Genomic DNA, 72089 nt, shown 5'->3' with positions numbered 1-72089 from the left:
CAACTAGCAAAGCAAAGATAGAAGTGATTTCGAGGTATGGTCATCTTGCCTGCAAGGTTCTCAGAGTTGTCGAAAGCTTGATCCTCGTAAGCATACTCAACAGGTTCCTCGCTCACGAACTCGTCTCCTGGCTCTACCCACAGCAAGAATACAAACAAAGGAACCACAATCAATCACGGGATATGCACAAGCAACATGATGCAAAACATGTATGATATGCGAGATGTAGTATGCGATGCATATGCGTGCTCCGGAAGAAAAATGATGAACAAGGCAGTAAATTGGCAAACCAAGCATGCCGCTGGAAAGATGAGATGATTTCGGTCGAAATCGATATAAAGATCACCGGAAACGGATGCACGGTTTGCAAATGGCAAGCAAAACAAGAATGACACGATTCTGCGATTAACAGCATGATAGCACTTAGAATGCAACAAGTAACTATGCTACAGCACCCCAACATAGCAACAAAGCATATGGCAGTAATCTACAGGAGATGCTTGACAAAAGATGAACACTGAGCTGTGGATAGATCACAACATAACAGGTTCAAACAAGCATGGCAAAAGTGCAAAAGATAACAGGTTCACAGACTTGGTGAAATTACTGGACATGGCTGAAACAGCATCAGGTAGCAATGTTCAGAGCAAGCAAAACACATGCTACAGGAACTTAACATAGCAAAACAAGGCATAGAATGAATCTACTAAAAGCATAGAACAAAAGTCCCTTACTGACCATGAGAAGAAGGACCAGAAGATATGATGGCAACCATGTAAACATAGCAAGTTCCGTTAACAGGTTCCAGACTTGGCAGAAAACAGATCATGGCAGAACAGTATTATGAAGGCAAATTTGTGAGCTTGATTCACTCACCACAAAGAAATTCATGACAAAACAAGCATACCTACAGCAAGATGGCATGTTTATGAAGCTAACCATGGCAAGATAAAATACATAGCATGTATGAAACAACTACAACAACCTTGGCAAAATTGAATATCATGTTAACAATCTGCCAGAAACATTTTATAGCAAAAGTAGAGCAAGATTCAGACATGCTAGGGCACTCCATAATTGTAAACAGAGGCATGGATGGATAGAGAACAACTATACCTACAAAACATCCTTACTGAACATGCCAAAAAAAACATGGATCTCTCTTTAGCGACATGGATACATGGCAACAAAATAACAGCAGAAACAGACAGTAAAATTACAGTCCCTGAAAACAGAAACATCACGAGGCCTAGTTTGCATGCTTGTGCTAGTCACCACAGGGATCACGAAAATACATGGCATACACCTCTGTAAAGATGGGATGGCATACATCAAAATACATGTAGAGCTCCTACTCATAAGATGCACACATCAACAGCAACAAAAATAACAAATCACCAAGTTCTGATAAGTAACAGCAGTTAACAGCATATAGCACTCTTGCACCAGAGATTTGGGCATCAAGATGGACTCAAATGAACATGGCACAATGGAACAAAATGAAGAGCATCTCGAGGCGAACATTCCGACATATTACACGCACGAAACAGAGCAGTATGCACGGAGTTATGATGCGATGAACAGAAACATATTATGCAAGAATTACGGGACTTGGAAGATTTCGGGAGGGGGGGAGGAAGAAGTCAACCCTCGGCCCGATCTAGGGTTCCTCGGCGTGCGGATCGAGGACGGCCGGAGCTGGCGTGGCTGCCGGCGACGGAGGGAGACGCCGGCGAGGGAGGAGACGGCGGGGTCGACGTCGTGGGCATGGGCGCCGGCGAGATCCGGGCGAGGACGGCGGGATCCGGCGACCGGAGCAGGGCGCGGACACGAGCGGCGCCGGCGCGGGCTCGCCCGGGCGGCGGCGCGGCCGGAAGGCGACGGTGGAGCGGCGGGCGGCTAGGCGCCGAGGCGGCGGGGCGGCGCGGACGAGGCGCGGGAGGAGGCGCGCGAGCTGGCGGCGGGGACTGGTGGGACTGGTGGGCTCGGCGGGCCCAACGCGGGCCCGCGGGCCGGCGGCGGCACGGCATATGGGCGCCACGTGGCACGCAGCGGTTGGGCGAGGGCGGCGGCGGCTTTCGTCCGGCCGGACCGGACGTGTCCGGCGGCGCGGGGTGGAAGAGACTTGGGTTTGATCTGCGAAAATTTCAGAGGGGGAGGTGTTTATATAGGCATAGGGAGCTAGGAGACTCCAAATGGAGTGCGGTTTTCGCCCACACGATCGTGATCGAACGACCTAGAGCATGGAAGTGACTTAGGTGGGTTTTGGGCTGTTTGGAGGGGGGTTTTTGCTGCAACACACAAAAGGACTTTGCGGTTACCCGGTTAACCGTAGGAGCATCAAACGACCGCCAAATGGAACGAAACTTGACAGGTGGTCTACCGGTGGTATACCAAGGCCACTTGACAAGACTCGGTCCATTCCGAGAATGTTCAACACCCGCTCACGAAAAGAAACAAGAGGGGCGCGCCGGTGCACGTGGGAGTGTCGGATTGCAAAACGGACAACGGGGAAAATGCTCGGATGCATGAGACGAACACGTATGCAAATGAGATGCACATGATGACATGATATGAGATGCATGACACGAAAAAAAATGCAAAACGAAAGACAAAACCCAACCACGGAGGGAATAGCATTTCACATAGCCGAAAATGGCAAGAGTTGGAGTTACAAATATGGAAAGTTACATCCGGGGTGTTACAGTTGTGATGCGGCCTAGAGGAAGCAGGTCGAATCCTCTGTACAAACGAGCAGTATCGATATAAAGGTAAATGATGATATAAGTCATTATTTCCAGACAAAAAAGGGGTGCGGCAAGGTGATCTGATGTCTCCTATCTAGTTCAAATGTCGTTGCAGATATGCTAGTGATCCTCATTGGTAGGACCAAAGAGGCTGGCCAGGTATGGGGGCTCATCCCTCATCTTGTGGACGAGGGGGTATCCACACTACAATATGTTGATGACACAATTATTTTCATGGAGCATGAAATGGCAAAAGCTAGAAATATCAAGTTGGTTTTATGTCACTTCAAACAATTATCCGGCTTGGAAATAAATTTCCATAAAAGTGAACTATTCTACTTTGGGCGCGTTGAGGAACGGGAAAACTACGGCCAGTTGTTCGGTTGTGCACTTGGATCCCTACCTTTTAGCTATCTAGGCATCCCAATTCATCACCAACAATTGACTAACAAAGCATGAAAGTGTATTGAATATCGTTTTGAGAAAAAAAACTAAGTTATTGGAAGGGCAAGCTTATTTCTTATGGTGGTCAGCTTATTCTTATTAATTTTGTGCTTACAAGTATGTCGATGTTCTTGTTATCCTTTTTTGAAGTACTCATAGGGATACAAAAACGTTGGAGGCAAAGTGATGGGAATAAAACTAAGTATAGACCGGCTAAGTGGGACATACATTGTAAACCAAAAGACCAAGGGGGTTTGCGTATTGAGAATCTCAAGTAAATAATTTTGTCTACTTAGTAAATCGTTATACCTACTGTCGGTAGAAGAGGATTGGCTGTGGAGACAGTCATTGTGTAACAAATACCTACATTCCAAAACTCAGCACAAGTTATGGTCCAGCTGAATGATTCTCCTTTTTGAAATGGGTTAATGAAGACAAAGGTCGATTTCTTTAGCATGAGTAAATTTGTCGATGGCGATGGGCACACTACTAGATTCTGGGAGGATACCTGGCTAGATGGGACACCTCTAGCCTTACACCCCTTAAACATTCAGTTTACGCCGGTACTAGTGGGAGAACGACGGGATAGATGGCTACATTTAGTGCATAGGTTGATGGATGCCAACATATCTAATATGCCAGATAGATTACGATGGAAACTTTCAGTTTCAGTCATATTCTCAGTCAAATCTATGTACGTCGATTTGATTAATATTGGACAAATCCCTAGGTCGATCCATATTTGAAAATTTAAGGTGACTTTAAAAATCAAGGTATTTATGCGGTTCGTGCACAAGTGAGTGATTTTGACTAAGAACAACTTGACAAAACGTAGGTGGAAGAAGAGTAGTAAATGATGTTATTTTTGTGATTAGAAGGAAACGATTCAACATCTTTTTCTCAAATGCCCACTAGCCAGGTTAATGTGACAAACAATACATGTGTTCTTTGATATTTTCCACCTAGTAGCATCTCCAATTTGTTTGGTAATTGGTTAAATGGGGTGGAGCCTAATTGAGCGGCACGGATTCATGTGGGAGTTTGTTCATTATTTTAGGCCATTTGAAATTGTCGGAATGACGTTGTCTTTAATCAAACCAATGTCATAAAATTTGTGTAGGTTATCTTCCGTGCGTCTGGTAGATCCATACGTGGTCATTACTCAGCCGTGCGAAAGTGAGGGAGCTTATGACTTTTGGGTGCAACCACTGAGAGATGGTAGCAGAGTTACATACAACTGATTTGGATGATGAACCAATAATAGAATAGATGTTTAGGCATTGTGTCCTATTTTTGCCGGTTGTGATATTTTGTCTTATCTTTTGTTGTTGCTTATGTACCTAAGATGAATTTTGTACTTTGTTGCTATATTACTTAATAAAATGACTATGTGCATCGCTTAGTGCAGAGACCGGACGTTAGAGCATCTACAGCTGCGATAGGCAAACCTGACCCCTCAAAAGCCTGACAACGCACCCGGGCGCGTCCGCGGGCATTGACCGGGCACCCCTCAAATAATGTAATCCACATCCGGACACCTTATCATACCTCAAATCCATACAAACTCATGCAGCTACGTCGATGCACACACATCGTTTGGCTACTCGATCGCTACTAACTAAACATGCCATCGGACTACCAAAATTTGGCATGTTTGGCTATGGTGTCATTCATCCACGACTGCCGTTGCCCTTCCCGGCGCTCTTGCCATCCTTCTCGCGGAAGTACCAGTCAAAGGCGCAGTACGGATCGAGCCGGATCTGCTCGTCGCTGGAGCTGTCCTCGCCGTTGTTGTCCTCCTTCTCTTTCGGTGGCAGTCCGGCCATGGCACGGGCCGCTGGATTTTGCTCTCGGGCGAGGGCGCGCGTGTTCCTCTGCTGCTGTTTCTTCACAATGCGAGCGCGGATGGCTTACTCCTCTGCGGCTGCCTGCGACGCAGCATCAGCCGCCTTCGTCGCCGCCATTTTCGCTGCGATACAGGCCTTGGCGGCCCTTATCCTCTCGTTCCGACGGCGGGCCGCCCGTTCCCAATGGGACTCATAGTCTGCCCGACCGGTGATGGGGAAGGAGAGGGGTTCTGGCTGCCGGGACCGCGGGGATCCAGCCCCAAAGGATCCGAGCGCCCATTGAGCCGACGCTATTGAGTCACGGCGGACAGATCCGGCCGTCGGTCGGGCGCTGTCCTTCCGGGAGCGTCGGAGTGCAATGCGGACCGCCATTGCCTCCTCCAACCCGCATGGAATGACACCCCAGGTGACGGATCCGGACTAATCGAAATCTGATCTGCTGCCTACCATGCTGGAGATGGCCGGAAATCGCCGGAGGTGAGCTCGGGTGGCGGAAGGGAGTGGAGCAAAGTGACTAGGGTTTGGTCCGGTGAGCGGATGGGGACGAATATATGTGGAGTCGGGTGGACCAGCATGGGTCGGGTCCGACATGGGGGGATGCCCGGGCGCCCCATATTTGGGCTGGATATGAGGGGTGCTGGTCAGCCCGGGCGTTTGAGGTCCGTTTGAGACATCCGTCTGGGTCAAAAAATCGTGACCGGTCAGTGATCGAGTGGGCCCCCCGGACGTTTGCGGAGGGTTTGAGGCGCCCAACTGTAGATGCTCTAATCCTCCTTTTTGGAAAAAATAACCTTTTTTCTTAGAATCGGATATATATATTGACACGTTTTAGTTTGTGTGTTCACTTATTTGAATCTGTATGTAATCTGTATTGAAATATTTCAAACATCTTATAATTCGAAGCCGAGACAGTAGTTATTATGAATGTACATAATGTTCATTCTATTTGTGCCTAAAGAAAGCAAGGGACACCGTATCAGTAAACACATTTTTTTGAGAGTACGCAATCGCGTACCTTAGCTTTATAGAAGGCAGAAATATTTACAAGAAGTTTTACAACAAGGAGGTATGTCCTAGCACACAACAAGACCGTTGTCCGGGACCCCCAACTCAACTCCTCAAACTAAACTCTACTACTCACAGAAGATGCTAACTCCACGGCCTCCTGCCAACACCCAAGTGCAAAGAATCTCGAATATCTGCAAGGTGAAGTGCTGCACCGTATCTATCGAAGTTCTCGGACCAAACACGATCCCATTTCTATGCTTCCAAAGCTGCTAGGAAATCAACATAATCAGCGAGTCAAAAGCTTTCCTGTGATCGGCTGGAGTTCAAGCGCGACTTGCCATCCACCAGGCCTCCAGAGTATCCATCGTCGTAGGGACCAGCGAGATATGCACTCTAGCCTGTTGAAAACACCGGTGCCAAACTTGACGAGCGAGCATGCATTGGATAAGGATGTGGTCCACCATGTCTTCATCCTGAGCACAAATGTAGCATGGTGATCGCTCATCCTGGAGCCCATGTCTGAACCTGTGATCCGCCGTCCAGAGTCGATATTGCGTGGCTAGCCACATGAACAGCTTACAAGAAAGAGGCGCCCAACACTTCCAGATCGCCTTTGCCGGGGCGAAGTCGATACTCCCTTCCCACAGCATCGCATAGGTAGATGCCGAGGAGTAAACCCCTAGATTGTTCCACTTCCAAGTTGGGATATCTGAATGTGCTGGATCGAGCTGAATGTTGATCATAATTTCCCATAGGCGAACAATCTGCACCATTCCATCAGCCGACAAATCTCCGCGCACATCATTGGCCCAGCGATGGAGCTGTAAAGCCTCCGAGACAGTCCTCCGATTTGCTACTTGCGTGCGCACCCGAGCACCATTGGCGCAAGCTCGGCAACGGTGGATCCATTGAGCCATCTATCGTTCTAGAAGAGTATGTGCCGCCCATCTCCAACGTTCCATTGCACAAGACTAGTGAAGACCGCATGTGTCTGTTTGTCCATCACAAGCGAGAGACCCTGCCATGGCCTTCCCTAGTCTGTGCGCTTCAACCATTCCTTGCACAGTTTAAGTGCCAGCCCCTGCCTATTGAGGTCGAGTACTCCAAGCCTCCGAGTTGTTTGGGACGGAAAACTCTCTGCCATGCCACTAAGCATTCCCTTCGTGGATTTGATCTGAACCAACCCAAAAGAAAGCTCGCAGGCCTTGTCCACCCGATTCAGAGCCCACTTGGGAGCATCTGCGATCATGAGATGATGTGTAGGCCTGGCACGAACAACGTTGTTCACCAGGATCAGTCTACCTGGCCGCGTGACCAGCCCCCTTTGCCATCCCGGAAGGAAGTTGAGCACTTGATCCACAATCAGCTGCCAATCTGCTCTCGTGAGTTGTTTGATCGAAAGTTGCAGCCCAAGATACTTACATGGGAAAGAATCCATGCGCCAAGGTAAAGCTTGTGAGACTCGCAGCATGTCTGCTTCCTCCGATCGGATCATAATCGCCGAGGACTTGGCAAAGTTAACATGTAATCCTGACGCTCTGCCGAAGATTTGCAAAGCTTCTCTGACAAAGCATAAGTCACTGATTGTAGGCCTGATGAATAGTATTACATCATCCGCGTTAATCGATTGCTTCTGAAGAGGGGTGCATCCTGGCATCGCACTGATCGCCTCCATCTGTTGAGCTTTGATCATCATAGAGGAGATTGTGTCCATGGCAATGACAAACAGGAAGGGGAGACCGGGTCCCCTTGGCCTAGCCCTTTTGCATGTCGAAACGTTCTGCCCTGGCAGCTGTTGACAATCACCCTTGAGCTAGCTGTGGAAAGCAGAGTAGCCAACCTCGAAACCCAAAGCTCTGAGAAACCTTTTGCTCGCAGCACCTCAAATAAGAAAGACCAGGAGATGGAGTCAAAAGCACGTGAAATATCAAGTTTGATCATGACACCTTGCCTTCCTTTTATGCAGATTCCGGGCAACCTGCCTCACGAGGAGGAAGTTGTCGTGTATGTTCCTCCCACGGATATACGCGGACTGATTCACGTTAACCAATTCTCCCATACGTGGGCATAGCCTAGATGCCATCAGCTTGGAGTTGATCTTGGGTATACTATGAAGAAGGCTGATCGGCTGAAAATCTCTGATTCCGCATGCATCAGGCTTTTTGGGAATGAGAGTGATGATAGCCTGGTTGAGTCTACCGAAACCTTTGCCGTTGCCCAACTGAAATTTGTGGATCGCCGCCATAACATCCCCCTTGATAATCTGCCAAGCTCTACAGAAGAAGAGACCAATGAATCCATCCGGACCGGGAGCGCGATCCGATGGCATCCCCTTCATAACAGTCCAGATCTCCTCCTCGGTATAGATGTTGTCTAGTTCGTGCAGATCTAAAGGCTCCACGTCCAAGAAATCCAAATTAAGGGTCTGATCCCTGGATTGATAAATGCCCAGCAACTCCTTGTACGCGTTATAGAACGCCTACTCCTTGCCCTCTTGCTCTGTGATGATCTGGTCGCCAAGACGCAGCGTCGGGATGAAGTTTCTAAGTTTCCTGCCATTGGCCATAAGATGGAACAGTTTGGTGTTAGCATCCCCTTCACTGAGCCAACGTATCCTGGAGCGCTGTCGGGCAATCGTGCGCTCGAGCTAAGCCAGCCCTAAGGAGGCAAGTTTCAGATTGTTGCGCAGCCACCGTTCACCTACTGAGAGCACTCGATGGTCCAGGGCTCTGTCAAACTACAGTATCACCCAATTGGCGATCGCAATCTGTAACTTACATTCCCTACTTTTTCTGGCCCCACGCCGTGAGATGTTGAGCCGTGTTGCGATGGAAAGGCTCCGTAATGCCCGGATCACAGATCCATGCTTCCTTGACCGCCTCCTCAATCTGCGTCTGCATGTACTCGATGGAATGACCAACACTAAGGAGCCTGGTCCTTGAGCATGTCGACCTCCGGTTCTCGAGAGCAATTCATGTTGCATTCGCTGGGCGCCAGGTTCCCCGCTAGTCGGAGTAGTTGAAACGAGAGACGAGGTTGTTCACTTTTATGGGGCTTTCGGGGCTGTTGCTGCTGACGACTAGGTTGATGATGGCGTCTGAACAAAGCCAGTGCAACGAATGCGCCACCGAATAGTAGTAATTGTGCTCCGCTCCGCCCCGAGTCGCCCTACCTGGCGACACAGGGGAAACTGCATCTACCGCCGCCGAGAACCCCCCCTCCGCCCGCCCCCGCTGCGCCGCCGTCGGAGGGTCGGCCGGCGAAGCCGTGCCGCGCCCCGGGATGGTGGCGGCGGGGTGATTCCGTTCCTCCCCTCGCGCCTCCCCACCACGCCCAGCCCCCCAGATCCGCCGTCGCCGCAGGACGCACCACCTCCCCGCCCGCTTCCACCGCGCCGCGGGGGGGGGGGGGGGGGGCCAGCATGGTCGTGCTGCGCCTCGGGAAGACAGCGGCGGGACGGATCCGTTCCCTGCGCGCTCCCCCCACCCTCCACCCCGCGTCACGGATCTCCTGCGTGGGCGCCCCCCTCCCAGCTGCTGCACGTCTCTGCCGGTCTGGTGGCGGGCGCGGCGTGCCGGCCTTGGCCACTGGGAGTCGTCCCCTGCAGTCCTCCCTCCCCTCCGTGCGTGGCCCAGCCCTGTTGGTGCTGCCGCCCATGGTTTGGGCGTGGGATCTACGGCCGATAACAAGGGCGTCCGCGGCCTGCCTTCCTGCAGGCGGCCCCCTCGTCACCAGCGACCCGTCCTCTCCCACAGGCCACGGCGACGAGTCTAATATGCTAGTGGCAGTCATGAAGCCCTCAAGGCGGGTGTTGCTGGCGCTGCTCCGGCCCCGGCGACCTTTGACCCGCGTCCCTCCGGTGTCCTAGGCTGCCCGGCGTCCTCTGCCGAGCGGCTCCAGCCTCGGCGACCCAGCAGTTGTGTTCCTTTCCAGTTCGCCTGGCTCCCCGATGACCCGACGACTATGGCCACGGTAGCCAGGATCTGTGTCCCTCCAGTCCTTGCTTGCCGGCGTTGCCGATCGCCATCGCCCAACACCCCCCCCCCCGTGGTTCGCTTCGCTGCCTGCCCTATGTTGTATGCCTCAAAGCCTCCGGTATTGCCAGATCCGTGTTCATGGGTTCGGAGGCGGTGCCACCCTTCGACGGCAGATGCAGCCCAGCCAACCCCCTTCCGACATGGTGGCTCCGACCGGCGTTGGCTTCCTCATCTTCGCTTCCAGATACGGCGGCTATGGGATTGCTCAGCCTCAGGCCAGAGAGAAATCCCTGCTCGGCTTGCCGATGTTGGCAGCGTGGTCTTCGGATGTCGTTTCCTTCTTGGAGGCGCTGTCAAGACCCTTGGTTGCGCCCCTCTTTGAGCTCGGAGGAAACCCTAAGTCTGGTCTCTCCAGACCGGATGGCGACGGCGTCTCGGCGTCGTGCTCCTTTTTGAAGGCGCCATCTTACCCGCTCGCGGTGTCCCCGGTTTTGGTTCGCAAGATGTTGGTGCTTTTGTTGGTTCGGCGTTGCCAAAGTTGGTTTGGGCTTGGTAGGTTTTAGCTGTGTTGTATCCCCTGTTCGGGCCGAGCATCCCTTACCTTTATGCTCCGGATACTCACGCTTACCTGCGTTAGTGTCATGTGTTGTATCCCATGTGTAAAGTAGGCAATCATATCGATTCGAGTCCGTCATCGTCTCCTCTTGTCGCTAGAATCGAGATGGAGGTCCTCCTCCCGGGTAACTTTCTTCCTGCCCGGACTCGTTAAGTTCTGGAAAGTAACCCTATTTGAGTCCGGTATAAGGTTCCGTTAGACGTATATACAGTACTAGCTACTACTGTATTACGTATGTCAGTTGTCAGCCCATATACAAGTCCGATTCAAACGAGTGTCCGAGTAGGAGAGGGCGTACAGTACATAGGCACGCATAATAAGTAGCCTCTCTGTTGTGATATACGGTGAATCGTGAGAGAAAAACACAGAGAAGAGAGGGAAGGCAGCCATTGTTGGCCAAAGAGTTTCTGAGGTGTGTGGAACCGCACGTACGCCACCTAAAAACTTGCGGGTCGTCCCGGCCGGCAAACAACAGCAAGCAATGAGCTTCATCTTCAGCGACCTCAATTTCGTAAGCCCCCCTCCGTTGATCCCACCACACGCCCCACGTGTGTCGCTTCTTCCACCAAGCCTCTTCTAGCCAGTAGATCAGACATTCTGACCTTGTTCTGTTGTTGCTCGGTCTACGTGCTGGTGTTGCAGTTGGCTGCGGCGTCGGGTTTAGGCGGGAGCGTCCTCCACGGCCGCGTCAAGCTCACCACCCTCAAGGTAAACTCATCGATCGACTCCCCGCTGCCGCCTTTGCTTGCGCCGGCCGGCGATGGTGGAGGACAATAATATGTGCTCACTCCCCGTTGCTTGTATTGTACAGCCGCGAGAAATTACGGAACAGCGCCTGATCAAACGGGGCGATTCGGTGGTCGCGCAAGCCAAGGCTCGTTGGACCGTGTTTCCCTCGCTGTCGACCTGGGAGGATACGGAGGACTTGAAGCTCAACTTTCCAGACCTGGTTGTACCTCACAGTGTGATGGAGCAGCCAATACTAGCGCTGGGCCGGCAGGCTGAATGTAGTTATCCGTGGTGGGCCATTTCAGCCTTGTAGCTGATTGAGCTTTAATCTTTCTTTTTTAGAAACAAGGCAAAAGACTCGTCATTTCTGCTAATTAAGAAAAAAGGTTTAGACAATGCCTCGCAAAACGGGGATACACAGACAATTACTCTCGCGGCATTGCAAGGAGGGAGCGATATTTAGCCTAAAAAAACCTTCTGTCAATGATCAAAGTCAGGCCTCCTCCTTGATCTTCGTCACAATCACCATCGTGGGGCACTGAGGTTGCGGAAAACTCTGGCATCCCGCTCTTTCCAGATTTCCCAAGTAACTAGCATCTTCAAGGAGGAGATGGACTTTCTATTTTGGTCTCTTGCCATAGCCATCTCAATTCACCACTCCTTCACCAAGGCTATAAGACGCCAATCCGTACTCATGATGTGATGAAGTCCAAGCCAAGAAATGACCTCCGCCTAGATTCGACGCGTGTAGCGGCAATGGCAGAGGTGCACGGCGGACTCCTGAACTTGCATACAAAGAGAGCACAACCCACAATTCGGCCATCGCCGTCGGAGCAACCTATCGTCCATCCAAACTCTATCTTGGATGACAAGTCAGGCAGATAATTTGCACTTGGGGGGAGCCCAAACCTTCCAAACCATGGAGACCATGGCCGTGGAGGTCAGGCCGGCAAATTGCGCCTTGTACACCGAGGACTTGAAGTACGCCCATTGGAAGTGAGTTTCCAAGAAATGGTGTCCCGAGTTCCTTGAGAGAGGTGAGTATGAGCAAGCTTTTCCTAGAGGTTGGCGAACTCCTGAATGTGCTCCAAGGAAATGCCACAACGGGTGTCAATTTGACGGACCCAAGAGTTATCCTGCAGAGCCATACTAACCGTGCAACTCTTTTTGCGATAGAGGTCGAAGATCTTGGTGGCGATGTCTCTTGGTCTAATGCCCTCAAGCCAAGTAGAATCCCAAAATTTAGCTTTATTTCCGTCTCCTACAGTAACCTTGGTGGCTGACGCAAAGATGTCACAGTCATTGTCATTACAAGGCGAGCCAGATAAAGGCAAGTCCGGGAAGGGGGGGGGGGGGATCGGATCATTCGTACCAAAGCCAGAGGATACGGAGTGTGGTCAGGGGTGGATCCAACCCAGCCCAGCGCCCCGGGCCCCTTCGTATACTGTAGCAATTGCTACAGTCTACAAAGGAAATGGGCCTCACCCCCCCCCCCCCCCCACCCACCCCCGGCCTGGGGCCTAGATCCGCCGCTGAGTGTGGTTGTGAAAATCTCCAAATTTATATTACCCAGCCAGCCACAAGATTTTGGCTTACAAACCAGCTCCCAATTAACATTCATTTACGCCTCTTGAGTGTTTGAGTAATCCAAACTAATGAATGGTTTGAGCCTTATAGTGAAATTGTACCTCTCATTTAATTCCACGCATAAAATGTATTTGAAGTCAAACTACGCAAAGTTTGACTAAAATTATATTTAAAAATATCAGCATCTACAATACTAAAGTTATATAGTAGTAGAGATTAATACTAATATTTGCTAAGGGATCCATATTCTCTTCTCAATGAGTTGACGCAAGACTGTAATGTCGGAGCTTAATGCAAGTACGGATATTTGCATAAAAAAAACCAAGAAAGTGTTTGGCTGAAACCTGAAAGCCACAGTTATCGGAGCAGTTGATGGAAATCCATGACACACTTAGGGAGAACTGAATGGGGCAAAAGTGTCTATGCATGTTTTTGAATCCTGGCTGATGCTTTCACGCTATCATGAAGAAGATGATTATGAGAAATTTCATTTTAATTCATAGTTATAGCAGTTATTTTGTAATTTTTGGATCCTTATCTGAAGCATTGTCATTCTAGTTTTCTCGAGTTTGAATAAAGTTATAGCTCATTCTAAAAGAAAAAAAACTAGTGTTGCAAGTCATTCATATGTGATCTAATGTAATGAATCGTTATGTTCTTTGCTCATCGATGCTCGAGGCTTTTTCGATTCAAAAATTTTCATAGTATAAAATGAGGATTTAAGTCCTTTGGAACTTTACCCACAAAAAAAAGGTCCTTTGAAACTTTATGTTTCCTTTTAAGGATTTTCTTACTGTGACGTAGCCAAACAACTCATGTAACGTACACATTTGCCATCTTAAAAGGAAAAGATCCATCAAAATGGCATTTGACAAAAGAGCACTCCGCTAGTATGTGATTGTTTACGATATCAGCATATAAATAGTGATCTAAAAGATCTTGTTAGTTTACAGAGGGAGTATATTAAAGAAAACGAATTTAGTGACAACGTTTCCATACCAAAAAAGAAATTTGCTGAAGGCCATGTCTCAGGGGAACAAAATATGCCAGAAATTTTGAGAGATGTGATTACCAAATAAATTGCTTCCTACAAAAAATAATACAGAAAATTATTTTATTTTATTTTATATTACCTTTTTCAAAATTACTTGTCTTAAATTTGCATAGATACGGATGTATTTAACACCGAAACGTTTCTATATACATTCCAATCTAAGACAAATAGAAGTAATTCGGATAGAGAGTATATATAAAATTAAAAAGAGAAAAGGTCCGTTTTCCTCCGACATAACCGGAAACCAGTGAGCCCGGTGTTCTTGCCATAAGTGTGACAGGGTCAAAAATAAAGGACACCGATAACTGCCACATGCGTGGTGTATCGGGTGGTTGTGCCGCACGCCTCGTGTGGCATGGAGAAGAAACGGCCCACACACCTACGTGTGGGCAAAACAAGTAATGCCCACACACCTCTTTTTTTCCCTCCCGGTCCCTCTCACACGCGTGCGTGTGGGCGAAATAGATAACGCCCACACGCCCCGTACGTCAGGCCTCGTACCTCGTGGTCCCGCACGCCCCGCATGACAGTCACCGCGCGTCCCGCAGTTGCCATGGTCCAGACCCTCGTCCATGTTCGTTTAACTGCAGTTGCCATGTCGCTGAACTTCGGTTGCCATGTCGGACAACTACAGTTGCCATGGTTTCTCAACTGCAGTTGCCATCTAATGTCAAAAGTTTCACATGCCATTTTTGGGCAACTGCGGCAGTTGCCATGTATGGTCTGGTTTACCACTAGGCAGTTGCCATGTATGGTCTGGTTTACTACAGTTGCCATGATTTGAAAACCTTAGGAGTTGCCACCTACTAACACTAGGCAGTTGCCGTGTAGTGCTACAAAAAGACATGGCAAAACAACATGTTCGGGTAAAAAAGAGAGAGTTTCCATCTGCTTACAAGCACACTAGGGCAGTTGTCGTGTACCCTGCAAAAATACATGGCAACTGACATGTTCGGGTAAAAAAAAAGAGAGAGTTGCCACCTGCTTATAAAGCACACTAGGGCAGTTGCCATGTACAGTGCAAAACACATGGCAAGTGGCAACTTGGGTGTGGGAGATGAGACGGGCGTGTGGGCGAGATGGGAAATGCCCACACACCAGCCCTTGTGCATGAGTGGAAAGTGGCGTGTGGGCGAACTGCTGAACACCCACACACCAGCCCCTCCCGTGTGGTGAAACGGCTGTGTGGGTGACCGGTGAATGCCCACACACCAGCCCAGTCCTACGTGGCACTAGAAACATGCCAAGATTCGTGCGCTAACAAACGGACGCGGATCCACGCGTGTGGGCGAGATGCAAACGCCCACACGTGTGGGCGTTAGACTTTTCGAAAATAAAAAGAGAAACAGAAGAAACAGAAACCAGCGAGCCCGAATCGAAAAATCCCATCCTCCGCCCCACTATAATGCCGCCGCCGGCGCGCCGCACCCACGATGGCAACTCCTCGGCCCCGCTGACCAGCCTCCCGGACGACCTCGTCGAGGAGATCTTCCTCCGCCTGCCCACGGCCACCGACCTCGCCCGCGCATCCACGGGCTGTGCCTCCTTCCACCACATCATCGCCGGCCACTTTTTGGCTAGATATTTGGCTACACCGACAGTCACTCGCTACTCTGTTTCCTTGCCTCTACTCACATACCACTACCCCCCTCGCTCTCTGCTGTTTTGAACCACGGTTTAGAATCAATCCTAAGGAACCGCCTAACATCTAATGCCACTTCCGAGTTGTACTCTTTGTTGTCTCTCCTGCAGGATTTCCAGGTGTTGCCGAGACCGGACGAGCGCTACCTAAACAGTGGCCTCCGTTTTTCTACACGGGCCGCCTATCAGCTGGTCATTGCCGACATTGATGACGACGCACATGCCGTTGCCATCTGGTCTTCATGCATTCCAAACCGTGTGAAAATCTTTGCATGGCTTCTGTTTCATGGAAGACTCAACTTCAAAAGCAACCTACTCCGCAAGCACATCGTGGCAGGCTCGCTATGTCCCCGATGTGGGTTTGACGGAGAGACCAGCTCGCACATCTTCATCGACTGCCCACTCGCCCAGAGAATATGGCAGCGGATCGGACTATCACCACCCAACTCCATCGACAACCTTTGGACTGCCGCCTCCCCAGCCAGGTTGATGTGCTAATATGGCACTCCATCCTCCTCATTATCCTGTGGAAGATGTGGGACTCTAGAAATGCCATGACTTTCAAGCAACAGAACCATCACCCTCAAGCGAATCATCGACGACCTTATGCTATGGATGCACCGGATGAAGAAGCCGGCGCATAAGCAGGCCACCTCCTCATGGCGTTCCTATTTCTTATCACGATTACACGTGCTTATGTAATTCACCTTTGTAATTAAACAAACGTTAGGTTACAAAACTGAGAAATATATTCAGGTGGGGAGCTCCCCCCCCACCTGGTGATTTTTCAAAAAAACAAATCGCTGGCCACTTCTTCCTCCGCCGCTTCCGTGCCCTCCACCCGCCGCCTCTCCTGGGCGTACTCGCGTACGACTGGGCCGAGCGGAAGAACCTCTCGGTCGCCTTCCTCCCGGCCAAGTTGCCCCACCCCTCCGCTGCCGCGGCAGCCCTCGCCCTCGCCCATGCTGACTTCTCCTGCTCATTCTTACCCTCTCCAGAGCTCTGGAGTACCTGTGACTTCCACGACGGCCGCGCCCTCGTCTCCAAGTAGGGGGGTTTGCTGGCCAACCTCGCCGTACGCGACCCGCTGCACCGGCGCTACCTCCTGCTACCTTTTTTTAGAAAAGGAGGATGACCCCCGGCCTCTGCATCTGGGCGATGCATACGGCCACTTTATTAATTATTCTCACAAGACCTTACAAAGCCATACAATAGCAAGACTAAAGCCACCGTCTAAGCAACAACTGTCGCTACACCTATCCAGTTGATGAAGGGGCGCAAATAGTCTGGGCCTAATAGCAAACAGACATCGCAGCCAAACCTAAACATCTAAGACCTAAGGTCCCAACCAGGACGCCTGCCGGGTATGGGGCACCTACTAGTCCGGCGCACTCCTCAACCAGGACGCATGTCGGGTATGAGGCCGCCGCAGCCACCTGCCACCAATCCATCTTCAGAGCTGTACTGTTGCATGTACCGTGCCAGGTCTCTCTGCCATCGATGCCACCACGACGCCTGACAGCGTCGTCCTCCTGCGCAAGTGCATCCTCCCACAGCGCGCTCCGAATCTGCACTGCGCCACGCCGTCAAGATCCGTCGCCATCAGTATGTAGGATGAATCACCGCTCCACCAAAGAATCCGTCCTCTAGTCCCTCGATCACGTATGTACCTCCAAGAATGACGCCTCCAGGGAAGGAACGACACCAGAGCGCCGCCGTCATCCAATCATCCGATCTAGGGTTTCCCCCGGAGGTAGCAAAGAGTGGCCTTGAATTTCTCCATGGCGATGCCTTCAAGAAGGGAATGACGCGGATAGCGCCGCCACTGCCAGCCTTAGCAGACGCCGAAGGCAAGTTTTCACCCAGATAAGTTCAAAGGGATCCAACTCTCGTGCACGGGCCGCCGTCACCACCAGCACCACCAGGCAGAACCCTGGAGCACCGGCAGATCAGCGAGCCGCCGGCACCACCGCATCCAGATCGCTGGCCCGCCGGGCCGTCGCCATCCCCCGCGCCGTCCGGGTCAGAGACGTAGCCGCCGACCGCACACAGGGACCACCACCGCCTGCACATGCCGGAGCGCCGCTGAAATCCCGCCACCGCTTGCCGAGGGCCGCCGCCTCGCGCCCCAAGCAGGCTCCCACGAACACCAGGGGAAACCGTGAGCGTGAGCCCAGCCGTCGCCCCCAAGCCCGCACCGGCGCGCCCCGCCTCCAGCGCGCAGCCAACAACCGCCGCAATCCGCCCGCGCGAGATCCAGCGAGCCATGGGAGAAGAGATCCCGGCGGCGCGTCCCGGCGGCAGCGAGGAGGAGAGGTCGGGGGAGGGACGAGGACGCGGCGGCGCTAGAGTTCCCCCGGTCGCCGCGCAGGGGCGACACGGGAGGAGTCGGGGACGACCTAGCTGTTCTAGCCAGGCAGCTGAATCTCATGTCACTTCTTCTTCGGTACAACCCTCTTAGACACATCGATGGACCAGATCTCCCTATACCCCTTCATAAGAATGTAAAATTGCTTCAAGCAAGAATCGAACATAAGACCTCCCACAATAACACAAACGAGCCCATCCACTAGAATGAGGCAGCCATCTTAACTAATTGGCAGCGCGGCCTTTTAAGAAACTATGACCGGTGACATATTTGACCATTTTTTGGATATTAGAACGTGACTTCTTTTTAAAGATGGACATTTTTCCAAAATGTAAACAAATGTTTTAAAATTCAAAAAAAAATCTGAAAAGTGGAACACATTTATAAACTCTGAACCAATTTAAAATAATGAGACTTTTTTAAAATTTTGACAATTTTTTAAACACAAACTATTTTGAAACTTGAAACTTGTTTGAAAATGCGACCATTTTTTGGTATTTTCGAACTTTATTGAGAAATATGAATAAATAAATATGTTGAACATTTTTTGAAGTTTGGAATTTTGAAAAATAAAAAGATTCATGAATCTTTTTAAACATTCCCAAAACAGGTAAAAAAACAGGCCTAAAACCATCTAAAAAGGTTCTAAAAACCGGCATCTGCAGAGGCAACGAACAAATTAAGATGGGCTGGATTATGTTCACTCGTATCGATTGGGTGTGTGAGAAACAACGACTGTTTGACGTAATAAACGTCAAATAGAGTTTCCCCCAACACGTGCCCGATGGGCCCGTCCGCTAGTTAAGCCAACGGCTAAGTATGGTTCTTTTTGTTACTACTTTTTGAAACTTGTTCAAAAACTTTGAAAATTATTTGGAATACCATGAAATGTTCTTGTTTTCAAATATTTTTTAGAATTTAAAAAAAATCTGGAATCTCAAAAAATGTTCGTGTTCTCGAATATCTTGTTCACAAATAGAAGAAATGCTTGTGTTTCAAAAAAATGATAATTTTATGGAAAAGTACGTTTTCCCTATTTTTGTTCAAAATTTTCATCAACTGTTGGGAATTTGTTATCAATTGTGGAGAAGGTGTTTAAACTTGTAAAAAATTCATAAAGAAATTGAAATTTCAAATTTGTTCGCAAATTTCAAGAGATGGTTAGTTCACAACAAAATGTTCATGTTTGTTGATAATGGCAGAAGTTACAAATAACAGAAACTTTCAAATTGGAAAAAATTACATGCTCACAGGACTCGTGTCTGGCCTAGTCTAGCACACTCCTCTCAACTAGTGTTTTTATGACTATGGATAAATGACCCCAACTTTTTTTAGCAGGCTGGTACGGACACATGAGGCATCCGTGCCAGGTTTGAACAACTCCCGACATCGATTGCATGTTGCGACACGTCCAACCATTTATTGGTCCTTTTTCACCAAGAAAACTCCAGAAAAGGAATTCTTTTCCAAAACTCAAATAACTTGGCATGGTGTCTAGAATTGGCCATATAAGCTCATGGAATAAATTTGGGTCATGTGATGGATGCCGAAAAAATGGTCTCGAACGGACCCTTCTCGCCTACCCGAACACTCTCCATGATAGGTCTGAACGAATTCCCAATAACATGGTCTAATTTTAGACATGCATGAAATGACCCCAACTTGGTTTTTTAGGGTTGGCGGAACCTTGGACCCTGTATCAGGGAAGTGCATTTGGACGAACGAGCAACTGAGACTACCCATCACGAGGCTTCAGGAGTATATCGATGCAGCGCAGCAAGGGACGTTCGTTCCAGACAGAGAGAACGACGAGCTCACAATGGCCCTCGGGAATCCTGAGCACCCTGGACGGACACGAGGCGCGCCAGGCTCCGTTCCGTGGAAGGCTGGGTTTCCGGACGTAGGCAGTTACAAATGCCAGTAGAGGAGGAAGAAAGTGGAGCATACCCAACTGCAGGCGCTGGACGCAAGGGTACAAGCGACAGAGGAACGAGAAGCAAATCGCAGCAAACGACCTGCCGAAGCTTCCCCCGAAGCTACCCCGCCATCTCAGCGGAGAAGCAGTGTGGCTTCCACCGAGCTACTTCAGCAGGAGCCTGTCTTCACGGCTCCTGCTAGCTACCCGGTGGATGCTATCACGAAGTCTCAACATTGCCACCTTATGACACAATAGATGAAATTGAAAGTCAAGGCGGCTGTTGGCTCTGTTGCACCTCCTGAACCTGGCGCAACCTATCACTGCCGGCCGATTCGAGAAGGATATGCTAGGGTGATGGTGGATGAAATAACAGACGGATTTGAGGACCTCGAGCTTGACCACCCTACGGGTGAAGGGGAGACTCGGCTGGGTTCTTCTCCGAAGACTCCATGCCTATGGCGGAAGGAGCTCATCAACCTTCCGAACTGGACGCCTCCGCCTCCTCCTCCTCCTCCAGCGATTCAGGGCACTCCGCCTCCTCCTCCGCCTCCTCCTCCGGCGAGTGATCAGGGCACTCAGCCTCCTTCTCCGGTGCGTGGCGGCACTCCGCCTCCTTCTCCGCCTGCGCCGGCGCGCCCGAGCAGCCAGCCTCCTCCTTCACCGCCTCGTCAGCAAGGGCGGAAGAGACCCGCCGCCGCTCCGGCTGCTCCGGCGCGTCGTAGTCCTTCTCCTCCGCCTCGTAAGCAAGGAAAGAAGACAGCCGCAGCCGCTCCATCTGCTCCGGCGTCTAGCAGTACAGCTAGAGGCGGGAGGCAATACAGATTCGGTCCTTCTCTGAAGACTCCAGAGAAGTTACCATACGAGAGAACCCTGGAGGAAAACGCGAAGATCGTGCGAGCCGAAGTGACGAACTTCTTTGAAGGGGTGAAAGCAAAGAAACATCCACCTTCGGAGGAGAAGATAGATCCGGTGAAAGCAAAGTGCACTGTGGATGCCCTGAAGAAACCACCAAAGTCATCGCCGAAAGGCAACTATGAGCGCATTATTCAAAAGTCATTTATCGAAGCGGAGCGGTCGGGAAGTACTATCAGTGATCAAAGGTTAGCAGAACGATGAGCTGGGAAAAAAATTGCCCAGCTCGGCGAACAAGCGAACCAATCATGCCCCCCGCTCAAGGTGTCCAGCGATATCGTCGCTAATGATCCGAGGATGGTGCCCGGTTATACCAATCTTGGAGATTACCTGCCCGACGATGTATATTATGATTTCTTGGAGGTGGACGAACACACATACGAGTACGGGAAGCCTCTCGCCAAAGATGAAAGATCTCTAACAACGATGATGCGAAGATTCCATGATTGGTACATGAAAACCTGCAGAGAGTCTGGGGGGAGGAATATTTTGACGCTGAGAGTTAAAGAGGAGCATGACCTCGTTGGAATTGAACTGTTGAATGTTCCATTTGAGGAGTTCTTCCATTTTTTCAATCAACAGGCCCTCGATAAATTAACGGTCACTTGCTACTGTCTGTAGGTATTAATTTTGTCATTAAGTCTCTATATATAGGCCAGCTCTTTCATTGCATGTATTTATAATTATCCTCACTATATTATGCATATTGAAGATCGCCGAATTGAAGAAAAGACAAATCGGTGATATTGGGTTCATTAACACAAATCTCATAGATGCATATACGGTTGAATTTAAGGCCAGAGAGACCGAGGCCAACTTGCTACGATCGTTGATAATAAATGAAAACAAAGATATAATACTCTTTCCTTACAACTTCAAGATAGTGTTTCTGTCTTGTGCATATTCGGTTTCCCTTATTAGTCCAGGTTATAGTAATGTAATTGATGAGTTATGCATGCGTGCGCAGGTTTCACTATATTTTCCTAGAGATTAAGCTTGAGCAGGGTCTAGTAACCATCTTAGACTCGAGATGAAAAGATCCCCAGGAGTACGCGGACATGACTCAAATGCTCGAGAAGTATGTTAAATCGATCATTATCGCACCATATCGGCAACTTTGTTCATTTCCTGGTATCAAGTAATTGTTTTCTTTGTCTGGCAGGGTTTGGACAAAATTCACCTCAAAAGCTCCGGGACTGCCGAAGAAGCTGCAATTTAGACACCCGAAAGTAAGTACTACTAGCATGTTCCGCGCATCTCCTAGTGATTCAAGTGCTAGTTTCATCAATACCATTTATAGCATGCTTGCTTATCAGTTTGATTGACCTCTATTTCTTGTAAAGTGGTTGTGGCAGGAAGCCGGGAATAATTACTGTGGATACTACGTTTGCGAGTCCATCCGCCACACGACCTGTGAGCGGGGCTACTCTGACAAACAATATGAAGTGTGTAAATAATAATATTCATAATTTTATTTTATTACCATCATTTGTGTTGAATTTCATTTATTCATATATATATATATATATATATATATATATATATATATATTGACCCCCTTCTTCAAATTAGATGTTTCGGATGGAGGATGAACTCCTACCACCAGATCGTATGCGAGCAATTCAAGAGGAATTGGCGGCATTCTTTCTTGACCACGTGATCGATAAAGACGGAGAATACCATGTGGACCATGAGTTCATATATAATTGGGAGATTATATTGTAAGAGATCTTATATTGTATATATGTAGCCAGTAGCGTCGGATAGATATACGAAAACTTGTTGTTCGACCAATCTCTCGGAGAAGGAGAGGTGGTCAATATCACTTCTCTCTGTATGCATATGTTCATGACGATCTTCTGTTTCCTTCATTTGCTTACTAGCTAGCATGTCGAGTCCTCTCTATACGTATAGTACGTAGCGTCGACCAAGCATGGAGATAAGAGAGGACACTTCTCTCTATTAATTACCTAGCTAACACAATATATGAAACACCTAAATTAACCCCCAAAACCCCTAAACCACCCCCTTTCAAAAAAAACCTCAGCTCCTGCCAGCTGCTGACGCGTGGACGCCTATTGGTCCTCCTGCCTGGGCTCGTCGCACCGGCCACGTGGAGGCCCATCTGTCCCGGTTCGTGCAAGAACCGGCACGGCTTTAGTAACGACCCTTTAGTCCCGGTTCAACAACCGGGACAAATGGCCCTTACAAACCGGGACAAATGGCCCTTTTTCTACTAGTGCATATGCAAGTTGCGTCATGTCTAGCCATTTATTGGTCATTTTTCATTGAGAAAACTCTAAAAAAATGCAAGAGTTGTCGAAAACTCAAACAGTTTGCCTGCTACCTTGAACTGGTCATGCAGGGTCATGAAAACAAAATTGGGGCCATTTAAGGGATGTCGACAAACCAGTTGCTCCCATACGGACCATTTTGGAACCAAACACTCTCCGTTGAACATGATATTTTATTGGAAATCTCAGGATCGACCTCAGCTTTTGCAAGCAGGTTGGCATGCCCATGTTAGGCATCCATGCCATGTACAAATGAATTTTGACACCGTATGCAGGTTGTGTCACGTCCGACCATTTATGGGGCTATTTTCACTGAGAAAACTCTAGAAAAAGCAAAACTTGTAGAAAACCGAAATAACTTGTCATGGCGGCTTCAAATGGTGATATGAGAATATGAAGCCTATTATTTTGGAGATGGGAATGAAGTAAATATTTAGGTCGTTGGAAACATGTTATACGGACCAATGAAGCATGTTAAATTTTGAGTTGATGTGGAGGCAAAATTTGAACGCAGTTTTGGTGCACTGTAAATGACTAGTAGATGACTAGTAGAGTGCCCGTGCGTTGCCACGGGCTCTTGAAATAGTTTACAAGAGTTACATATTAAATTCCACACGTACAAACAATATAACAGAAACACAATTATTTAATAACTGAAGTCCATTTTTGCAATGTAAATTGATAACATAAAGAAAAATTAACGACGTGTCCATGTAACAAACTGAGCGATGTTCCAACTAAACATCTATTACAAAACTATTAATATCTAGATGATGCGCTTAAGAAATTATTTCACAATATCCGGAAAGTTTCCTTTAGCTTCATTCCCACGATGTTTTAGCAGTATAATAAAAACTGCTTCCTCAATTCATACCCATCCTGCACAAACAAATACATGTAGTTAGTATGAAAATTTCATGTAGAAGGTCTTAAAACATGTAACGGACAATACTCACCGCGCAAATCGGCTTGACCAAATCTTCACCGTTCCACCAGAGCATAAAATGAAAAAAAAATAGCCAGAGAAATTCCTGCAAAACTTTAAGTTAATAATGTAAAGAATATAGTGATAACAAAAGTAAATGTTTTTGTTATGAATTCATTACCCGTCTATACTCGTTGGAACACCGAACGGAAATAAACGTTGCCATTTAGATATATCATAATTCCAACCAGGCAGCTTTATTTCGAGTGCTTCTTTGAAATCCCTTGCAAAACTTTTTAATTTCAGTGCATGCCTCAATTTTTATCCTCTAACGATAGTGATGTTTGAATAGGATCCATAATATATAGACGATGTGCCTCTTTGTCGATGACGTACAAGATGTATCGGCCGATGGATGCATAGGGAAGATAAATCTATAAGTGGAGCTATTAGAAACAACAATAAACCATGATAACAATGGACAAAATGCATTACTTACCTTGTTGCACGATGAGATGTCGTTGTCCATCCCAGGCCAGCTATCAAATAATGTTGCCAACGTCTGGATAGTTTCCTTTTCGCAAAACTTCTGACCTCGTGTTGACTCTAGCATCATGGACTAAGTAAAAAAAGAAACATTGTTTTAACATGTTGATACTAATGACACATAGAATGAAGAGTTAAGATAACTTACACAAAATCGTAGATCCATGTAGTGCACAGCAGGGTCTGTGAACAATACTCCCTCGTCACATGCCAGCATGCGCACGGCTGTGTTGAAGCAATGATTGTCCATGGGCTGCTCCATGTTAAGTATGCACTGAAGTTTCTTAAGACTTAAGCCCATTGGATCGGGTGTCGAGCTCCGGACCCATACCTTCCTATAAATTGGATGGTAAGAAGAACAATAATATAAATCCGCACATTAAATATTGATACATGATACTTACTCCAAACACCCGGCATCATCGATCGACATGATGTAGTTGCAGAGGCCGGCAAGTAATTCACGTTGGTCCGTGGGTATGATAGTGATTGGGGCAGGACGTTTGTCTTTGATTACGTCAGATGGATTCTCTAGCATCTCGAGATCAGAATTAGTTAAAGTTTCTTCATCGTCAGGATGATGGTATATGGGATCTCCTTTCAGCTTATTCAACTCTGAATCGAGCAAAATGACAGCTAATTTTTGTCGAAAATGTTTCATATCCTCCTACAAAATATATATAAAAACAATTTATATAATATTTTGAGATAAAATAACGACATAATGTATAAAAATGAAATACCTGGGTGAACGTGTCTGACAGTCCATGTGATGTCCAGTATTCCATATAATTTAGCATAAACAATCCACATGATACGCTATAATATTATAAAATAATCCTTTAGAATACCACACAGATGAATCAAATAAACAAACCATTGTAACAAGTCCTTACCCATCGGTTTGTATTGCCTCATGAAACTGCTCTACAACCGTCCATTTTGTAACATTCAGATCGGGCCACTTATGACCTCTGATAAACTCCGGACTATGCTCTACAAGTTTCAGATGCTTCTCGAGTCCTAGTACCTATTTTATATATGAGAAATATTAGGGATCAAGGCAAACAAAACATATGTTAAGATGAGTAAAAAAATAGATAGTTACCGTAGTAGCAAGGTCATTGCGTTTGACCCGAGAACCAAGTGAGTCCAATACTCGAATCTCACGTTTTTTGGCATTGGCGACTGCTAGATACCAATGGTAGCCCGACATGTTAATCGGAATGAATAACTGGTGTAAATATCATACAAGTCACGGTCGCAATTAGATATAAATATTAATAAATCATAATATATATGAATTAAATAAAAACAATCCATAATTATATGCATGGATAACGAGACAAAAACTAACCATATCTTGTTGTAGATAAGTATTAACATGATGCACGATGCGGTGATATTTTGATGGGTCTATGTCTCTTTCCCCGTCTTCTTTTATCTGGCCAGATACAAACGTGCTAACAATTTCTACCTTTTCACTCGCCCTGTCTTTTAGATGGTCGTGAGCAAGCATGCAATATATGTAAGCATTTATCACCTATAATCAACATTTACATTATATTTACAATTTATGATATTATATATTGTTCATATTATTAATTACAAAGTGTGTGCATTTGGTCTTACACCGTCATGTAAGAACATATCATCTTTCATAAGGCATTCCAAATGTCGGTTGATAACAAGACATCTCCAATGTCCACGAACTGGGTATTCTTGGGGGCAGACTTGATTGATTCGATGACTGTAATATCTTTAGGGGTACAAACATAGTCTGTCGAATTTATAAAAAAATAGAGCCAACTTAGAAATCAAAATGAGCAAAATTAGTTGAATACAAAAGGCAATATCACAAAAATAAGATTGATAATAATATTTAAAAAAATACCTTGTGGGATAACATGTAAATTAGCATCTTTTTTGGTTTGTTATGAGATATAACCTCTTCGACATTTTTATGTTGTGAATTTTCATCCCCTTTCAGCGACATCGCATCTGAACCCTCAATGGATTCTTTCCGTGCATCTCCAAAGTCCATATCCATGTCTCATGTATTCTGAAAAAACAAAAATATAAAAATAGCCCTTCTGTATAATCATCTATAAGATACATACAGAGGAAGGTTAGCTATATGCACCTCTTCTCGTGGTGTTTCAGTGTGGTCTGTCATCGTTGCATCAGTGCGTATGTCGGAACCCATCAATTTATATCTATGCTGAAATATAATTTTTTTACTGCATCATAAAATTATATAAAATATATAATAAAACTGAATGTGAAACTAACACAACTGTTTTCTCTGCTAATAAAAAAAGCATTTGGTTTTATTAGAAAAAATAGGCTGCTTAAATCATTTTACTAACACAACATTTCGGGGAAAACAACAAACTATAATGTTCATATATAAGTAAGTAGGGGTCTGAAATTGCTTAAATTATTTTAAATTAATTGTATAGGCTATGGAAAATTGTCAAACAAAAACTAAAACAAACAAACCAACATTAACCAAGTATATTTGTTTTTTCTATTATTTTTTTATGTGATACCCTTAGTATATGTAATAAGCATACAAATAATTATTTTTATGAACCATGTTTAATATATATATATATATATATATATATATATATATATATATACAAATTTGTTTATTTTCTGAGATATGTATACTGTAAATATATATGTTCTTTTGTGAGGTATAAAAATAATTACAAAAAAAATTCATCCCAGCACTAATAACAACTATACCATGATGAAATATAAATGATATTTCCTACTGCATCATATAATTATATATAATATATAATAGAAATAAAAGTGAAAATAACACAACTTTTTTATGCAAAAAAGAAAACCTAATTGATATTATTAGAAATATATGTTGTTTAAATAAATGTCCTACCCCATGAAAATTCAGGAAAAACAACTAACTATAATGTTCATATATAAGTAAGTAGTCATCTGAAAATTATTTAAATTCTTCATGTAGGCTATGGAAAACTGTCCAACAAAAGAAAAAAACATGCAAACAAACCTTCTTCAACCAAGTATATTTGTGTTTTCTCTTATTTGCCCCCCTCTTATTTTTTGTGTGATACCCTTGGTTTATTTAATAACTATAAAAAAATATTTACTTTTATGAACCATGTATATTATTATACACTTTTATTGATTCTGTGAGGTATGTATACTTTTTATATCTATATGCACAGTATTTTTTTTGATCCACAGTATTACACGGGCCAGCATTACACGGGCCAGAAACAGCTGGGCCAGGCGCAGCACAAGTGCATCACGGGCGACGGCCCACCTCCCCGCGCGACGGCACACCTCCCCCGCGCGACGGCACACCTCCCCCGCGCGAAGGCACTCCCTCCCCCGCGCGACGGCCTCCCACATAACTCGTGGCCACCTACCCCGCCGCAAACCTTATCCCTTTCGCTCCTCACTTCATCTCCACTCACTTCAACTCCCCCTTTCCCCTCCGCCGCCGCATCGCCGCACGCGTCCACGAGCTGGCGGCCGCTCTCCTCTACCCGCCGACCGCCGCATCAGTCCCTCTCCTCTCCTCTCCACTCACTCGCCACATCTAGCTCGCTCACCTCCCCCCACCGCATCACCGCGCACGTCGCCGAGCCCGCAACCACCACGAATCCGCCATCCGACCACCGCACCAGTCTCCGGTGACCCGTGTGCGACCGATGGTGACGCACGCATCGAGCAATGTTGACCAGGCGCGGGTGCTGGATCCGGTCGCCGCTCGGATCCGCGGCGATGCTGGTCTCCGGCGAGTTCCCGGCTCAGATCCGAAGCGGGGTGCCTCGATCTGCAACGCCAGAAGCTCCGGTACGCCGATCCGAACCCTTTCCTCCTCTACTTCTTCCATTTGTTGCTTCCCTGACCTGATCTCCTCCTCGCTGATCTATCGAGGCGCCGTGATCCAGCCTCACAGGCAGGGCCAGGGTGAAGACGGCTCCCCGATGGCCAAGACACGGCCACGGTGGTGCAGCCTGTGGTCTACATCGCCGGCAAGAAGCACCACCACGAGGTCGGGTCACGCTCGTGCAGCCTGTGGTCTACATCGTCTACCACTCCTCCGTCTTCCGCAACCCCCACCACTTCTGCGGCAAGGTGAGACAAATGGCCCCTCCCCCTCCCCTGTCCCCGCAAATGGCCAGAGGTACGCGGTTTGCTGTAATTTGGGGCTAGCTACGTGAGCGTGTACTGCTACTATTAGCTTTAGGAGAAGAGAGAGGGAGAGGGAGAGGGAGATAGACAAAGGTATGTGCTAGCTATGTGAGCGTGTACTGCTACTATTAGCTTTAGGAGAAGTGCTATGCACACGACAAACTTTGGACGATACACACACGATGGTTAAATATGGCCGGACATACATATTATTGAGCAAGTCGCCGTCCACTGGTATGAGCTACGTATAGGAGAACAAGGATAAGCAAAGTCTGTGTGATTTTCTGTGTCTGATATAAATTGCAAGCGAGCTAATTTATATATTGTTGTAAACTTGATATTATCAAATTTCTCGCTAATATAATATATATGGACATACAATATTGTCTCACAGAACAGTACAAGCTCATGTTTTCTAGAGAGCCGATCATACCTATCTTGTTTGATTTGATGGGGGGTTATGAAGGGAGCCAGTTCAAGAGATCGTGTGCAAGGACAAGTGAGTTTTTGATTTTCTTTTCTATATCGTTGATATAATTTAACTCTTTATGATTATTTTATACATGGACTTATAGCTATGTTGTTTACCTTAGGAGCAGTACCAATCTTAAAACATGTTTCTAATTCAAGCAAAACTTGGGGACATACATGGATTAACAAATTTTAGGATTTTATCCTTTTTATTGACAATTTTTGTAACTTATGATCCTACAGAGGTTAGAATTTTGTATCCTATTCTTTATGGCTTAGGTTCCATCAGTAGTTGTGTACTATTGTTTTGCCGAGATAGGATGCACTATAAAAATGAACTCAAGTTTTTGGGGTAGGGAAATCAAATAAATTTTGCGTCTTTGTTGTTGATTTGCTTCGTTTACTGTCTCAGCAATTATTAAGAGTTTTTGTAGCTTGTATGGGTCTCTGTGTGAATAGTGCAAAGACATCTTAAGTTCTTAATGTGCTCTGCCAAATGTCCTAATAGTTGTTTCATACAGGAACAAACTGCAAAAGTACATATATAAAGTCAACCAAACCAAGTGGCATCAGACTTACTACTTCATAGACCAGCTTCAAAAGAAGAGCAGGATCAAGCCCTACAAGCTATAATTACCCTAAAGGTGTTTTTACAGGCCTACCCAATGCAAAGATAATTGGTGACTAATACGTGTCCTAGTGGAATATACTGAACTGGTACTGATTAATTTACTGTAGAATCATTGAACAATGTTCTTACGTAAACATCCTATACACGACTACACGGTAGCAACCTGAAGAAAATTTGACTTGATTAGTATAGTAGCTTAGTAGTAGTAGGTTCCTGTACTCGCAAGTTTATGCCGAATAATCACTGAACCGGATATTTTTGTGACTAAACTAACAGTCATTTCTCACTGATTATAGTTTTTGAGAAAAACCCTATAGTTAATTCTCATTTTAAGTGTTTGCTGTTTTAATATTGAACATCTGCCTTTCAGAATGATTTGAGTCTTGTTGGTAGGCATTGTTCAATAGTCAACATAAATCCAACTTTGTATTTTGAATGATCAGTCTAACTTCTCCATTGAAACATGTGACAGATCTTCAGTGAGCAAAGAGGGCAGTGGAAGGCAGCAACCCAATCCCAGGAGTTCCTTTGAACCCTTCAGCGTTAATACAATTATGCTTACACAGATCCTGAGAAGCAGGATGCTATAAATGTGTAAGTTGATTTATGTGTGCAAAAATATCACTCTGACAAAACCTTAGGAGTAGAGAGACATTGGTCTAATATTATTACACACAAGATTTATATGTTGTGTTCTTGGGCCATTTTCAACCTCAACAAGGCAAGCCTCATCTTGTGGAAGTTGGACTGAGATAAGCATTACAATATTGGCCGCCAAGGAACTATAAGTGAAGAAACTGGAAGGTACTGATATATACTCTTGTACTAACAACAGCATTGCTTGATAAGCTGTGTTGTGCCCCTTACTGCCATTCTCATCAATTATAGATTCATGATGGTCTGCAAGCTATGATTTATGAGCCGATAGAAAGTTTAAATAGTTGTTTCACTTGGCAGGCCAAAAGGTGGTTTAGAATATCATTGTTATATTCATTGTATTACTTGCTCTATCTTGAGAATGTAGATTAATTCGGTTGGGATATAGTTGGTATTGGAGTATTACATATCCATTGTGAATAATTCTAGACTATTCCATCGAAGCATTTTGTCCTCATGCAATTTCTATTACATGTAATGACTTCATATTATGACTCTGATGATATATATCTTCAGAAGATGATTATATTTGTTTGTTTTCTGGCATGTTGAAACACTTAATAAGTTATTTGTTTGTTTTTCTGGCTCAAATATATATATGAGATTTCATTAAAAAGTTAGGCAGTCAACTATGGTCATAACTTAAAAAGTTAGGTGTATGCCACACTTGCGATGTCCAGAATAGACTGTTAGCCTATAATATCTGAAAGAACTGTTTGTATTCAGTTGCAGCCCACCTAATAGGACTGCTTCATTAGATCTACAATCAATTGTATTGGCTATGATCTTTTTATAAGATGGCACTATCTCCACTGGTGTTATTTTTTGGAATTTGATGGTATGTTTGACCAAACATGATCCTAATCTAATAACTGTTACCCTTTTACAGAAGAGAAAGATCCAGAAATTTTCATACCTAGAGGAACTCGCCTTCTTGATTCCCCTTGCTTACAGAAGGTACTCCTCGGAAATTTGTCCTCCAAGTCTGGGTATTTTGATCCTTTGCTATCTGTGATGGGCGAAGGGAGAGTAAGGAGGGGGATGAGGGATGGCACAGGAGGTTAACATATATAGGTAGGCCATGCAGGGGAAGGCTGGGACACTGGGTAGCAGATATCTTTCCTTTTTTCAGATATATACTCATGTATGGTGCAGATATCTTTCCTTCTTTCGTCAAACGCACACCTCTTAATAAATTAGAAAAGCTGTCAGAAATCAGAACTTGCTAAAGAATTAAATTGTTGTATTAATTAAATAAACAACTTATCATTGATTGCATGCCACTAAGTTACTGATTAGCTTTTATGAGGTATAAACTTTTCCCATATAAAACAAAATATCTTATTTGTCTATTTAAATATTTATTCTATTTTTAATATTGTTCAATTTGAAGAGGTAAACATGAACTTTCTATATAATTTATGTGTATTTAATCAGTTCAACGTGTACTATAAATCAAGTTAAATCAACAAACAAATAATCTTAACTGTTTTGTTTCTGAAAGATGGCAATTAACAGCCTTCTGATTTTGTTGTTTGCACAATCAAAACACAAATGCACCTAATGCATCATCGGTCTTTTGCAAGGTCGACATCGACTGAGTACGAGCGGCCGTAGGTCACTAGGGGGTGTGGAACTGCTGCAGCCCATCTGTGACAGAGCAGACTCCAGCGACTTTGCCCAGCTAGGTACATCCCCTACACGACTACATGGTAGCAGCTTGAAGAAAATTCTTCCTTTTTTGCTTCCATGACCTGATATCCTCCTCGCTGATGTATCGAGGCGCCGTGACCCGGCCTCACAGGCAGGGCCAGGGCGAAGACGTATCCCCGACGGCCAAGACATGGCCACGGTGGTGCAGCCTGTGGTGAGACAGAGCAGACTCGAGCGACTTTGTTCAGCCAGGTACATCCTCTACACGACTACACGGTAGCAACTTGAACAAAATTTGACTTGATTAGTATAGTAGGTTAGTAGTAGTAGGTTCCTGTACTCGCAAGTTTATGTCGAACAATCACTGCACCGGATATGCAATCCTGGGACTATATATGTGTGGGGGTTTGTGATATTGTGAGTGGTCTTATATATGTTAAGCTTGATGATATTTGCACAAACTGTGTAAGACAAACAGACTGTTTGATTTGTTAATTTTTCTTTGACGCGCGAAGCAAAATGCATCGTCGTCTTGGTTGGCTAGGATCCAATTAGCCAACACAAATTTCATATATAAAACAGTACGAGGCTAGTCTATTTAGTAATAAGAGCCATAGAGATTATGGTTTTCCAAATAATTTATAACAAACACTATGAATTTAATTAAATGGGAACTAAAACCTAAATTGCTTGATGATTTCCTCATTTGAAATATTAATATTGCTAAGCTCAATTATGGTATAATCGCATTGCTTAAAAAAACCAATGGCATTAAGCAAATTTATAAGTTCAAATGTATTTGGCTGTTGAATATCAGTCTCTTTTTTAATCAAAATTCTTATGAATATACTTTGGTGTCGTGGTGGCTCATTGATTTCCCTGTACAAATGTCTGTTTTCAGTGCAAATGTGTTCCTCGATCAACTAAACTTGGTGAATGTACAATCAGGGGCAGCCTTGAAGCCTTCTCATGTAAGAGTATGCTCAACTAAATTTTGTTAAGTGAGTCCATTAAATCATTCTAATAGGGTCAAGTTACACTTTAATTTGCAGGCAAAGCATGCAGGTAATGATCGTTGGATTTTAGTAAGACTTGAACATGAGGTATATACTTTCCATCACCCTATGATTTACGGCAACTGCTTTTCTTTTAGTGCTGATGTTGATAAGTAGGCATTGACGTGATAGTTATATATAGTTCGTACTGCCAATTATATAGTTCGTGACTTCATTGGACGCCTTGAGCTTGCAAGCCAGGCAGGGAAGTAGTTTTAGGCGGGAAACAGTCTTCTGGTGGGAAACAGAGATGCTGTTGGCGCCAACAAGTAAGAGGGGGGAAAGAGAGGGAGAGAAACAACCGCCAATCCACACACACATCCTCCTCCTTCTCTGGATCCTCTCCTCCAGCAGATCTGCTCCCTCCTCTGCAGCAGATCCTCATCCCCTCCTCTCCAGCAGCTCCTCATCCTCCTCCTCTCCAGTAGCTCATCCTCCTCCTCTTCAATACAGCAGCAACCAGCAACAGCAAGGAGCCAACACCTCTACCTCCCCCTTCTCCCCCACCATCCTCTGCTCTGTTTCTTCCATGTTAAGTTGTTCATTGCTTGCTGTTTTCAGTTGTTCATTGCTTCTTGCTTTGCTGGTTGCTTGATACTTTGTGCTAGCTGCTTTGTTGGTTGCTCACTGCCTCTCTTATAGTGGTTAGTGGATCTTGGATGGTTAGAATATTACTGTTGGGGAGAAGAGAAAGTGCAAAGAGGATGGATCCTATATGGGCTCTACAACCAGCAGCAAGTGCAAGATGTGTAGTGTGTATGCCTAGTTGCCTACCAAATTCATGGCAGACAAACGAATGATTCGTTCATGACGTTGCAACACAAACACAATTAATAATCCAACAATATGGTAGTAAAACCAAACTTCAATAATACCAAAACACCATAAAGTTTGGATAGTTTGGTAATACCAAAACATCATAAAAAATTTAAACATACTTGTATAGAAGACCCCATAAAGTAATTATCTAACTATTCATATAAAAAATAAATAATTATCAAATCGATCCCTAATAAAGCTGAAGTATAGGAATTTTTTTTGGCATATCTGCATGCATCAGTCCATCTTCAGTTGCTTAAAACCCTCAAGGCCGCTCTAATCTCTGGCGGGATGTTTGCAACTGCTTCATTGTCTTTGACCATTAGCATCTGGACCGTAACTTGGTGTCCGAGCTGTATTGGATCCTAGGAAAGGTGCAAAAACTCAATCATTTAATAAATTGGTTGGATAATAATTAGCACACATCAACTCATCATATATGTACTTACGCTAGTGTTCATCCAGCCCATGCTACGCAAGCGACCAATCTGGTGGGCCATCTCCTGTAGGACAAATAAGCCAGAGTGTTTGCTGCGACACAAAAAATAAATATTAAACATTATAACGGTCTGCATCTTATGTATGCGATCAATTTAGTAGATTACCTACGACCAGCAGAGGACATGGTATCTTGTTCCCAATCCATGATTTGGGTATTCCAACCAGGGATCCTAGTCTGCAACACATTGTTGAATTCTTCCTTCAGCAATGTGATCTCCTTCCTCATCAATATGTTATGAGTGCTATCTTCAGGATCAAACGTGTTGAAGGATGGATCCATCACGACAACCCTCCTCCTCAGCCGGTTGACTACAAGCAACCCGTACGAGGAATCTGAAAGTTTCAATGGTAGTAGATACTGTGGCAGGTCGACACATGTCAAATGCTATTATAATAAGTAAAACTAACATACCAAATGAGCGTCTCTTACAATTATAGAGTTGAACACATCATACTTGGGAAGAGGCTGGAGCACAACATAGTTAATCAGCATCGTGATGCGCTCTCCTTGCGTCATCCAGGAGTACCTCAGGGCCTGTGTCTGAGCATGAAACTGCAAGTCGAAATAATGTTTGCTTCCAACCCAGTTGGTGCCTGCGGTCCTCTCTACTTCAGCGCTCGCAAGCTTACGAACAACAAGGTTGAAGCATTCGGGATGAAGTTTTTTATGAAAAAAAGGGTGGTCTGGATCATTCGGAGGTTGATTTCGAGCTGGTATGGCCGAGCGCTTCTTATCCATATTGAGCTGCACACAAAAAATGCACAACAACATTTAGCAAAAGACATCAATGGTCATCTTCTAGTTTAACTTTGTCTATACTAACCTATAAACCGAATTCATGTTTAGATTGCATGTCATTGCACGAGGTCAGATTGTCCTCACCTAGATGTATCTACACGTATCAAATCTAGAACCTGAATTCATGGCCTTTGCATGACATTGTTCATGTAGCGTCGGATTCAACTAAAAAACTTATACATGTACCTATGAATGTTTTAGGATTGCCAGTCTAGCTATCTTATATTGCTGTGTACCAGAGTGTTCCAACATGATTTGTATATAGCAAAAGAATGTAATAAGAAAACTTTTGTTCGTAAGCTTGACACGGCACGAATCTGCGTCTGGGTCTTCCTGTACCACCTCAACCGACAACTTTCAATCTTGACGTACATGTCGACCGCCCATTGTCGCAGCAGGTGTGCTCCACAGAGTATGGGATTGAAGATCGCAGGCCGTGTCTGCAGCATGTAACAGTAGTAGTCTCTGACAGAGACGCACAACCTGCTATTGCCCTCTGCACATGATTGAGTACCATCAAAATGAGGATATATTCGAGAAATAAGATATTATTTGTAACAAAATGGGACGCAGACGACATACCTGCATCCTCATCATCATCATGGACCAGTTGAGGATGTAGTACAACCTCCCAAGGCACATTACGTTTAGGTAGCTTAGGATGCCAACCTAGTTCCCCCCTTGGATAGAATAGGGGATAAGACAACGGGTCATATGCTCCGGAGGTCACACGTATACTATGCCTTTCATTGTTGTTACCACAAAGTGTTATCCTCCGGTCAAACCTTTTTGCTAGGTCGTTGCCCTCAACCCAAATTGCAGCGACCTCAAATGACAACGGTCTATTATATTTTCTTTGGTCAAGCCTCTTATCGGTGTTTAGGTCTATCCTATAATCATCGAGGTTGTCCTTGTGTGCACCCAAACTCCTAAATTGCTGGGAGTACAGGTTTTCTTTGAGTATGTCTACTAACTTCTTCACGACATCCTGGTCTAATTGCTTGGTGGCCGCCTTACGATGAGTTATGGTTGGGTCGTCATCATAGAAGTACAACTGCAGATGTTCTGGATGGGAGCTAGGCCCGAACGAATGCAAATTGTGGTAGATGGTGCCGTGTGCCCGGAATGTGTACACCCCAGACTTCATGTTTGTGTAGTTCTCATCAAGGCTGACGCCAAGGGTTGTGAAGGCGAAATGCCCGTTGAAGAACCGTATGTTCTCCCGAAAATGTCTAGAATCTGCATCCATGCTGGACCATAGCGTCATCAGCTCTGGGATTGGGTCCGGTTGCTTAAAATCGATTTGGCCATTGCGACAACAGAACCCGTCAGTCTCAGACACAAACTTTTTGGCCTTGCAGTGTTTGCAGTTTGCGTCGAGCTTCAGGATGTGAGTGGTGTCTGGGATGTTTGTGTAGACAAAGTCTAATGGATCAACCTCACTAGGTTTAGCAGACGACATGCTCGCTTCCTCGTCATCATCCTTGCTGTCATCCTCGGACCCTACGGGCATTTGTTGAAACATAACGTTCAAAACAATAATTACAAATAATTCTAACTACAATATAGCTCCACGATGTCCTACTTCATAGTTGACCATACCTTGGTTGCGAAACATGTAGTATTCCTCATCCATCAAGTCGGCTGTTGTCGGCTCATTGCCCATGATGCCGCCCTGGAACAATTCGATGTCCTCTGCACATTCGTCGTCGCGAATGTGACAATAGACAACATCATGTTAGAAGAGGGTTGCTTAGAATGAGCATAAGAACGTGACAATAGCAATTTCATACCATCGATACCGACAGTGTAATTCGGCATGTTCGTCGGAGGGTTGCCATCAGATGAATCATCTTCGGCGGCCCGAGAGACGGGTGATGCGTGGCAGGTGAAAGTGGGACCTACAATATTATTGAATCATTATAAAAACCGATGAATGATTACAAAATGAAAGATGATAGTTGATGGGATATCTACCATTGGTTTTGGTGTTGCGAATGTATGTGCTTGCCGACTTGATGGTGGTAGCACGATCTATCTGTTCACTTTCGGATTGCTGTGTGATGGTTGAAAGTGTGAGAGTTAGACAATGTGCGTGAGAGTTGAAAGCGTGAGTGTTGGACAATGCGCTAGTTAGATCTGGAGTTGGCATTATGATTGATTCAGCACAAAGGGTGTTTTTCTTCTAGCATAGTCTGCCTTTCTCTTCGCACTTGACTCCCCCTACTCATGTGGGGTCCTGCTATTTCGTTGTTCCTTTCGTCGCTCACGCTGCACCTGATTTTTTTGGAGGTTGATCGTACCCTCTTCCTTATTCTTCCGATATGATTCCTGTCTTCGTGCGTTTCTCTGCTCCCTTTTTTCTTCATTCTCACGTTGCCACCCATCTAGTACATTGTCATCAATGAACCCAACAATGGGAGTACTCGAAGCAGGCAACGTTGCATCAACATGTGACAAGGATGTATAGCTGGAGCTAGTTGGGTTGGCTGGTTGAACAATAAAATTGAAACATAACCATATCATCCATGTTCAGCAAGCACAAAGCTGAAGAATGAAGTCATTCTATCCAACTATTACTTAATTTTTGAATTGAAAAATTGAACACATGTACCTGATATGCTATGGGAAGGTTGATCAACACTTATTATATCACCAAGAGAAACACACTGAATTTAATCTTGGAGGTTGGTCATACCCTGATCTATTTTCTTCGGATAAGCTGCTCGCCTTCGCGTGTTGTTCTGCTTCTTTTTATCGCCTGTTAAGTTATTGTTGCTTTCTTTATCATGTTGCCCCATAGCTACCATTATCTAATTTACGCTACAATTATAACAAGTATAAAATCTAGATCCGTACCTGGTATCTCATGGGAAGGCTGATGAACATTCGTGATATCGCCAAGAGGGGGTTGGGAAACATTCTGCTTTTTGCTTTGGATCTTGATCAAATTCTCTTCCTTTTTCTTTCGATAATTTTCTCGCCTTCGCGTGTTTCTCCGCTTCCTTTGTTCTTCTGTCAATTCTTTATCCTGCTTTATGGTAGATAGCTTGGCGTCATTCAGGAGTATATATGTTGTCTGGGAATCACTTGGGGTAGACGGTGTCGCAAAATCTAAACCATCATGACCATGGGCATTTAGGCAGACATTGTTATGTGGAGATATTGGACCTAGAGGAACAGAACAAAAGCCAGTGGTTAGGCTCACAGATGAATATGAACACCCATAGGCATAAGAAGGGAAGGTCCCATTGCGACATTGTCCATTGGATGTTTTTGTTTAAGATGGATCTTTATTTGGTTTCTTTTAGAGTCAATGAACATCACAATTTTTCTTGTCTCCTGGTTGAGCTCTTTGCAATTCCTCCTCCCTCTCCTTTTATATTACCATGTAAACCTAAAATTATCATATTGTCCCTGTTAGTCTAGCCCTAAGTCTGAACTCTTTAGATCATTTCACTCTCTCTCACACCCTCCATTATCCATTTCCCTCTCGTGTCAGAATACTTTTGTTTTGATTGCGACACCCCTCTCTACCTCCCTTGCTCTCTTTCATTTCCCTCTCCCTCTCTCTCACCCTCCACTATTCAGTGGTATAATCACTCTTGTGGGAGGTACATCTGATGCCTTGTCTAAAGTCATCATCATTTGTGATTCCTGTTCTAGTATCACCCCTTCAGAGGGACTAACATGCAATCCTGACATGGTAGGTTCTTTTGGTTTGTTGTTTGTGTCCAAATCTGTTAGGCATGACGGATGAAATGATCAAATAAAAACCATTTGATAATGCACGTTATTTACAAAAGCCCCATACCCGGAGTCATTGGGTAATACTCGTCAATTTTGTGAGTCGCTGCGGAAACTATTTCTGGGATGGATTCGTCAACATTTATACCCTCATTATGGCCTGTACACGGTAGTTATATGCAATGTTTTTGTTTGTACCAGAATGAAGGTCAACAAGACGGGGTAGAGGTATACCTAGACTTCCTTGGGGATGTAGATCAACAAGAGGGGCTGGAGGTACATCTGATGCCTTTCTCTGTTCCGGTGCATTGCTATTTGAATTTCCCATACTTACCTTTTGTTCTGATGAGTGACCTATCACAAATGTAGGACAACATGAGAAGATCAAATAAAAACCATTTGATAGTGCAAGTTATTTACAAAATCCCAATACCTGGAGTCATTGGGTAATACTTGTCAATGTTGTGAATATGTGCGGGAACAATTTCTGGGATGGATTCGTCGACATTTATACCCTCATTATGGCATGTAACACGGTAGTTATATGCAATGTTTTATTTATAGCAGAATGAAGGTCAACAAGATGTGGTAGAGGTATACCTAGACTTCCTTGGGGATGTAGATCAACAAGAGGGGCTAAAGGTACATCCGATGCAACAAGAGGGGGTAAAGGTACATCTGATGCCTTTATTTGTTCCAGTGCCTTGCTATTGAATTTCCCATACTTACCTTTTGTTTTGATGAGTGACCTATAACAAATGTAGGTCAACATGAGAAGCCAGAGTGGAGGTCCATTTCAAAGTGAACGTACAGGAGGAGAAAACTACCAAGTGCTTCCAGGAAAAACTTGAACCTGGTCGAGTTGGGAACATTGATAAAGAAAAGACGTAATTCAGCTTTGCGTAAAATTTAGATAAGTTGCATATGTATAAAATCTGTTGTTCCAATGTTGGCCACATCTGAAGTGGTTTTGACAGTGTTTGGCCGGTGACTTGGCAGCGCCATGTCAGCAAGTAGGGCGGCAGCTGGCCTGTCTCTCTCTCTCTCTATTGTATGATTCACAAGTCTAAAAACCTTCAAGTCTCTTATTGAATCTGATGCCGGCGGAAGCATCAAAACTTGGAGTTCTGTACTTATGTGCGTTTGGCCCTGTTGGATGGACGAAGGGTTTAGGGTTTAGGCGAACCTGATTTAGGCGGACCTGATCTGCGGCAGCCTCCCTGGGATCGTCGGAGGCAGATGCGTGTGTGGGGTTGTGCGGCGGCCTCCCACGGATCGGCGGCGGTGGAGGCGTCAGTGGGATTCTGCGGCGACGGCGAGACACGGCACTGTCACGTATGTGCATGATCTAAGCCGGCCTCCATGAGATCTGATGCGGCCTCGCTGGGATCGACGACAGATGGGATGTATGGCGGCGGCGAAGGGATCTATGGCGGCTGGGGTGTGGTTCCCGTCGTCGTAGGAAAATTTGTGCGAGGGGGCCTCGCTCCCTGGTTCGTGCGAGGGGCCCTCACTCCGGTTCATGCGTCTTCGTTTTTTTCGTGTGGGGAAGGGGGAGACAAAAAAACCATAGAAGGTGGGAGGAGGACGAAAATAAACCGTATGAGGCTACCAACTGCTCCATTAGGAGTAGAGAATAGAGACGATTTTTTGTGTGTCATTTTAGTTGCACTGGAAGTAAATTTTGGTAACATTGGATACAAATTTCGCTAGATTGATTATTTTCCTTTAAAATCTTGAATTAGTTTTCTACGATTTATTTTGCTTCCTTAAATCAGTGATTTGTTTCCCAACTCTTGTGAACTATGGGCAGTTATTAGTTTCCACCAAGCACATGAGGAAAAATCTTTGCTGGCGCACGTTCTATGCCTTCCAACCAGATTTGTGTGTCAGTTTCTACATATCGAATGATGATGAAGTGGTCTGATCTGATTCCTAGCGGTTCTCTTCTTTTAGCGTCACATCTGGCGCATGAACAAGTAGAATCAAATGTTGTAGGTAGTAGAGCAGCCCGAGGTGTTCCAGTTGGTAACTGCCAGTGGATCGATACAGAGAGGTAACGAGTTCAATTCTCATTACCAGCATCTATTTTTGAATGTTAAGGAAATTATTGATGGCGAGAATGTTAAAGAAAATATTTATGGGCCGAGCCCATGACGCGTGGGGCCGTCTATTCGCAGAGTTGGGCTCTCCAAATGAACAAACATCTGGCGTATACGTCTCAGCGGACAACCCATCATACATACAAAAATGGATACGATATGTGAAATGTCTGTACTACCCTTTATACGTTTTAGAGGGGGGTTTGTACCGAAGCGGGACTCATGTCATGTCACTTCTACCGCCCTTTCTTTCCTCCCGTCCTTTCACGCATGAAGATCGTCGTATGTATGTTCGACTTCGGTTGCCGGTGCAATAGAATTGGCGGGAGTATATTATGGCAGGAATAGTCACCTGGGCAAACCAAAACCCTCCTCCAAGAAGAATTGTGCTATGCCCCCCGCCCAATATCCCTATAGAGCGAAAGAGCTGCCTGGTGATCCCTAGCTTGCAGCACATCCGGTCGTTAACTCCTCGCTAACTGCCGCCGTTTCTAGGACCGACCAACGCCTCACCTGCATGCACAGGTACCTACGTAGTGTAGTGTCGGTCGCACATTCATAATAGCATCCAAACTCATGTGCCTTCCTGAACCAGGGGAGTTCCCTTGCTCCTGCTGCGTACGATTAGCCGGCCTTGCAGCGGCAAAAGGATTAGGACGTCCCCCCATGCTAAGGTTCCCTGCGGTCCGGCCGCATTAGGTTAGGGAGCTGGGCGATAATAGCTCCTCCGCATCCCAAGCGCGCTGCCCTCCTAGGCGCGCAACACTAAGTAATCCAAGCCAACCCACATTACTAACTAACGGTGGATAATCATCTTTCTTAGAGGTACTAAATACAACTCCATGAATGAGCAAAAGGAAGGTTGCGTTAATGATAAAGATCTCTGGGGAAACCGCTAAAAAAAGATTGAACATGTGGTTCCGAGTTTCGATTCAATTATGAAATGACTCATTTTGATGGAGATTTGTAGCATCATTCAAGTAAATTAACTTCTTCTACTTCCATTTCCTCTGTCTTCCAAATCGCAGAGTTAATTCAAAAGCCTAGGTGTTATTACTGAGCTGCTACTCTTTTTTCTCTAATTCCCTTCTCAGATCCTCCGACTACTCCTCCTTATCCTACTCACTCGAAGTTTCGCTGGTCATTTATTGTTTTTAGCCTCTTTGACAAAGTTAGTAAGAAGAAAAACCTCAATCTTCAGTACACTTCACGCCCACACAATCTCTATTTGAAACTAATACTCCATTTCCAGATAGCGAGCGATCGCTCAGCAATGATACCGCGCCGGAGGAAGTACCTATCCCCGGGGACCACGCTTTTTTACTTGTTTCCTTTTTTTCTTTCTATACGAAATTCAGACGATTTTGTTTGTGTTCATGTTGGCGATTTCAGATGTGAATGAGGCTGGTCGTCTCCCCTTCCTACGGGTTCCCCAGTGACACAACAACCACGCCCCTTCCTTTTCTCCGATCATAAATAACCTGATCTCTTTCTTTCTAATTCATCCCCTTCTTTCTAATTCAAAAAAGAAAGGGGGGCAGTAAGGCAGGCTCGCAACTTACAAAGGGCACTCGGTGCTCGCAGGCCTGCTCTTTCTATTATGATTTCTATGTCTATGAAAGCTCCTTTGACTCCAGCCCCATAAGCTATTCTTTCACCTGCACCAGCTCTTGGTCTTTGTCCAGGACAAAGATATCGCAATAGTGGAATAAGGAAGTGCAAGTTGGCGATCGAAGCAAAGGAAAGATCAAGCCGAAGAGGATACCTGGGGCCATCTAAGACGGCTGTAGTAAATAGCTTACACGACTGATCAGGCTCATCAACCTATGGAACCTCACGCTATGTTGCTATGATTCTTTTATCACGAAAGCATGTCGGGCGAAGGAATAAAACGCGTACAACACTAGCAAGAAGAGACTTGCCAAAGAATTCGATGCCTCACAGGATCCTGCAAAAGCGGAGTCCAAAAAAGCACGAGTCGGGTCGGCGGTTTCAGATTCAGATAGTTCAGTTCAATCATCATCTGACACCTTTCGGTGCCATTCCTTTTGAAACTGGCGTTTCTTTTGTAAAAGAATTCGATGCCCCTGCGAAAAACCGAGTCAAGAAAGAGGTAAGGGCCGGGTCAGAGGCGGAACAGACATTCAAAGCAACCGAACCATAGATCCAGCTTTGCAGGACAAGCATAACGAAAGTAAGCATTTGGCCAGACATTCAAATAAACCCTATATCTAGAAATCCATCATCCCTGTCTGAACGGTCTAAGCATCATATCTTTTTCTTTTCACTTCCGCTGCATCGTCCGGACATCAGAAATAGCTGCATTAGCAGCATCTCGCTACAACTCCCTTGGCAACCCTAGCACCAACAGGAACAACTCAGTTCAAGCTAGCAACAACTAACAATTTCTACTTCCTCGAACAAGAGCTTGCTTTTAGTTCACGTTAGCTACATTCGTTTTAATAGAAAGATGGGAAAGGCTAGGTTAGCAGAAGACTATGCTTGTGCCACAAACTTATTGCTTCGGAGAAGCATTTCTTCAATGAATCTTACTCAGTACAGTATTCATAAGGGACCTGTATCTAAATATTCTGTTCTAACATTCCTATTTTGGTTGGAAGTTTCTCAAATGAAAGAGCACAACCCTTTCCATCACTTCTCTACATACTGGCATTCGGAGCTAGGAGCAGAGAAGAGAAGTCAATCGGAAGAATCGTAAAAGCCTGGAGCTCAAACATTGCGTTCTACACTTTACTTTTGTTTTGTATCTCTGAAACAGGAGTGAAAAGAAATCAGCTCATCCACCGCTAACTAAACAGGGCGAAACTAGCTCTTCTTTGGTTTCCCTGGGTCCAAGTTGGGGCAAAACCTGCTCTTTTCCCGCAAAAAGTCTATCGTACTAGGTGGCGCGACACGCGACATAGGTAGTAAAGTAGTGATTTTGGGCCCAATTCATACTTCTTTTTTGATTGGAATTCTTATCCTAGCTCGGCCTACTCGCGAGATGTTAGCCTTCAGCCTGATTACATAAAGCATAGCACTTCTGATCGATTTGAATATTCCATTCCCTATTTCCTTGAGCGCTTTCACCATTAACCCATGGGTGCCAAGACCATCCCCCCGGCTCTTTCTTCTTCTACTTCATATAATAGAACACAAGGATCGAACCTACTTTGCTTTAAGTCTGTTTACTTTTTAACGCCGTCTACGGAGAGACAAGATGAGAGAGGAGAGAGGAAGCTGAACGACAAGAGCTGACGAAGTCCAATCAAGCTGAGGCCTGGAAAGAGTTAAGAAAAAACACCTTCTACCTGCATTCATGGGTGCTCAACGATAGATTCCACATCAAGATAGGCAAAGCGGGATACAGCTCGTTTATTACCTCAAAGAAAACAAGAAACAGGTCTTTTCTAATCACGGAACACGAGAATAGCATGCACGGGAGAAGGATTTAGGGAAAGGTACACGCTGCTTTTTCGGAGTCTATAGGGGAAAGGTACACGATGATTTTTCGGAGTCTATAGGGGAAGATTCCACCAGCCCCAATTGCTTTGGGTGAGAGATCGAACCTCCACTCGTTTCTGGTTTCTGCTTTCTCCCTAGGGAAAGAAGATATGATACTTTTCGAAGAATGCAATCCCCGCATTCCGGCCCTGCTCTGCAAATCAACATCTGAAGATCTACGGGTCACCATAGTCTTCTGATCCACTAATAAGATTCCGCGCTCGAGATGATGTGATCTGAACGAAAAGATAGATACATCCGAGCTGCCCAAGGATATGGTCTGGGTACCGATCTGCTAGGATAAGGGGGAGATCCTAGTACTCAAAAGGCTGGGTAAATTTCGAAATTAAGCGGAGGAAATCCACCAATAAGAGAGTAATAGAAAATACTGTTATCATGAAGAAATTCTTTCAATCCATTAAGAAGATACTTAATTCGTTATACAATAGAGACGGGGAAAAAGATGATGATAAAAAACTCCACAATAATAAGAAATCCAAGAAAAAAGATATAACGGATGAGGAAGGAGCTAAAGAACCTATCAACAATGATGCATCTAGTGGCAGTAATGATGCATCTACTTCTACTTCCCCTAACCCTAATGATGGTTCTAGTTCCACTAATGATGGAACAAATCCAAATGTGAAAACTAGTGCACCTAAGCACGACGATCATGGTATAATCCACCATTTTATATGGGGTGGTGGTAGTTCAAACGGTGGAGATAGTTCCAACAGTGGTTGGACTTCCTACTTGAATTCACCTATTGATAGATTTGTGAAAAATCGAAAAACATTTACCAATTTAGATCAAAGAGGTCTAAATGGTTTTATTGCCAAAATAATAGGGTTTATAGGTCCAACAACAATTGTGCTTCCATTCTTTTATAACAGTTGGATGCCGAGGATAGGTTTGTTTTCCATGTTTGTTAGAGAGCCACACGACTTTCAAATAGGAGTTAGCGTACGACCATATACCACGTTTCACAATTATGGAACTCTAGTTATGGAATATGTATATATAAAATATTTGTTCCACGCTCAGGTAGGCTGGCGACAATATAAATGTATATATTTGATAAGTTTAAAGAAATAAATGATTCGCTAGGTTTGTTTTTTATCGATAATATTTACTTAAGGGATACTTTTGACGTTATTCAGCGATTCTCACATAGCGGTCTTGGTTTGAAATCCCTTTTGAAACGTGAAATCATAAACAAGTTGGTTGAAGTAGTAATACCATTTTCTGATGAGAATTCTAAGTCGTATGTGTACGGTTATTTTGCTTTTCTAGTATACGCAGGGTTATTTTGTACTGTCTGGTATAAGTATATACCTTGGGATCCATATATAAAACCTGCTGATTTAGCTCCACCATCACTGGATGTATTTAACACCTATCATGCCGATGTCGTGGGTTATAAGAAGGTCACATACCTGATTACTAAGGACATTGTCCAAACAAACTATGGTAGACACCTTTAAACAGCCATCATTTAACGAAGTAGTAAATTCGAATGACTACAACCTTGATCAATCTGATCACAAAGTGAGTTTTTCATGCTTATGCACTGGTATCATGGTTTCTATGTTGTTAGTAACAAAAACACTTCTTCCACATTAAACAGTACTGCATAGATACAAGTTTAGCACAATGAATTTCTGAGTTATTTCACACAAGGAATTTACAAGCTAATGAAAATCAATAGATTTATAGGATATCTATCTAAATACGGCTCCTATCGTTTAAGGTTAGTAAATACATACTAGGAAATGCTCTTCAGGGATACCAGAACTGGAAGATCCTGTCAAGGGGAAACAGGACCTTAATAAGCGCCATCCCGAGACTTGGACTCGAGGGATGGTAAGATCAATAGGAGAAGGAGATATGATACAATTACTATGATCAGGATACCTTATATGAGCCATACTTATCCAGGGAATCAATCGCGTGAGGGTGTTGTTGATAGAGGGAGCTCTGGCCAGGAGAGGCTAGAGCGAGTGATAGCAACGGAAAGGTAAGATCAAGAAGGAAACAAGGCTTAAGAGGACCCTAATGCACCAATACTTTAGGCATTCCAACTTCCAATACATACTTATCATGGAATGAAATCCAAGAGGAGCAAGCATATCACTGAGAATAGCTAGCTGAAATCAAGGATGCTATCACAATATTCAATGGAATCGTTACATCGGAATAAGATAGACCCGCTTCGATGCTGTATTCAGTATGTCAGCTAGGAGCCAGAACTCACTATGCCATAGTCATACAATCAACCTGTGTATTAACAGCAATATCTAGACAGGCAGGATGGATTAATTATATTGATGGCCAAGATAAGGTGCTCAAAGGGGAAGCACTCTTCATCAAGTAATGACCCCTGGGGGCGGGTACTGCGAAAAGAAAGCAACGCATAAGCTCTTGTTCCTGATACGGTTCGAAAGTAGTGCAAAGAAAAGCGGTACTTCGGTCGGAAAGAAAGCTGCAGGAGGGTTAGTGCTAAAATCTTCTTGTTCGGATGGTTGAGAGAAGGAGGTGTGTCCTGTGGCGGATACACCGATTGATCGAGACGCCTCAAGGCCACCGGAGGGAGAAATAGTGATAGCAACGCTTACAAGGAATGCTGGGATAAGTTGGGAAGAAGGCAAAGATACTGGCGACTAGATCCTTGTGGCAGATTGGAAGATACCGATATCTCTATTTCAATTTGTTGATTGATGGTTTAAGGAAATGGCAGTGGTCCAAATCTTGCACATTTACTGTTACTTCTATGTATAAGTTCCTTGCTCAGGTGTGGCCCAGCTTTCATATCTTATTGGGATAGCTACATTGCCCTGGCCGGGTATTGCGAAGGAAGGAAACACCTTGTCCGAGTCAGGCGATGCTAAAGGATGGATTAAAAAACTCATGGATGCTATCTCTGTTATTGCTGCTTAATGCCCTATTTATACCGATCTAGCTTATAGCTGGGATTTCTAGAAAGATAAGCTGATGCAGCCCTCAGGGATGGAGTGCCTAAACTAACCTTCCTGAACAGAAGTAGCAGAGGTAGAAGATATGTAAATCGTACCATCAAGGGGAAATGCACTATTGTTATGCTTGGGCCAGGTTAGCTGATCAAGGGAATATTCCTATCGGAAGAACAATCAGAAAATAAGGAGATAGTCAGTTGGCACTTTTCACACAAGAACCGCTTTTCGTATTAAGCACGGGAGTCGTAAGGAAAGACCTCTGCGTAGCTATCAGAACGAATTAATGAACGAAATAAACGAATTCCGGTGAAACCAAGGCGAATTTATGAGCCAGCAGTGGGAAAAAGATGCCAAGTATTGAGATGCAACATTATGAATGGTGCGATCCGAAGTCTTACTATTTACTCAAAATTGACTCAAATGGTTGACTGAACTTCACAGAGGACTAAAGCCGGGAACTTAAACTAATGGTTTTGCCTTTCCACTTCCCAATTGACTCTCATAAAAGGCTAGGCTACCTCTTCACATCGCACCTGATCCCGAATCATGTGCTCTGTTCAGGGGATCAATAGTGGCTATTAAGCTTTTCCCTTTCTATATATTCTTGAGAATAAGTAAATACCATCCTTTTTCCTATCAGCATCTCTCTATCTGACAGTAAATATTGCTTTCAATCGATCAGGCACTAGGTTATTAAAGTATGGATATGCCATATAATAAGGGAAAAGGCCTCAAGTTTTTTTAGCGCAAAAGAAAAGCCGATTCCAAATTTTCTATTTCCCGGCAAGTCTATGAGAGTCCTATTACGGATCCTCTGATCTTTAGCTTGAATGGTCGTGTTTTTATATAATTAGGTCTTTCTTCTGAGCTCTTCTATTACGGTACGGAAAAATCAAACCTATCACTCTCAAAGAATGGGTAAAAAGAATTCAAGCTAGGGGAGCCTACACTCTCTAACTACCTATACTACGCCCCCATTGATTGGAAACCCTCGGGGAAAATGATCCCATAAACAAAGGAATTATACAGTACGAAATAGCAAAAAAACAGACTAATTCGATTCTAAAAAATCGATAATAGATATTTTATTCTGCTTAAATTGTCCCGACAAGGAGAGATATTCAATATTTGAATCAGATTGGATTTCGTAGTATACCAATGTGAGCCAAACTATTACTATTTCATCTAACTTGAATAACCAAGGACTGAATTTGACTATGGATTCTGATAACTCGAGAAGTTTTTATTTGGTTATGATCCAAAAAGAAAAAAGAAAGGTTTAACAAGCCATGAGAAAATAGAGTAAAGTAACCATACGTTCTGTTTGCATAACGTGTATACGCCACGCCATACAATCGAAATAGAAACATGGGACGATTCCAGAATTTTGAATAGATCCGTGGGGATGAGAGAAGTTGTTGTTGAGAAATATGAAATTGGAAAGGAAGTCAAACTCCCTATGGAACCTGTGATCGGTTGTACCTGTACTTTAGTGATACGAAAACTCGCTATTCACTCAGTTTCTGGTCAATAATAAGATTATGTAGGAGAGATGGCCGAGTGGTTCAAGGCGTAGCATTGGAACTGCTATGTAGGCTTTTGTTTACCGAGGGTTCGAATCCCTCTCTTTCCGTTTCTGTTAATTCACCAACGTTACCGACCACAATGAAATTTCTAGTAAGAGGAAAATCCGTCGACTTTCTAAATCGTGAGGGTTCAAGTCAAGTCCCTCTATCCCCAATAAAAAGCCCATTTTACTTCCTAACTATTGTACCAACCTCTATTTTTCATTAATGGTTCAAACAAGATTCACTATCTTTCTTATTCTACTCTTTCACAAACGGATCCGAACTGACTTCTTTGGATCTTATCCCATTCATACAAATGAACATATTATAGTATAGGCAAGTAATCCCTATTATTAAGTAAGTCATTCACAATCCATATCATTATCCTGATATTTACTAAGTCCAATTTGAGAATACTTTTTTCTTTTTTAGTCCCTTTAATTGACATAGATACAAGTACTCTACTAGGATGATGCACAATAAATAGTCAGGATAGCTCAGTTGGTAGAGCAGAGGATTGAAAATCCTCGTGTCACCAGTTCAAATCTGGTTCCTGGCACAGAACGAACAATGAATGCCTTTTCGGGAAAGAAAAGGGCCACATATTTTTTATAGGGAAAAGCTTTTTTTAAGGGGAAGAATCATCAACAAAAAATCCAGGAAAGAACAGCGAAGGAAAAACGTGAAAAAACAAGTGTTTTCCCGGAACGGAATAGCGGAAATTCCATACGTTGATCACCAATGTTGCATGTCTTTCCTTAAGCTGGAGTACTTTGAGTTAGAAGGCCTACTTTATTCATCCTTTTAAAGCCTACTTATTCGTCTAGCTATTTCCAATTCTAATAAATAACCCGATCATATCATATCTTGGAAAACCCTAAGACTACCCAAGGCTGTACCCTACAGTGTTACCTATAGTCTATACTTGTGTATACGTTGCCTTCTGGGGTGGCAAGCTAGAACCAAGTAGTCTAGGTATCAATTCCAATTTAAGTCAATGATCCTCATTTTCTCCAACATTAAGAAGATTATTGGTAAGGTGACCAACCATCACGCAGGATTCCGGGTCGGAGTAGCACCTCTTGCCTGATATATACAGGTCGTTACTGGCGATTCGTTTGTGCCCTATGGTGTTCAATTGCCCGTTTGTTCCCTCCCCCTCGGGACGGGTCAACCTACTTTGCCCGCTCAGGCGCTCCAAAATGCTCTGACTAGACCGCCGACACCCATGATTTGTCCATCATTCAAAATGGCATTTCGTAAGGGCTCATAAGGTAGGAGGAATCACAGATCCTCCGTGCACTTTCGCCTAGAGTTAGTTTGATTTTTCACTACTGTCTGAGTGGTGGCTAAACCCTGAAACTTTTCCTTGAAATGAAATAAAGATCTAACTTTATTCCAGTAGTGGTTTCCGCAAATGTAGATAATCTTGTTGATTAACACCCACTTTCCATACCCTGCAATTCAGAGGCCATCACCTCTGGTCTTTTAGTAACATATCAGTAAACAAGGCTCTCCTCGTGTAGCTTTTTGTTCTCGAGGAAGAAAATCTCATTGATTACTTATAATGCCGGATGAAGCAAGTTACAGCATTGGTTCTTTCGTGATTCACGTATATTGGAAATCTCTTTCTTTAGGAAATGGGATGGCATTCAATTCTCACTTAGGGATTCTCTTCTTCCTGAACATTCATGAAAAGAAGGACTCTGGCTTTAATGCTAAAGTTTAGTACTGGGCCGAGCGTACTTACCTACTTAGACAAGAGGGATACTTATAGATCTCTATGAGCGTAAGGCAAAGTGGGCAAGACTACTTCCACAACTACATTTTCGCTTAAGCAGGACCTGTGAGACCTCGAAGCAACCGTCTACTACTAGTTATAGATGCTATTTCTAATTGAATAGAATGGATGCTTCACAGCGGTTCTGCGACAGGCAGGGCAGCCGGGTGAACATAGGCAGCTGTTCCTATAGAACACAAGTCTTTCTCTAAAGCACGACCTTCCGATTGGACTACGTCTGGTCTCTATCCTTTTTATTCCAAAAATGGGTCCTCGATCAAAATGATCTGGTGTCTATGTCCATGCCTGAGGTTGGTAAACCCTATATCTATTGCGGGGTGGTTTGAGGAAGGGACAGCTTGTAACCCACGACTTACTACTACGAAGATTCTGGCGGAGAGCTTTTCACATATAGATAGGTCGGGATGAGGAAGCTCCGTAGTCAACTAATAGATAGAAAATCCACCTTGTGAACCGTGTTTGTCTTAAAGTACTGTCTGAGAAGGAATATACCTGTTCCAATCCCTCTAGTGGCTATACTGATTGACATAGGTAGCTTTCGTAGTCAAAGCTCACAGGGCCAAATGCTCTATTGGAGTGGGCACGAACACACACAATCAAGGTTCGAAGAACTTCTACTTCACGCCTTGAGGATTCTATGGCACTCACTCAATGGTGTTGTGGCGATTGCAAGAAATCAATAAACGAGGAAGCCAAATTATGGATCCAGGAAGGCTGCATCAGAAGGAAGAGTAGGTGTTTCTATGCCGTTGGTTGGGACTGAGACAGAGAGAGGGGAGCATAGCCTCTATGATCCCGGTAAAGAGTTCCAACTAAGCTCTTCTCAGGTTCTTTCTTTCCGCACCACTACAAAAAAAAGACACATCCGTGACATTTTGGGCCGAACGAAATTTTTTTCTGTCATACATATGACACTTCTATGACGATAATTGTGACAAAACCCGGTATCATCATAGATGTGGTGGGCTCCTACTTCTATGACAAAAAATCATGACAAAAAATGGGCTTTTCGTCCTGGGCGGGCCTCAGACGCAGCTGCATGACATTCTTTGGGCCGTCCATGTGGAAAAAACCGTGGTAGAAGCGAGGGGGAGGAAAATTTCGGGGAGTTCCCGGTTACGGTGGGAGGTCAGGGGCCGAGCGATGCGCGTTTCTCTCGTACACGTACGCGCGTGTGTGCGGGGCGTTGGCTCTAACTGAACCTGAGCGAGCCGTTGGGCTCTAACTGAACCCGAGCGATTGCACTGCAGGCTACGTGTTACTGAACCCGAGCGATCGATCGATGGCTATTAAGTGAACCCGATCGAGCGATTCCTTCGCTACTGCTGCTAACTGAAGCCGATCGATTGGATGAACAGTGAGTGTTGCGGGGGGTGGTTGGACGAACAGTGAGCGGTGGCGTTGCCTCTGGATGAATAGGACCCCGTGGTGTGGAGGGCTGGATGAACAGTAGATGGTGGAGGGGTGCCCGTGGAGGGGTGGTTGAACATGACCCCATGGTGTGGAGGGCTGGATGAACAGTAGACGATGGAGGGGTGCCCGTGGAGGGGTGGTTGAACAGTAGCCGGTGGAGTAGCGCGCGGTGGAGGCTGGATGAACAGGAGCCCGTGGAGGCTGGAGGAGGTCGACGGTGGAGATGAACAGTATCCCGTGGAGTCCCGTTTTGCGGTACGCCACACCCCTCCCGATGAACAGGACCCCCATTTCGACCGTAGGAGGTCCGTTTCATCCGTTTTGCGGTACGCCACACCCCTCCCGATCAACAGGACCCCCGTTTCGACCGTAGGAGGTCCGTTTCGTCCGTTTTGCGGTATGCCACACCCCTCCCGATCAACAGGACCCCCGTTTTAACTGTAGGAGGTCCGTTTCCTTCGTTTTGCGGTACGCCACACCCCTCCCGATCAACAGGACCCCGTTCCAAACGTAGGAGGTCCGTTTCCTCCGTTTTGCGGTACGCCAGGCCTTGTTTCCATCGCCTGTTCCGTCCAAGCCCTCCCGATGAACACGACCACGCATTCCGTTCCGACCCATCCGGTTGGCTCCCACCCGTTCCGTTGCCTCCCAATGAACACGACGCATTCCGTTGCCTCCCCATGAACACGACGCATTCCGTTGCCTCCCCATGAACATGACGCATTCCGTTGCCTCCCCATGAACACGACGACGACGCCGTTTCTCCGTTCCGACCCAGCCATGTACACGAGCCCTGGCCATACGTATGCGCGAGTAGGCGTTCAAGACCTCGCCCGTATGTACACATACGTGGCCATATTTTCTTTCTTGCACCCTGGCCACTGTACGTACGTGTACATCCTACGTGCGCGCCTCTACTACGACACGTGCGTGCCTCTACATCCACCAGTATATATGTATGTACACGTTCACGACCAGAATGACAACGCTACGTACGCTTCGACCAGGTGGGTCCCGACTGTCAGGCACTTCCTTGCGTGCGAAGATGTAGCTGGTGGGTCCCAGCAGTCAGGGGGGAAACATTTTTTTCACGAAATACGGTGGCCCGTCCGGTGGATCCCCGCTGTCAGGTGGAGGAATAATTATTTTGCACTTAATAAGGAGGCACATCCTTGCTGCGGCCGTGGACCCAGCTGTCAGCCTCTCCACGTACAGTCCACGTCAGATGGAAGCCGTTCCTTGACCACGTTGACCACGTCGCGCCGAGAGCTCCAGGGCGGTGAACGACGGCGAGGCCTAGGAAGGGGACGACGCAGAGCCGGGGAAGACGTGGCAGTGGATGCCCACGCATAGAGGAGTACGAGGGTTCACTGGTTCGCTGCGGTGTGAGGCTGCCGTCGCCGCAGAATAACAGGGGGTGTGGGTGAGTAGAGGGATGGCCTGGCCAGCGGTGGGAGTAGTAGAGGGCGGTGAGGCCTCCGCCGCATCGCAGCCGGCCACGGGAGGCAGGAGCACGAGGCACGACCGGCGCTGGTTTGGGCGGTTGGAGCAAGAAGACCAGAGGTTGAAGAAGCACTACGGCCGTTGGATGGACATCATACGGTCACTGGAGCTAGAATCGTGCATATTGACTAAGTTGACAAGGCCCTCCGTCCCCGTCAACTTAGTAGGCCCACAAGTCAGCCTGCCACTATACTGGGTCCCAGCTAATAGGGGGAGTATTCATTTTTTTTTGCGTAATAAGGAGGCACTTCCTTGCGTGCGAAGATATAACTGGTGGGTCTGAGCTGTCTGCGGCGGTAACGTTTTTTTCGCGAAATACAGAGGCCCTTTCGGTGGGTCCCTGATGTCAGGTGGAGGAATCATTATTTTGCGCGTAATCAGGAGGCATTTCCTTGCGTGCGGCCGTGGACCCAGCTGTCGGCCTCTCCACGTACAGTCCACTTCAGATGCATGTCGCTCGTTGCCCACGTTGACCAGGCCACGCCAAGAGCACCAGGGCGGTGGACGACGGCGAGGCCTAGGAAGGGAACGACACGGAGGTAGGGAAGACTCGGCAGTTGTTTCCCATGCGGAGGGGAGTACGACTGTACGAGGGTTTACTGGTTCGTCTGCCGTCACCGGAGAATAACAGCAGGTGTGGGTGAGTAGAGGGATGGCTAGGCCAGCGATGGGAGTACGGTGGGGCGGTGAGGCCTGCGCGGCAGCAGAGCCGGCCGCAGGGAGGAGGGAGCAGGCAGTCCCGCCGGCGCTTGTTTGAGCGGCTGGAGCAGGAAGAGCAGAGATTGAAGCAGCACGACGGCCGTTGGATGGCCATCCAACAGTCACTGCTTGTGCGTCAACCTTTTTTTTAGGAAAGCCTCAAATCTGTGGAAAACAGCATACAACCCATCTGCCATTATTTCTAATAATTTACAGCCCATTTGCTAATTATTAAGGTTTTTTGGAGCCCATATTCTTTTTGTTAGCATTACAGCCCATATTGTGGCCACGGTTAAAAAATTATACGAAATTTTGCATATTTCGGTGCGGTCCGAACTGTTTTTAATCAAGAAATTTTGACTCACATTCAAACTGATTTTAAAAATAAATGTATATCAATATAAAATCCAACAAATTCTCCACGCATAAAAATTAATGTAATTTAAAATCTCGAAATGAAAAAAAAGATATTTGAAACTAATTGCCGGTTTGATGTGTTTTAAAAATGTACAGCCCATTTCTCATTACTGATGGGCCATTTTCTCAGCCAGCCGAATGAAAGCTATCCTCGTCTTGAAAGATTTGCATCCCAACAGGCCTAACAAAGCGACTTCCTTGGCAAATCACATAAAAACTGGGCTGTGGCCGTGGACCTAGCTGTCAGCCTCTCCACGTACAGTACTCTTCCGATGGAATGTCTTTAACCACGCCGCGCCGAGAGCACCAAGGCGGTGGACGACGGCGAGGCCTAGGAAGGGGACGACGCGGAGCCAGGGAAGACGCGGCAGTGGATGCCCACGCGGAGAGGAGTACGAGGGTTCACTGGTTCGGTTGCGGTGTGAGGCTGCCGTCGTCGCAGGGCCTGGCTAGCGGTGGGAGTAGTAGGGGGCGATGAGGCCTCAACGGCAGCACAGCCGGCCACTGGAGGCAGGAGCAGGCGGTCTCCCCGGCGCTGGTTTGGGCGGCTGGTGCAAGAAGAGCAGCGATTGAAGAAGAAGCAGGACCGTTCGATTCAAATCCAACGGTTACTGCTGCTAGAATCGTTTGTTGACTAAGTTGACAAGCCATGCGTACGCGTCAACTTAGTAGGCCCACAGGTCAGCCTCCCAACCGGTGCGCCCCAGATGTCAGTGGGAGGAATCATTTTTTTCACGTAATAAGGAGGCAGTTGATTGCGTGCGGCCAGGCCAGCGGAGGGAGTATGGTGGGCCGGGGAAGCCTGCCCGGCATCACAGCGGGCCACAAGAGGAGGGAGCAGGCAGTCCCGCCGGTGCTAGTTTAGGTGGCTGGAGCAGGAAGATCAAAGATTGAAGAAGCACGTCGGCCGTTGGATGGACATCCAACAGTCACTGCTGCTAGGATCGTGTGTTCACTGACAAAGCCTTGCGTAAACAAGTCAGCCTCGAAATCTGTGGAGTGTACAGCCCATTTGCTATTATTTTTATAATTTTTACTCATTTTCTAATTCATATGGAATTTATTGCAGCCCGTTTTCCATTTTTAGAATTGCTGGCCATTTTCTGGTCAGTACCAGGGTCAAAAAATTAACTAAATATGTGGGAAAATTTGCAAATTTTTGTTGGGGAATGAAATATTCTTTATCCAAAAATTAATAGCCATACTAAAACAAATTTAAAAATAAACTAGTACTATGTCATGTTAAATCCAATGAAATACGTATAAGATATCAGTGAAGAACAAAAACAAAAAAAGAAACTTATATCCCATTTGCTATAATTTTTTTGGAATTTTTAACCCCTTTTGATATTACTTTTAACAGACATTGACCATACTCTTAAGCCAGGCCAGAATGCATCCCTCCTCGTCTTGAAAGATTTGCAGCCCAGTAATTCGGAGAAAACAAATAGGCCTAGCTTGGGTATTCTTCAAAAAGAAATACTGGGCTACCTATTTTCCCAAAGAACTGGTGCATGAGCATTTAGCTTTATTTATTTATTTATTTATTTACTTATTTATGTTTAGGGGACCATGAGCATGTACCTGGGCCGGATTCATGTGAGAGCCTCCCTTCCAGTTAATTATGGGCTTCTCTATTGGGCCTTCATCAGTGGGCTGCATGTTATCAACAAGTGGAAATGTGTTCCGTACGAAAAATAGTATGCGCTACGTACGGTACGGGGCACTAAAGGATCGAACCGTGCAACGACTTCCAAAACATTGTGTTTGTCGTTCTAACAACCCATTTATTCAACCAACAGACGAAATATACTACTGATTGTACATTGAAAACAGCAGCAGCAGCAACCAGGGCTGGGGGTGCAACAGAAGCAGTAAGCAGGCCAGAAGAATGAAGACGCAGCTCTCTCTTCCAAACCAAACATCAGCCATCATTACAAAAGGGCTACCAAAAAAGAACAAGTGTATGCATCAAACTAAATAAAGATCCTACTACACCAAGTGTACGCATCTAACTACCTGGCTCAGTTAGACGTTACTATTTATTAAGTTGTGGAGATTGGCTGACGGCTTGAACCAGATGGGTGCCTGACGGGGGAAACTCCAGCCAGCAGGTCAAAGTCTGATACTTGCGACCCTCTCTCCTACTTTGGGCTGCAGAGCGTGGCGGCATATATGAGGGTATGGTGCATGCAGAGACGCATGGTACGCTGTGTACACACAGTTTTGCCTGATGAACGAAACCGCGCTGCCATCATGATCCTTGCCGTCGGTTATCTCCTAGTTAATCGGATAATTCAGTCCGACAAACAGAGAGCGTGTACCAAGGCTACTTACCAGCCTCTAGTCAAAAATTCCTGAAGGCCCAGAGAAGCTGGGATACTGCTCAAAGACCTTGCAGTGACTGTGATTGTATTCCGCGAAACAACACACGTCCGGTATGTGCGAACGATCATCAATCTTTCGCCGTCGTCTGATCGAGCCAGGAACCACCTGCAACTGCCATGCCGCTTTTCTTTGAAAGGTTCTGGGATTAGGAAGGATAGGGATACCAGGCGGCCTACAACATCATATCAAGTTGGAGTCAAATAAAAAAGGGCTCTTGATTTAGTCAATCTTAAGAACAGCATGTTATGAGCATGAATATTTTTCAGCAAATGTTGACAGTAATATAAGCAAGCCATCATGATATCATAGGAAAGTAACATACTGTTGTAATAGCTATTTGTAGCGATGACTGGAGTAGGCCAGCAATACGTCTAGCCATAGAAGGAGTCGACAACGTAAATGAAGCCCTTGTGTTCAATGGCATCAGAGAACCATGGAGGATGTATGATCCTGTGATGGACGTGCAGATTTATCCACTTACCGCAGTGACCTGTCAGATAGTGAGACCGCGGTTGAAGAACGCAATTAGCCTGAAGTCTTTATAATTCGCAGATCTTGTGGGCACTTGGCAGATTACAACCTTAAGCAAATCAAACTTGGTATCATGTTGGCTACTGTAAGATTCTGAGTATTCTGGGCCGCGGTGCCAAAGCAGTGCAGTGTTAATCAAAGGAAGGGGGATCAATCGCCGGGTGTAGACCTCCACGAGCATCCAGCTGCCGCGACCGTCGACGAGCACCATCCAAGACGTGTTCATGCCGACCCAGTACATACCGTTAATGTAGTTGAGGCTGACGGGGATCGCATCGCAGTCAAGGGGGTTGATGCTCGCCACCCTACGATCGTTATGCTGTGTGACACGCCGTTTCTGAAGATCAGGCGGCATCAGCAAGCAAGGAGCTGGCTTAAAAAGCTCTGGCCTGAGGGCTTTGAGTAAACGGTACAGCCCCGACGAGCACGCGGCGAGCGGCATGGTACTAAGATTGTCCACACGTGAAACAATGAGCTTGATTACCTCTGTGGGGAGCGAATTCCAGCCACTCTTTCGGCGGATGCTGCTCGGTTCTGCCATTGTTAGTGCTTGGGTTTCGGACGAGGGGGGGAGGCGCCTTAGCGGGGATGGAAGATTGGACGAGATTATGTGCGGACAAAGATGGAGAAGCAAATATGTGCTGCGGGAAGTGGACAAGTGATGATGACTACAGCATGCCGCTTGACTTACGAGACACATACCAGCAGCGTAGGGTCATGTCGATGCCAGACAACTTGCTTGAGTGATCACAGTACTGGTACTCCCTACAGTGTTATGCCCTAACTTGCTTGAATAGAGTAGTAGGGTAGGACTCTGCTCTACTACTAGCACCGGAGGAGTAGTATATTCTAATCTAAAATAGTTACAAACTTCAATGCCCGAGCGTGGAACGACTACGAACCGTGCTCAAAGACCGTGTCTACGTGGTGTTTGGACACGGGTGACAACCTCAACGCCAACGGTGCTGCGCCCGTTGCACCGTATGTGTTTCTCTTCTTCCTGTTCGAAATCGTGGTAGAATTCATGTTTCTACTCTGTATCCTACTACTATGCTAGTCCACATGATTAGTTTCATCTCTGTTATAGCCGTCATGATTTATTTTGTGCTTATTCGGATTAAATCTCATAGTAACTTGCTCATATATTCAACTGGCGCAACGTCCCCTACAGCCACTCCCGTTTCATGGACGGTCTGGTCGATGCCTCCAAGGAGCCCTTCGTCCACTGCTATGAGTGCCCGATGCCGTTTTGTGGCTCGCCGGCGGACATGGTGCATCACCTCACGGATGCGTGCAGCGGTCACTGCTGGCCCTTGGCGGAGAACATCAAGTACGAGACGTGCTACCCGTTCACCATGCTGGAGTCGCTGGAGGAACACCGCCGCCTGCTAGTCTCGGAGGAGGACGACAGCGTCTTCCTCTTGATCGTGGGCACCGGCGAGGCCCGCGCAGGCCGCCGCTCCGTCTCTGTAATGTGCGTTAGGGGCGACGCCGCTAACACTGACACGAGGCCGATGTACGGCTGCGTGGTCAGTGTTACTACCCCTCCGGGTCGCGTGGGCGGCGACACCGGCCTCATCGAACGGACTTGGACTCTGGGGAGCTGGGACTATCCCGCCAATGTGGACTTGGAAAACCCATGGCATCCTTTACCCGCCGACGCGGTGCACGGGGACTCCAAGGAGGTTCACCTGGACATACGCATTATCAAGTTAAATGTTGATCATCAGTCTTCGCTCAATGTAATCCGCTGTCTAAGCATGTGGAGACTTCCATGCAGGATCTTGCTCTATTGGAGTATCGCGCATGAATAAAAGTGTATCCGTTTATGGTTTAGTCTAGAATCTTCCATGTATGAATTTTTACTACAGTACTGGTGAAAGACTTACGATGAACCATTTCTTACATCTCCTCTGCCCGCTTGCAAGTCATCCTGATTTAATCCCTCCGTCTAGGTGTATAAGGGCATGGTTAATATTACTTAATAGTATAGCCAACTGTTGACTATAAGAAAGTGCCATGTCATCTGTAGCCAACATGTATAACAATCGATACTCAAAAACTAATTCTTAAAGATCATTTCTTGCAAAGCACAATAAGTGTTATTTCTTCACAAGTTTTGGATGCAGGTTGAACAGTTGAACGCTTTTGTTTGCAAAAGATACCTTTTTATCTATTTCACCCGGATGTTTGTGAGCTCTAGAGATGAAATAATATCCGAAGAAACCTATCGATACCCGTTACACATGAGATGACCCCCACATCCTTTGTCAAAATAAACAACTCCCCGATCAATGCATTTCACTCTTCGGTGCAACGCACGGGAACCTTACTACTATAGATTAGTACGACCAAAAATTGAACTAACATTATATATAGTACGATAAATGCTGATGCATGTCACCTAAAATTATATCAGTCAAAACTATGTTCAAATACGAATCCAACGATATAGTTTTTGTTGACATGCACTAACATTTTGTCAGTTAAATCTTCAGTCAAATTCAATGGGGGACTAATAAACCACGACCGATGTAGTACAAGTGTAGAGGGCGGCGCTGCACGGGAGTCTCACCTCTCACCCCGCTCGTGGCACGGCAGTAAAGCCGTCATATCACAAAACCCAACCACTCCCAGTAATAAGTGGCCTCATAAAATAAACAGACAAGCAACCATCACATCCCTCCGTATTTTTTGCATTTCATCTCTCTGCATTTACTTTCTCCGGTTCATCTCGCACACTCGATCCCTAGCTACTACTCCTAGGGCCAGTTCTTTTGGCGGCTTCCCCAGCTTTTCCCACAAGACTAGTCACAGTGGAGAGTAACAATAAGGCGCCTCACTCATTTATTTGGGCTTCTAAACTACTACTCCGTCCTGGTTTCTTCCTCACCATTGTAATTTGTGCTAAATTTTGACCAAAGATTTAACTGGTTTATTCCTCACCATTATAATCCCTCCGTCTAGGTGTGTAAGTCGTCTACGAAAACCAAATAATCCCAAAACACTTAGGCCCGGTGCATTAACTTCTACTCCGTACCTCGTTTCTTGTTTCTTGACATATCAACCAATCAGAGATAAAGAGTGTGCATGCTTTTAATGACTTGAGATATCAAACACGACATGCAGTGGTTAGTTCATTGCATGCAATACTATTAATTAGCAAATAAACATTAACGTTTCACGTTTTCTCCTCCTCCTTGGTCACGGTGCACAGCCTAAGATGACTTACTCACCTAGACAGATGGAGTAGTGCATGTGACATGCACTAACATTTCATTAGTTAAATTTATGATCAAAATTTGACACAGATTACAATGAGGACCAATAAACCAGGACGGAGGTAGTAGTTATGGGATTACTAATCTAGAAGCCTAAAAGAACTGGCCCCTGGTACTCCTACTAGTTGAGTACTTTTGCAGACTTCAAAAACTATTCCACCGCCTCTACTATCTTGCTAAGAGTAGGTGAAATTTTTGAATCGAGCCCTTTAAACTAGAAGGGAGGTAGTGGTACTTTAAGGCTGGTCATAGTGGGGAGTAACTTAGACTAGTAACATGCATATGTTACTAGTGTATGTTACTACCTCTATAGTGCATAGTATCATAGATTAGTATCATAGGTGGTATCATTTATTGCCATGCATGACACATAGTAGCATCACATTTATTATGTTACGGTATCTACCTATGTTACTATAACCATCTCTCTCTTCTTTAATTGCCTACCACATTAGCATGTTTGCGAGTCCCAAGTGCATGGTACGACTTATGTTACCCCCACTATGGCCAGCCTAATAGCTAACCTTGTTGTGATGACAAGATAGGACATGGCACGCACCTGGACGGAGGAACTAGTCTGCATTGTGCATTTAAGTTTTTTCTGAAGTCAATGTACCTCTACTTTCACCAGACTTATAGAAAAAGGTGTCAACATTCACAATGTCAAATCAATATTTTTACACTCATTATAAACGTAGTTCTTATACTCATTATAATCAGTATTGTAGATATTGATATTTTTAGTATAAATTTGGTCGTGGGATTTCATTGATGCCTGTCAAAGCATGGAGGAAGCGGAGCTTAGGGCTTGCATTGCCAGTCTCTACATAGGTATTTCTCTTCATAATCCTGTAATGTTAGAGACTGATTGCGCTTTTGTGGTAGCGTTTCTTGCATCGGAGGACTATGACAGGTCTGCTATGCGTGACCTGAAGATGAACGCGTTGAGCATCTCGAAGTTGATCAACAATCTTCAATTGTCAAAGATTAGCCGTTCGGCCAATAAGGTGGCACACTTAATCGCTAAGTATAATTTTGATAATAGATTAGATGGTATTCTTGTAAATAACGTACCACCCTGTGTGGTGAATATTGTATCGAATGAGTGTACTGGTGTGGTTGGTTAATTAATATAAGGTGGTGTTCAAAAAAAAGTATAAATTTGGTCAAACACTTTGCAAACGGTTGACGGGAGTAAAAAGGACCAGAGGGAGTATCATGCATGGGAGTAGGCAAAAAAATTGCTTGTCTAAAAAAAGGCAAAAAAATTGCACATTTATAGCCGATCGAAGTCTCAAAGGGCGCGACCGCGCGAGGGAGGCGAAGGTCGTGGGAGGCGCGACGTTTGACGGAATTAAGTGAAGTTACATCCACGCGCCAACATGGCGTGCGAACAGGCAGAAGCTATACCGTCAGGCCTACAATATGGGTCTAGTAGACATGACATCTAGTGGGTCCCACATAGTTCTCGAGAACTCTTTGGGGGCTTGCACCCGTTTATCCACCGGGCAAGCCAGCAACCCCACGCCGTTCGCACGCCCTACTCATCCCCGTCTTCTACCTTACAACAGTTCCCTCCCAGTCGTCCCGTCCTTTCACATTAGTTCGCTCCCAGTTTTTTTTGCGGGGTACAACAGTTCAACTTCTCCTAACCCTCCTCCAAAATCCATGGCCTCCCAAATCTCCATGGTCGCCGCTGAGTACCAGGTTAGAGCCATCACCGGCGATCAGTTCATCGTCATCTACACACGTGGATCCGAGACGGTGAAAGCATGGCTTGCTCGCTTCCTAAGCATGTTCAACAGTTCAACGGTTGAGTGGGTCGCTGGGCTAGATGTTGAGTACACCACAGTCCTGGGACGAGAGAAGGATCTAAAGGACGAAGAGAGGAAGAAGCCCGCCGTGATCCAGGTTTCGGTACATAACGTTTTCTTGGTCTACCACATATGCCATGCCGACGTTGAGTGCCAGGATTTTAAGAAGTTCCTCAAGGACAAAAGAGTGAAATTCGTTACTGTAGGCTTTAAGAACGACAGGATGTCCTGCGTCAGATAGGTCTCGTTGTAGGCCAGCCCTTCGATCTCCAGAAGGCAAGCCTGGTGTCCTCCTCTCAACCTTCAATGCTGACCCTGGCAGCAGCCATGATTGATCCTTCGTACGCTAAACTGAAGAAACCTCATCACGAGTTTCATCATGCATGGGAGTCGAAGACATTAGATGAAGATCACATCCTGTACGCAGCAATGGATGCCTACCTTTGTTTAAATATCTACAAGGGTTCGATGAAGAAGCAGAGCCCAGTGTCCGGTTCAAGCAAAGAAGCGTCGGCGAAGAGGAAGAGGAAGAGGGACGAGGGCGAAGTCGAGGACGTGGACTCGGACTCCGAGTAGGTGGCAGTGCCAGCGCTCATGCTGGTTCTACTGCAGTGTCAAGCGGACTAGTTGCTTAGTTTATTTTCAAGGGTGTGTTGTGCTGAGGCCCCAGCAGAACTATGTTTATGTTCTTTCTCATTATTTGAACTCTTTAGTACGTACAGTTGTACTAATACTATGTCTTACTACTGTTCTTCTTGCAGTTGGTACTACTGCTCGTATCTTCGTGTTCCTACTGTACTTAATACGTTCGTACTAGTAGTATAATTTTGGTCAGTCGATTTGTGAAAGAAGTTCGACGGAGCGAAGGAAGAAGACGGCAGAAGAGGTGGAAGAAGACCTTCTAGCCATCCATGTTGCATCAAACGGCTCACATGAGTCGACTGACCCAAATTGCTCCTTCAGATTGCAGGATCCACATGGCATTCAAGGTCTCGAAGGTAGATTCCGCGTGCGCACCCGGTTTGCGGGCTCGACGCGCGCGCGACCAGCTTCTGCCGCGACAGCCACCATGCGCGCCTCCTCCGCGCGAGCGGAGACGACAATGACACGCTAGTTCCTCCTCGCCGGCGTGCTGGAGCTCGCGCTCGTCCTCCTCTTTGTACGCTGCGTGCATAGACGCGGCTCCACTAGCTGCTGGCGTGCTTGGCAGCGCGGTGGCATCGCGAGGAGGGACTGCAGACGACGTCAGCGGGCGAGCCTTCAGCTTCATGGCACAGGGATGGCGGTGACACGGCGGTGATGGGCGAGAAATTGTTGGCCAGAGCAGGCGGGCGCCGGCATGCGCAACGGTGGCGGCGGCATATTGATGAGTGCGCGTGTCGGAGCTTACTTTAGTTTTATATATAAGGTTGGTCAAACTTAAAAAAAACCGTACTAGTACACGTAAACATTAGACTTAGGCAGCGCTTTTATTAGTTAGTACCACAGCCACGATACGAAATCATGTGCAAGCGCGTGAACCGCGGCCGCGCGGTCGATCGAACGGTGTGTCACCGTGTCGCGCTCGAAGGACATCCACCGAACCTTTTTGTGTGTGTGAAAACAATCCTCGAATATTACTCAACTTTTTTTCCTGTGAAAGTTCTTGACGCTGCAATATTTCCATATATTTGAATTTAGCTCCAGTTCGTGTTTATTTGGATTTGGACGTTTTAGGTGCGCCCTAGTTTTTTTAATACTGATTTTGTGTGTGTGACTGAGAGAGAACGTGTGTATGTGTCCATATGTGTGTTGTGGCGGAAGGGCAATGTGGAGACGGTGTGCGTGGGATACAGACATAGAGAGGTGTGAATGTGCAAATGATCATGCATGAGTGAGACATAGACAGATGCCGTTACGTTGTGTATACATGAGAGAACGGTCTTCTAGTTTACTTGTGTGTGTGTGTGTGTGTGTTTGTGTGTGTGTGTGAGAGAGAGAGAGAGGGAGAGAGAGAGATAGAGAGAGGAGCATCCGTAACACAACAACCATCTCTCTCGATTCGTCCGTCCCTCGCACGGTCGCATGCAACACATGCATCAACGCACACATTTTGACACCCTCACCCGGCCCCTGCCCACCTCAAGGCCCGCACAATCTCTTCGTGAATACCCATTTCTCTCCTTAGGTTTGTTTTCTCTCAATATCTGACACACACACACACACAGAGACACACGCAGCACAACACACACACACACACACACACACACACTCCCCCGAGCACACAATTCATCCCCATCCAAGGTTACACGGAGACCACTCTCGCTTGTGCTTCTTTGCACCCCAACATGCACAACACCTCAATCTTCAAAGAGGGCATCGAGCAGATCGAAGACGGCGACCACAACAAGTCAAGACCATGCGTAAATTAATTATATTTTAGTCATTTTTTGTGTTCTAAAATGCCTGCCGGCTCGCGGAAGGATGTGTTGCCGGCACACGCACGGATTCAATGAAGGCAGACGGGGCAGTCTTAAGTTGGTTGCACGCGGCGAGGAGGCGTGCTCAGCCGGGCCTGCAGCGAGTGCGGCCCTCTTGGCCGGCGCGCCGGTTCAATGCCTGCGCTATGAGAGGTCGCGTCCATGTCAGAGCAATCACTCCCTCCAGTCCTTTTTTGTTTGGGTATAACAAAATCTCGTTTTCCATTCACATTTTACAAGTAAAATTCGTGGACAAACTTTGACCCAAAGTACGATGGGGACTAGTAAACCAGAATGGAGGTAGTAGTTTTTTTTAATCAAAGAAGGCTTTCCCATTCCGATTTTCATTACTGAAAACCAGCATCTAAATCTAAACCATAGTATTTGCCCTAGAACTACCAAGTTCAACATCTCGCAACATAAACCCATACAACCTCCATCGCAAAAAAAACCATACAACCATACGCCAAGATGGTATGTAGTACTATGAATTCCATTTTCGCTCCATACCAATCGTTCTAAAAACTACTTACTACTTATAACGCGCCATTGAAAATCGGAACTCTTAACCCCGCTAAAAAACGATATTTTAAACGTGGCTACTCGATCTGTGGCAACTGGCGAGCCACCGCGCTCCAAGTCGTTCACCTGTGGCCCCGACCATCAACTCCTACGGTTCAAATTATCACGCGAGCTGACTATTCCTACAAAGGTGCTCCACCACGTACCCGGTACCCGCGAATGCAGCAATCGTGCACCTAGGGTTTTAGGGTTTATTTGTTAACGTCTCCTTTACGTAACACTCATGTGTGCGAGACAGCGAGAGGCCGACTTCGTGCGTGCGCCTCTTCTCTTCGTATATGTACTCCACCGTTTGTCTGGTGTCCAAAAAATTATAATAACTACTAGCAATGTGCCAATGCGTTGCCACACGATCAAAGTAGATTAATACATATTCACCGATTTGATAGAAAAAAAGTCTAGTTTTGAAATACGTATATCACTAAAAATATGTTATGTTTCACTCAAAATATATTCCTTTGGCGGTTTTGATGAGATAAGGGAGGAATGTTGTTGGTTTCAAGATTCGAGAAGTGGTATATGTCTAATTTCTACTCTTACTAGCAAGATGCCTGTGTGTTGCACGGAACATCAAGATCTTGTGGGAGAAAAGGATGAATGAGGGAAGGCCTTATCTGCAAATGTGGTGAAGAGTGCGGGTAAATTGCCATATTTTCCTTCCTATCCGTCAGATATAAATCGGACGACCTACATTGCAGGATGGCAGGCCCACCATCATCACCAACTCTACTTTTTATCCCTACTCTTATAAAAAGCATTGTCGGTGATGATCGTGTGCCTGCCGTCGATCTATATCTGACGGATAGGAAGGAAACTATGGCAATTTTGCAAAAAGATACCCACACCCCTCTCCACATTTGCAAATAAGGCCTTCCCTCGTTCATCCTTTTCCCCCACAAGATAAACTACTCATACAAATGTGTCTTGATGTTCCATGCAACGCATGGGCATCTTGCTAGTTCTTGCAAAAAGCCCATGTGTGTGTGAGAGAGAGGGAGAGTGGAGGAGGACGGAGTGCATGTGTGACAAAGACACAAGGAGTGTGTGTGCGATAGGTATCAGCTTAAAATGAGGCGATAGTGTGTGTGTGCACGATCCAGAGGGCGTGTCTCAAGAAGGGAAGAAAAATCTACATAGATACAAGGAGCAGGAGAGAGACATGTATGCGATGGTGGAAGCACGAGTGTGCGAGTGTACAAACCTATCTAGAGGCTAGCTAGTCGATAAATGTTTGTGAGAGAAATACGAGTCGGGGTGCGAAAGCAAGAGTTTTGTGTGTGTGAGAGAGAGACGGTAGTCGGGAAGGGGAGTGGAAGCAGGAGTTGTGTGTGTCTATGAGAGAGAGAGGAGACGGTAGTCGGGGTTGTCTGATCGGTAAACAAATGAATAATGTCAGTCTGGGATCGAGACGAAAAGGAGACCGCAACAAATGTTGTGTCTACAGGAGAGAGAGAGAGAGAGTAATTTTAATGGTAGGGGTAGGTTTGTAATTTCACCCAAACGTGACGTAACCGCCTCTCACCCGGATTCATACACGGTGGGCGCCAAAACACAGTGTGTCCTCGGCCGAAATCGACTCCCTCCCCGATTCATATTCATACACGGTGGGCGCCAAAAACAAACTCTCGTCGGCAAATATTCGGTGTATGCGAGATTACCGTCCTATCCCCAACCGACTAATGTTGTTGTGATGTAGTAGAAATTTGAAACGGGGGCTAAGTTTGTAAATTTCCTCGCATTTGAGACAAGCGCGCCCTGAATACATGGTTCCTCCCTTCCTCTCTACCTCCCTTTTCCCCATTCGTACTCCGTGGGCGCCAAAACACCCTCTCCACCCCACGCTCCTCTGTCCGCCGCCGTCCGTCACCCCATCCACCGCCGTCCTCCTCCACCATGCCGGAGCTGACACCCCGACGCCGCCGTCCATTACAAGAGATCGACCTCTCTCATCCACGGCTTTGGACTGGGATCCTTGCATCCCGTCCTCTCGTTTCATCCCCGCCGTCGTCCACCTTGTCGGCGCCGCTCCTATGACCGTCTCGTCCACCGCACCCCACCGCCACCATCTACCCTCCTAGATCTGCTTCCACGCCGTCAGCCATCGCTACCGCAACACCGTCAAATTCTCAGCAGATGCGTACACGGCGCCGCACCAGAGGCGGTACTCTTTCGTATCTGCTCAACTTATTTATCGCAGCAAGAAAATAGATCGCCACTGCTTTACTCTGATTTCTTGTCTTGGTTGCGAAGTTGGCTTTGTCCGGTTTGCACCTTTAGATCCGCCATGGCACGCTCAACACTATACTCCAAATGCTTATGGTTTTCCCCTTTTATATTCCACACTAGTTAAATCACAGTAGACTAAATTTGAAAATTGGGTCAGTCGATTTTTTAGAGCTCGCCGGAGTTCGCCGGTCCGATCGAAGGGGCTCGGGTGGTTGTGGGGCCTCGCCGAACGAAGAAAACTCGACGCGGGTGGGGGTTGGGGCGGGGGTGGGGGTGGGGGTGGCGGAGGAACACAGGCGGTGGGGGCCGGTGGTCCGGCCGGCGGCCCATGCGGTGTTCTGTATGGGAAGAATCAGAGACGAAGAAGAAGAAGGGTTAGGAGACGTAGGATCTTCATCCAACCACCTGAAATGGTCGAGAGACAGCTGGGAGTTGCATTCTTAATGCGCTCTGGTTCATCATGTGTGGGCACTGCACAACCAACATTTTATTATCCAAAATCTGCTTGCTCTTCTTTACCATGTTCCTCTTCTGTTCTTCTTTAATATGTACTCTCTCCGTTCCTAAATACAAGTCTTTGTATAGATTCCACCATGGACTACATATGGAGCAAAATGAGTGAATCTACACTCTAAAATGTATCTGGATACATCTGTATGTGATCCATAGTGGAAATCTCTACCAAGACTTATATTTTGGAACGGAGGGAGTATGATAGTAGTACAGCATGTTCCTAGTACTGAAGATGAGCAGGGACATTTGCAGTGTAGAGGTCTATACGGTCGGTTGTGATGGACACTTTGAGCCTCTTTGATTCGTAGGATCTTGTAAACATAGGAATAGGATTTGTAGTGGCCTGCCCACTTGAATCCTATAAGAATAGCAAGGAAATGCGGGGAGCTGTGTCGCCTTTGAGAGTTACACTGATATTAACAGTACCGCACCTTCACTTGAAGAGAGCTGGTATCCGAAGCCTTTCTAGTCGTACCGGCAATACTAGCACATATATTCCAGCAAGTTCCACTTTGCTGATTTTACTCCGATGCTTAAGGTTTTCCCGTTATATCTACACTATGATCTGTATAGCTGCTTTGTGTCGCACTAGCAGCAGTCCACTCTTGAAGCTAAACACTGCAATGACTTACAAAATTGGCACCAAGGCATTGAGTGCCATTCTGGATGCAATGAAACTCATACGCTCCCCATCTGTTGATTCTTGTTCAGAATATGATCCTAATGACTATTCTAACCTCGAGGAGTCAAAGGCAGATGGCCTGTCCTGTTCACCCATCAAGGTGCCTGTTCTAATTTGGCAATGTTTTATTGATTGCGGGTATCTTGCATATGTTGTCTTGCATTTCTTCTACTTTGTTGCACCGCCATCTGCTTAGTTTACTCATCATATATGTCGAGATGCCATGCCCATCCATTATCAATACATATTCCATCTGTCATCATACCATGTTTTTCCACTCAAATGCTGTTCTTGTGCATCAGACATCAAAAAGGAAGAGGGTGATTGCCGAACCTGAAGGAGCACTAGCAAAGTCCTTGAAAAACATGGTGGTGCTAGAGAAATCAGACAGCACCCCACTTATATTGGCTGTACAACCAGTGACACAAAACGTAGGACCGACTCCAGCAGACTGTACCCATACTTCACTGGCCACACCACTAGCACCACACAGGACCTGCACTCCAGCAAAAGGTATACCGATTTCATTTGCCATAGCACCAGCTGTACCACAGAAAAATCCCACTCCAGCAAAAAGTACAGCAAGTCCACCGGCCGAAGACCTATCCCAACTGCAGAGACGGCCAATTCCTGCAGATTGGAACCCCATTCCATTTATTCCCAGTTTGAAAGACAATGCTTTCAATGTTGTTAGGGACTACGTGCATATATTCCCATCATGGGAAGATTATTGTGAAGACAAACACCATTTTCACATCTTCCTGTCCAACTTACGTGTAAGTGCTATTATTCATGGTTATTATTTTCCTGTTTTCTGCTGATTGAACACATCAATGATTTACATTACATTGTTGTAACTAGGCGAGGGTCAATCTGGATAGTCATGACGAGCAAAGCTTGCTTGTGCTTTTCAAGGAAGCATTGCAGCAGTATCGGTGTTACCTGAGGAAATCACACTTTGATGGCAAGTCTATAAACGAATTTCCGGTGAAGTCTCCTGTGCTAAATTTAGAAGACATTGAATGGAAAAACCTTGTTATGCACTGGTCTCGTTCCCAGGATGAGGTACTGTTTATGAAATCACATGACAATTTGAACTTCTACTTTTCCGCATGTGCCTTACGGATCTTTTTTTGCAGGAAATCTGCTCGAAGAAGAATTCCGGTTTGACAAGAACGACAGGATATCGCAAATATGATGCCCGCTGCTTTGCTCTTGTTAGTACCTGTTGTCCTGTATCACTGTACTTGCATACATACCTGGTTCATTATGTGACAGCAGTATGCATGATAGCTTGCTTATCAATTGTTCGCTCCAAATTATCTGATCTGTATGAATGGTTACACTAGTGTAGAATATATCCAATGCCAATGTTTTTTTAGCTATGCATTGTTCTTGTAAGTACATGTTGTCCTTTATCAGTGTACTTATAATGACAAGTAGTTGTTCATGTACCAACACTCTGCAGCTTATTTTCCTTTGCCTTCCATTTTCTACACATCAGATCTATATTTACTCTTACCATAAGGTTGGTACTGAAGAAGTTTAGCTGTGCATTGTTCTTGGCTGTACATTTTCCCTGTATCGCTGGACTTACATTTATAGCTACTTGGTTATGTAGCATCACTCTTCATCTTATCTTAAATATTCTCCATTTTTTCGTATATTATCACATCTATATTTACTCTTAACAAAATGTAGAATAAAGGCAATGCTTTTGAAGAAGATTATGTGGTAAACTTCTTGAATTGCCCCCCCCCATCAGCATGGACAAGGCCTTTATAGAGCCTGTCTTCACCAATAATGTAAGTTTGTCCATCTCAAGCCTTCAAACTTTGTTGTATATATTTGGTTAGGCATGACTGCAACAGCTCTTTATTTTTGGTGTTTGCATCAAATTGCTTGTTTAAAGTTTATTATGTAGTTCATAAACAAAAGTTTGTCCTTTCTCAATTTAAGTTTTCAGTTGTACAACCAAGTTCCTTCTTCATACCATGTAAATTAAACTATACAGAGCAAGTGATCTTCTTTTGCACTGCATGTATGCTTCTGTTCTTCATCCGTAATCCAGTGGTGTGGTGAACCTACCCACTACAGCACAATGTCATATTCTGCAATGTCTTAACTATGAACAATGTCATATCATTCTACTATTATTTAAACTGTCTCTTTATTTTCCAATCTGAAATGGTATAAATTGACAGCACACTAACCATTGATACTTATGAGTTCTTGATCTATAATCCAGCGGTGTCGTGAAGCTGCCAAATCCTTCACAATGTCATTTCCTGCAATGTCTTGGCCTAAACAATACCATATTGTGTTAATGCAATTTTAAACTGTGTCACTTTATTCGTCAGTAAAAAATGTGATGAATTGTCAGCACTGATACTTTTATGTGCAAAACCTGTCATCTGTCTGCTTGTTTATCTTTCAGAGTGAGGAAGATATAAGTGTTGAACAAGCGCAGTCTCATCATCTTGCTCAGCTACTT

General features: G+C 45.5%; 1 protein-coding gene and 2 non-coding genes across 3 annotated transcripts; all 3 read left to right on the top strand.

The window, feature by feature from the left end:
• Positions 1-10105: 10105 nt before the first annotated feature.
• LOC123074076 (uncharacterized) lies at positions 10106-11764 on the top strand. The gene is made up of 3 exons (XM_044497019.1): positions 10106-11150; positions 11282-11347; positions 11451-11764. The coding sequence occupies exons 1-3, from the start codon at positions 11121-11123 to the stop codon at positions 11679-11681; spliced, it is 327 nt and encodes a 108-aa protein (XP_044352954.1). The 5' UTR covers positions 10106-11120; the 3' UTR covers positions 11682-11764.
• Positions 11765-49264: 37500 nt separating this feature from the next.
• TRNAS-GGA (transfer RNA serine (anticodon GGA)) lies at positions 49265-49351 on the top strand. Its single transcript has one exon. It is a non-coding gene; the product is annotated as a tRNA-Ser (tRNA).
• A 421-nt stretch (positions 49352-49772) lies between these two features.
• Positions 49773-49845, top strand: TRNAF-GAA (transfer RNA phenylalanine (anticodon GAA)). The gene has a single exon. It is a non-coding gene; the product is annotated as a tRNA-Phe (tRNA).
• The last annotated feature ends 22244 nt before the right edge of the window (positions 49846-72089 follow it).

This window comes from Triticum aestivum, chromosome 3D (assembly GCF_018294505.1).
Source record: "Triticum aestivum cultivar Chinese Spring chromosome 3D, IWGSC CS RefSeq v2.1, whole genome shotgun sequence".
NCBI classification, from domain to species: domain Eukaryota; kingdom Viridiplantae; phylum Streptophyta; class Magnoliopsida; order Poales; family Poaceae; genus Triticum; species Triticum aestivum.
This window is presented reverse-complemented; position numbering and strand designations above follow the sequence as displayed.

Excerpts from the sequence above, each read along its gene's own strand:
- LOC123074076 (XM_044497019.1), top strand. The coding sequence starts at position 11,121 with ATGAGCTTCATCTTCAGCGACCTCAATTTC. Across the intron at positions 11,151-11,281 it reads TCTTCAGCGACCTCAATTTC|TTGGCTGCGGCGTCGGGTTT; the intron begins GTAAGCCCCCCT and ends CTGGTGTTGCAG. Across the intron at positions 11,348-11,450 it reads TCAAGCTCACCACCCTCAAG|CCGCGAGAAATTACGGAACA; the intron begins GTAAACTCATCG and ends TGTATTGTACAG.